The sequence below is a fragment of the Rhinichthys klamathensis genome, unplaced genomic scaffold (genome assembly GCF_029890125.1).
Source record: "Rhinichthys klamathensis goyatoka isolate OS25496 unplaced genomic scaffold, OSU_Roscu_1.1 h1tg000021l_1, whole genome shotgun sequence".
Taxonomy (NCBI): Eukaryota; Metazoa; Chordata; class Actinopteri; order Cypriniformes; family Leuciscidae; genus Rhinichthys; species Rhinichthys klamathensis.
In genome coordinates this window covers 2110491-2171046 of record NW_026606572.1, presented here as the reverse complement: position 1 = coordinate 2171046, position 60556 = coordinate 2110491, and the positions used below count along the sequence as shown (strand labels likewise).

Genomic DNA, 60556 nt, shown 5'->3' with positions numbered 1-60556 from the left:
TGTAGCCTACACGGCGCTGAGTTTCGACCACTGGATGGAGCCATGGAGCCCGTCTAATTTATTTGTAGGGGGGTGACATACTGTACGAGTCAGGAAGTAATATAACGAACTTCACATGCAGATTGTTTACGTCTTCTTCAATTGTATTTTCTTAAAATAGGGTATAAACTTCTCCACGGTAAGATATGCTCTTCCGTCTTCTAATGACGTGACATTGTATCTCATACTGCGACACGATACGATTTGGATTTTTGCCTGAATGTTTAATTACTTCAAGAGAACCATCTATTCACTTGTTTTATATCTGATTGATTGATATATTTTCTTTGTTTATCTTCTGTCGTTTTTCTTGGCATGTTCAGTGGCATCATGACAGTGTTTGAAAACTGTACTGTAGTGTTAGATGTGAAGAATGTCCCTTATAAAGAGAAGAAGAATCTGAAATCAGCTCTTCTGGAAAATGGAGGAAACATATCTTATGTCATCAACAAAGAGGTTCTGCTCATTTTTATACTCTTTCTAACTAAACCATATTTTTTCTGTCGTCAAAACTGTTAGGCTACTGCGAATTTGTTTACACAAATGTAGATTTAGAGTTTGTTTTTTTACACAATTTACAGTTTGATTTGTTCATCCCTCTTGTACTGTTAACGTTGAAGTTAAAAACGACATTGAAAATCTAGATTGGTGCCGTGTGGTGGAAATAAATAGAGAAATATGGTTTAACCACTTGATTCCTGTATAGCCCTATATGGGCCATTCTACAGAAGTCAGATTTGGAAACGGCTTGAAAAAAAGGTGTCTTTTTCCACAAATTTTGTATGTATGCAAATTGTATAATATCCAAGGGTACACATTTCATATTGTATTTTCAGAAAGTTTTGGAATATTTTTCCTCTCCCTAAATTTGTTACTACCGAAACACAATAATAAATCATTTAATAAGAAGTTGTATATTGGCCTATTAATATTTTGTACCTTGTAAATATATTTTTTGCTATTTAAAAAAAAAAAGTTTTCACAGGTAAATCAATAACAATTACAATTTTAACAATATTTCAAGTGTAATTTATAAGATTTGTTGTATTTTGAACCCAATCTTTCTTTGTAAAAGGCATTAAGTTAATCATACTGATTTCAAAGTTAAGGAATCATTAGTTTGAATATACATTGAACCAAACACTATAATAACATCTTAGTTGATAATTCAGTATACTTTATTTTAGACAAAACATCCATGTTTCGGTCGTGAGTGACGGCACATTTTCGGTAGTGGCAGTAATGTTTTGGTAGCGACCACATCACATTACAGAAATTTAACTTGCATACTAAAACACTACTAAAACATACTAAGATACTAATGATTTGCATAACTGTACAAATTTTGTTTATTTCCCCCAAATAATTTTTTCTTTTTTTATTTGACAAGGACAATGCAAACAAACATAGTGTCAAAACCAAGCATGTCACTGAAGTGTTGCATATAAAGTTTATAGCTATTGCTAATTTTCAACTCCTGTCCCTGGAAGGGCTTTTATACATAATAAAATTTACATGATTAACTACTTCAATAAAAAAATAAAAATAATAATAATAATATAAACATACATACATATCATATACAACTTTTATAATAATTAAAAATGAGTACACTTTTGGTTTATTTTTAACCAGTTTTTAAGCCTGGAAGTGAACATCTTAAAGTCAGGCACAGTCTTGATTTCAAAAGGTAATGAGTTCCAGAGTTTAGAACTCTTCACAGAGAAGGCCGTCTGTCCAAAGCTGGTCCTGCAGTATGTAATTTTACAGTCATGATTTGTGGAGCTCCTAGTGACTCGGATGTTGTCCTGTCTCTCAATAAATGTACTTAGTGGCTCAGGTGCTAAATGATTAATGCACTTATAAATTAGTTTAAGAAAGGAAAAGCTACTAAAGCTATCAAAATTCATTAAATTATATTTCTTAAAGATGCTGCAATGATGATAACGTAATGTTTTTTTTATCCAAAAGTTGTATTGCTCGATTATATAAAGAACCTATGCGTTTGATTGCAGTGGGAGCGGCTTGTGCCCATGTTGTCATGCAATATGATATATGAGAAAATTTCATAGCATGCATGTACAGCAGGGCTGCCTGACTTGGTATGTAGCTTCTAATTAGTTTAAAACAATTGAGATTACTTTGTAATGTTTTTAGGATTTTCTTTATATGTTTTTCAAATTTAAGTTGAGGATCTAAAACTAATCCTAAATATTTAAATTCTGTAACTGGATGAATTTCTTTATTTTGTAACTTAAAGCTGCTGTCCGTAACTTTTTTAAGTTGAAAATAATCCAAAATAATTATATTAAAAAAAACATATTTTGCCAGTGGTCAAAACTATCTGCTTGCCATAGCTAGATTCAAAACGGTTAGCTTGTAATAATGATTTTAATTCCAGTGGTACTGGTGGGTTTCCGCGGGAAATTCGAGCATGTCTTTGCGTCATTACGTCACACCCGTACACATAAAGAAGGAGTTTCGGCTAGCCGGCTATACTGCGCGTGACGAGATGTTTAGATGTATAGACTTTTCTCGCAGCACTTTACATAATTAAACTTATGGCATCCAGAAAGATCCAAACAACAATCATCAGTGTCAACTGGAGATTCAGCAGTTATAAAACCCAAAAGACTTCGTACTTCGGATTTAAGGTGGCTAGAGAAAGAGAAAGAAACCGTCTCATGCGAACACAAGGATTTAAACATCGGCGGGGCTTTTGAAAAGTGCGTGAACTCCGTGTTTTGAAGGGGTTCAAAACGGAAGAAGAGACGGCTTTTTTCTGCTGAACAAGTAAGACATTTCAATAGTTCAATCGTGTAACAGTACGTTTTCTTAATTCACACAGTTATGGAGTTTCCTTTGTTGTGCCTTAATCGTTTTGCTATTATGGAGAATATGAATTCTTAACTACACAGCAGGTAACCATAAAACACATTAAATTTAACATTAGTCACGCGATGCTGATGTTGTTAACATGAACAATTTGAGAACAAAGTAGGCTATAATTTGCACGGTTGCTGTAAATCGCGTTGATTAAATCTAACGAAGCTTATCATGTCGAATGCTTTCCCCCCTTAGTTGGTCAGAACAAAAATGGATGTTACTTACTTGTTCAGAAGACATTTTCTTATGAAAATTCTTATGTTGGTCAAATTTTCAAAAAGTGAATCTGTGATTCTGTATGACAGTATCCACACAGCGCGGTGACTGACAGCAGCACTCGCCTCAAAGCACTGTGTTCATCCGCGCTGTTTCATGCCGATTTACAACCCACGTAAAGATGATAATTCCGCGAATCACTGCAGTTACAGATTTCGAACAGAGAGATGGCGACAAAGAGGAAAAGCTACAGACTGCAGCTTTAATATTAAATCTTCCTTTTATATCTATTTTTTTAATGGAAAAGCACATGGAAACTGTTTTTGAGAAATTTAAAACTAACTGATTTTGAATGAGCCACTGTTGAATGTCAGACATACTAGTGGACAGTACAGCTGCAGCCTGCTCAGGTGACTTGGCGGGTACATAAAGAACTGCATCATCCGCATAAAGCTGACAACTGGCACCTGAGCAGTGCAGAGGTAAGTCATTTATAAAGAGACTAAACAGCAAAGTGCCAAGTATAGAGCCCTGTGGAATGCCCATTTTTATGTTTGAAAGTGCAGATACCTTTTGATCAACTTTAACACACTGCACTCTAGAGTGGAGATAAGATGTAAACCACAACACTGCCTCATTTGAAAAATTTAAATTTAACATTTTGGATAAAAGCAAACTATGATTGACCATATCGAATGCTTTTGTAAGGTCGATAAATATGGCTCCTACCACATTACCTTTGTCTAGGGACTTTTTTACATTTTCAATTAAACAGCAGTTTGCTATTTCTGTCGAGTAACCTGGTCTAAACCCAAACTGGTGACAATGGAGGAGCTGTCTGGCTTCTAAATGGTCCACCAGTTGCACTACTACTACTTTTTCAATTATTTTTGATAAAACTGGTAAAATCGATATAGGGCGATAGTTGCTCATAGAGTTTTGGCTACCACCTTTAAACACAGGGATAATTATTCCTTTCTTCCATGCACTGGGAAATGTGCTGGTTCTTATGGAGAGATTAATGAGATGGGTCAATGGTTTGACAAGAACATCTTTATAATTTTTAAGAAAACAACTATTCATCATAAAAATGTCATTTGACTTGGAATTTGAAAGTTTATTAATTATATCTGCAACTTTTGCTTCCGACACCTCTTTAATATAAAATGAATCGATTGAGGTGTCTCTCAATGAAAGATTAAAAGGATTAACGGGCTGGAAATCTTTTGATAATTGTTCAACTGACTGTACAAAACAGGAATTGAATTCATTAGCCATAGTGGCACGATCGCTTATACTATTGCCATTGATATTAATTTCTGTGATCTTTTTATGTTTATTTGATTTGTTAGTCAAATTGTTTAAATGCTTCCATAGTGAGTTATTTATGCCTTTGGTGTCATGATTCTGCCCTCCTGTCATTTCATTTCTCTAGTCTTGAGGCAGGATCATGACAGACCCATGTTTTGTGTGCAAGCACATGGTCTTGTCTTTTGAGCCATGTGCTTGTGTTGTCTTGTCATGTCACTCCGCCCCCCTTGTTATCCTCGTCTCGTCATTAGTGTCTAGTCAGTTTCACCTGTCCTTGTCTTGTCAGCTTCACCTGTCTTGGTCATTAGTGTCTCCCTTTTTAATCTCCTTGTGTTTGCTGTCCTGGGCCGGTTCATTGCCTTACGTGCCATGTCTATACCCAGTGAGTACCTTGTCAAATGTTTTGTCTAAGAGTTGCAATCTTGTGAAAGCCTGTCTTGTTCCTGTTTAGTTTTATGTCAAGTCTTAGTCTAGTGTGGTCAGTCGTTTACTTTATCTTGTACTGTTTTGCCCCCTCGTGGGTTTTGTTTTCTCCGTTTTCTGTTATAATAAACGTTGTGTGTTTGCAAACCGTCTGCGCTTGGGTTCTTCTGCTATCCTCGTGACAGAATGAACCGGCCAAGACCGAACCCAGCAGACCGTTTGTCCTTCTCTGCCAAGCATCGTCCGGACCCCCTTGAAGAAGTCTGGTTGTCCTCCCTCCTCAACAAGAGAATGTCAGGACGTTCGTTTGAGGGAACCCGTCTGGTCAAGTTTCGTGGAACCCGTGGTGGCCGCAGTGGAGGCGGTGGTCGGGAGGAGTCATCGTCTTCACCTTCTGCTCGACTGCCGGTTATCCCTGAGGGTCTCCGGATAGGCGTTGCGACGCTTGGGGACCAGGCTGGTTCCCCCACGACTCCCGGCACTCCGTCTACCCCCTTCGGTCTTCGAGGGAAACGAGGGAGGCGAACCTCGTGGGACTCTCCTTCTGAGTCCTCAGCGTCGGAGTCTATCGTGCCAGGGATAACCCCTCCTTCGCACGACACAGTTCCCGCCGTGTTTACCCAACCCGTCTCAGCTCCGGCGATGGTCGCTGCTTCTCGACCTAGGAGAAAGAGGAGGAAGAGGGGAGCCTCCCGTTCTTCGCCTGCTGCAGTCACAGAGCCCGCGCCCGCTGCAGTCACAGAGCCCGCGCCCGCTGCAGTCACAGAGCCAGCGCCCGCTGCAGTCACAGAGCCAGCGCCCGCTGCAGTCACAGAGCCAGCGCCCGCTGCAGTCACAGAGCCAGCGCCCGCTGCAGTCACAGAGCCAGCGCCCGCTGCAGTCACAGAGCCAGCGCCCGCTGCAGTCACAGAGCCAGCGCCCGCTGCAGTCACAGAGCCAGCGCCCGCTGCAGTCACAGAGCCAGCGCCCGCTGCAGTCACAGAGCCAGAGCCCGCTGCAGTCACAGAGCCCGCTGCAGACAGCGCTTCTTCCGAGTCAGATTTGAGCGCTTCATCCGAGTCTGTGTTCATGTGTACCGAGTCTGATTCGGTGAATTCTGTTCCCGCTCCACAGCCGTCTGCTACGTCCCCTGTTCTGTGTCCTGTTCCTTTTCCCGCTGTTTCCCCAGTCAGAAGTCTTGTCTCGCCACCCTTAGCTTTCCCTGTCGTGATTTCCTCTCCGTCGTCCTCCGTTCCTCCTGTCCCTAATCAACCCCGGACTGTTTCCTCCAAGACTCCTCATGTGTCCCGACCCAAACCTGCCCGGAATCCTCGTCCCAAGCCCCCATCCCGTGGACCTAAGACCCCCAGCCCTCCCACCCACGCTGGTCTACCACCTATGAACTTTCTTGTTCCCCCGCCCCCCCTCCCTTGTTTGTTATTTTTATTGATGCATCCCAACCCCTTTATTGTATATTCTTGTATGCCGTTGCTTTTATTTGTCATGTTTTGTTGGTTTGTGTCTGTTTCCCAGTCTGTCATGTCTCGTGTTTGATGTCCTCTTTTGGAGCGTCTGGTAGCCGCTCCTTAAGGTGGGGGTTCTGTCATGATTCTGCCCTCCTGTCATTTCATTTCTCTAGTCTTGAGGCAGGATCATGACAGACCCATGTTTTGTGTGCAAGCACATGGTCTTGTCTTTTGAGCCATGTGCTTGTGTTGTCTCGTCATGTCACTCCGCCCCCCTTGTTATCCTCGTCTCGTCATTAGTGTCTAGTCAGTTTCACCTGTCCTTGTCTTGTCAGCTTCACCTGTCTTGGTCATTAGTGTCTCCCTTTTTAATCTCCTTGTGTTTGCTGTCCTGGGCCGGTTCATTGCCTTACGTGCCATGTCTATACCCAGTGAGTACCTTGTCGAGTGTTTTGTCTAAGAGTTGCAATCTTGTGAAAGCCTGTCTTGTTCCTGTTTAGTTTTATGTCAAGTCTTAGTCTAGTGTGGTCAGTCGTTTACTTTATCTTGTACGGTTTTGCCCCCTCGTGGGTTTTGTTTTCTCCGTTTTCTGTTATAATAAACGTTGTGTGTTTGCAAACCGTCTGCGCTTGGGTTCTTCTGCTATCCTCGTGACATTTGGAACTATCAACATAATCAAATGATTATGTGTTCCCTTTTGTCACTACCAAAACAATGATGGCATGTTTCGGTCATGACTGTTTCGGTAGTGACCATTTAAGATACGTTTGAGCCTAGTTCAAAGATGATAACGAGCACATGGTTACCTAGCACAGTTCTGAACAGTTGTACACACACAAAAACTAAATTTTATCGAATAAGACTAAAAACCATGATGTCACAACCGAAACTTCACCACATGTTTCGGTAGTGACAATTTAAGATACTTTTGAGCCTAGTTCAAAGATGATAGCCTGCACATGGTTACCTAGCACAGTTCTGAACAGTTGTATACACATAAAAACGAATTTTTATGGAATTACACCCAAAAAAGTTTGCTTAATTGCAGAAAAAGGTGTTTGGTAGTGACGTCCCTTAAAGTTACACACAGATTTTCAGACTTTTGAACACATTTCCCTCAAAATGATGATACCTAACTATAATGAAAGAGAGGCTATGAGAGAGAGGCACACAAGAATATTTCCTAATCAAAAATGTAGGGGTGTGGTTAAAATCAGTCTCAGCCAATGGACTAAATAAAACACACACTGTTTCGGTAGTGACATGAAAATGCGGGACACATTTTTTTACATAAAGTTTCATGATTTAAAATATAAAATATGTTTAAAAAAAATTTTTTTACTTTTTAAAAGAAATCAAAAAGATATTTTAAAAACAACAATGGAAATAAAAATAATATTTCAATATCATTTTCACAAGTTGAAATGTTGGGGTTCGGGACAGCCACCTCCCAATTGAAAGTACACAATAAATGATGATTTTATATATATTAAGCTTACTTATATTTTAAATATTATTGTGGGATTCAATAGATAATAGAAGGATCTTAGTTAACATCTAAAATTTGAATACTTAAATGCTTTTTAAATGTGTTTTTTGGTTGTCGGACAGCAGTTTGCACCAATTCTGTAGCATGTCCCATATATAAATAAATACACAGGCCTGTGCAATTCCCTTTCTTTGAACAGGGTTTTCAGACATAATTACTTACATTAATTAGGCTAGGTTTTGCACTTGTCAAAGTTTAGCTTTTTTTTTTTTTTTTTAAATTGAAGTGTCAGTTTGTGCGTCAGTCAAACCTGAACATTATTTTAACAAAGTATTTTACCTATAATTAATTCAAAAATAAAAATTTGATTAAAGTGTAAAAAATCTCAGTATGTTTGATCCATCTGGCACTGATTTTTCAACCTCTTAGTAAAGTCTTCTGGCTCAACTAGTAAACGCTCAAGTCAATGTGTTTATTTTGCACTCTTGCCAATTTTTCGGTCTAAAATGACCGACCAGTACCAGCGGGTTAAAATGAACTACTCTCTATAGGCTAATTTTATGTTAGTTCCTACAACAATAACATGGCAACTTAAAATAAGTGACACAGAAGTGTGCAATGTTTCTACTTAAAATCACTAAAGCGCTGCAGTGTGTCTTCTGACCTGCTTTTCTCTTCTCCAGTGCTCTTTTGTAGTCACTAGCAGTGTGAATGACCTGAGCAGTAACCGGCAGCGCAGCATCCAGAAGCTCCGGATCCCAGTGGTTGGGACGCAGTATGTGTGGTGCTGTCTGGATGAAGGGCATCTCCTGCCTTTGCCGGAGCATGATTTGGCCCCACAGCTGGCTTATCCCACCTCTGAATTCATCTCTTGTCCAGGTAAGAGATTCCTGAAATTTATTTTACATTGTTTTTAGGTTATAAGATTATTAAGTGAGATTAAAACATACATTTTTGCGGCTCTGTTGACATAATGTTGTTTTTCACCATAAAGAGGGAAAAGTGTCGACCCAGATACAACAAAAAGAGGAGTTCAAAGATCAGCCTGAACTCTCAAAGATTGAGATTGGGACTCTTGAGAAGGGCGGACCCAGTCTTAGCAGGTTCAGGTATGCTCTTGTTTTTTGTCACTTTCAGTTCTTGAGAATTATTGAAGTTTATTTATTGTTCTACATTTTTCACATCATTTATTTAGATGTGCTAGTTTACCTGACTGCATCTTTGCATTTACTCAATGCAGATTTTACAGAGGCGGCGACCATGAGCTGCCTGAATTTCCTTCACATTTTCAAGTGGCCAAGTATTCAGTTTTTGAGCAGGTGAGTGAGAAAAATGTTATTTACATTGATCTTTGAATTAAAAGAGGTCATGTACTATGTAAAACACAATCTATATTCACTCTAACCTGCAAAAACAACTCATTCTGAACTTCTACAACTTACTGAAATCAGACAGATAAATAGTATAAAATAATGATAAATGTATGATGACCAGTTTAACACATTCCTGAAGTGATTAGTGTAGCCTCCATCACTGCCTGAGTTTGAAGGTGTTTTCATGCCTGTTGCAGGTCAAACCCAAGACTTTGTCTGTTTTGGAGCTGCAGAGTGCCAGAGGACGAAAAGGCCAGCAGTATCGTGTGTTGTCTTCAATCTTGCATGAAGCTGAGGTTTGGTCATCTCGAACACCGTTTAAACTGTTTAGATGTTGTTATCATAGGACTCATATATTGTGAGAGAGGTAATGAACACTTGACAGTCTTGACACTCTCTCACTGTAGAGCGCAGTGGTGCAGGACAAGCTTGTGTACTGCGTGACGTCTGAGGACGCTGTGGAAGCGTATCTGCTGCTGATGAAGGAGATGGAGACACAGGGATTCACAAGGACTCACACCCTTCCTCCTGAGGTTGAACGATTGGCGTCCTACAGCCTGCAGCAGGTTAGACAAAAACATCTCTATGAAGATCTATTTTATTCAGTTGATACTGTACAGTATGTGCATATATAACGTGTCCAATGAGATTAAAATCAGTTCATCTTTTGATTTGCAGCTTCTGTTGGAGGAGAAGCTGAACTCCAGCTCATTATCACAGCAAGTTGGCGTCTTTGTGGAGCTGGTTTGGACCGAAGCTCTCGGTTCCCTTAGTGACATCCTGACAGTCCCTGTCTCCAGAATCAGCCTTAATGATGTGAGAATGAGCCTTAGATAATCACACACCCACATCCAATCATGAAGCTCACAGGAATGTTGTGTGTTTAATGTCTCTGTGCTGTTGCAGGTGAGCAGGGTGGAGGGATTGTTACTGCAGGCACAAAAGACTCAGAAAGAGGATGAAGTCAAGGCCCTGCTAGAGGAGGTCAACACTCTTCTACCCCTCAGAATGATCGACCCTCCTTCCAAACACAAGCTTGTGTCTCAGAAACTAGATCTTTGTCAGGTAACGTATGCAATTATAGTATACAGTTATAGATTCCTTCACATTTGGGGATTTTGGTAGATTCTTCGATTTGGATTTTAACTCCACAGTGCAGACTGGTACTTTAAACTCTTCTGTCGTCCTCAGCTGATAAGAGACATTTTGAATGTGAGTGAAGCCACTCTGGGAAGCCCCTCGCCCTCGTCTCTGGGAAAGTATCGAGCTCTGAGGTGCAGCATTGAGGTTGTTCCACCACAAAACCCTGAGTTTCATGTTGTCTCTCAACTGCTTCATGAAAGGTAAACTTGATTGTGATGATTGTGGTCTGAAGTTCAAACATGAATATATTATGATGGTGTTAATCTTGTATCCACTATAGGCCTGTTCAGATTCAGCAGATACTGCGTGTAAGCAGAGGGGTGGAGCTTCAAATGTTTTGGGAGGATATAGGCAACATTAAGCCTCTCCTTCACTCCACTAGTCCCAGTAGTTTTGTTGGAATACTGTCACGGTAAGAACATATTCTTTAAAAAATAATAATATTTACACATAGTAACAAAACCACACAAACCTATGTTTATGACAGACCATATACTGTGGTGGAGTAAGTGAAGACAGACACAGTAGGTGTGGTTGAACCATGTTTCTAGTTATGGCTGATAGTAAGTGAATTTAGAAATCCCAACATTATAATGTATAAAAATGGATGTTGTTGTTGAGATTTGCATTTAATGTAAAAAGATTACATTTAACCATGTTATTAAATGATTAATAAATTATGGAAAATTAATCTAAATGTAAAAATAGAGGAAATGAGCAATACTAAAAACACAATGTAGACCAACCCTGAAAAACTTTCTTTTTTTTTTAATCTCTAATATCTGACTAATAATTGACAGAAATCACTTTTTGTAATGTCTATTCAATGATTTGCTCTTCTGCAATAATCAAGTAATGTCTGTTGTGGCAAAAATTCATCTCAAGCAAACATCACTGCGTAAGAGACACTCAGAGTCAAATTATATAAAATAGAAGAATTTATTCTTGCAAGAATAGGAGCAGTCTAATACACAGTTGTTACCCTGTGCAGAAGAGTGACACACCCCCAGACAGACTGAACTAGCTTTTATCTTAGTTTCAAGGCCTTCTTCCCCCCAGAGCCTTCCTCCCAGTAGTTTTCCATAGACGTCACTAGTTGGCCCAATAAGCCCCCCTGCACCAAAAATGGCCTTCTGACATCTAGGTCAGAGGTCCTTGTTCGTCTGTTCTCTGGAGTGTCTCCCTCTTCTGCCTCCCCAGGTACATAAACAGAATCTTCTCTCACTACAAGTGAGAGACACACATGTGACATTCTTTGAATCATCTATATTTTACTAAAGATCAATGAATATCATTAAAATTTCCACTACAACTCCTCACTTTTTATCATTCTGATTACCCATAATCACAATAATAAACAATAAAACAAATTTTAAGTCATATCATCACACTTATACTCTTCATCTCTGATTTTTTCGCATAAATGATCACTCTCCTTGAACCTGTGAAGAAAAGTTTAGAATGAAGAAGCAAAAGGCTGTTTTTGTGGGGGAAAGGCCCCGTAATATTTTAGCTAGCAAGTAAACATTTTTACGACGCCGGGCTAAGCGAGAAATCACTGTTCCTGCGCTCCTGTAAACAGACCCTCAGTCACGCCAGTAAGGAAAAAGGTAGTTATAACATAGTAAGGAAACAAACAGATAAAAGTATAATAAAAATCACTCAGTTTCAAACCCTATCTTTGTACGCCATCTCGTAACACGGATGACCGCTGCTTTTAACCCTCTTTAAATCTTTTGCCCTTAATCTTTCTCAGAAAATAAACAAATAGAAGAAAAACAAACAGAACATACATTTAACACATATCTGACTGTAGCTCCTGCTACATGTATCGTCTCATAATTTTGTTCATCCTTGGGATAGACTGTCATTTTCATCAATTGAACAGACAGCATGTTTCACCTGTCACTGTAATCATATTCCCCCATGAATAACAAAATTATTAGAATAACAATCCTAACTCCTATCATTAAGCCTTTTCCATTAATCTACGCCCATCTCCATATTTCACCTCGGTTTTCCTAACCATATTTTGTTCACTTCTAATTCAATTTAGTAAGCTCTATTTAATGCCATATTTAACAAAATCTAACCAGAGAAGTCTTATAATTTTATCCATTCTTCTAACCAATGCAGTTGTTCAATATTAACTCTAATATTTCCATTACGGACACAATCAATATATTTTCTACATTTACAATCAAATCAATACCTAGTTTGATTCAATCAAACCAAATCATCACAAAAACAGATTCTTCTGTTAAACTTAAACCATCAGTTGTGTTGATCATCTCGTTCGCCCCACGGATGTTCCGTGTTCTTTTACCTTTAACTTTTAATTCAAACATGCTGTGGTTCTACTTAATAAGCTTCAACAATTATCCCTACCATTTACATTAATTAATAGATCTTCTCTTCCCAAAAACATTTTCCTTAAATATTTCCTAATGAATAAGTAACCAATCAAATCTTTTGATCTACTGTATATCAATACTAAGCCCTATTTTGATTTAATCAAATCAAATCCTCAAAATAATCACAAAACCACATTCTTAAACCATTAGTTGGTTCACATCCTCCTCCAGGCGTGTTGATCATCTCGTTCGCCCCATGGACTATGGGATGGTTGTGGCCTGTCGGTGTAGGTGAGAGGCTTGGACCCAGGTGTCACACTCTCCAACCATTTTCTGATCCTTATAAGGTTTTCCCTTATATCACGACCGCACCCCCACTGGAGTGACCTGTCACCTGTGAATGGAGACCTTAAGTATTTTGTTAGTGACCGCTTGACAGCCGCTCGTCCCCTTTGGTGTGACCTGTGGAATCAACAACCTGAAACATTATCTCCGGATAATTTCTTGCTCACTTAATAGCACTCAGAGTACTTTTCCCCTGAAAACACCTATCCACTTTGCTTACGTTAACAAGTCAATATTCATACATTTGGAACAGAATTAGTTCTGTTTGATCCAATCCATCCTGACATTCTGTAAAAGGAAAATTTTAAGTTATGCGCTGCGCAGGTGTAGCACCTTTCTGCCACAATAATAACCCAGGCCAGGACAGTTAGCCAAATTCATCCATAACTATTATTTTATTGGCACATTTTGCCCTGTCTCCCAATCATGCATGCTCTCTGTAAAGAGAAACAAATTTCGAGGTTATTGTCAGATAGTAAAGTACGTAGTTTCTTTTGTCTACTGTTCTCCCGTGTCCTTCGATGCCCTGGCGTTTCCTGTTGAAACAATCTTTGTTATTGGTGTGTGCAGCACACTCACAGACATCAATTTTGTTAGGCAGAAAAAATGGCTTCTTTCAGGGCTTTTATCAAATTACCCCTAGTGTTCTCCCAACATTTATCCCTTAATAAACCATATTTGGCAATTGTTATACCATCTCCCTCTTGATGCACGACACAACTCGAGCATCAATTTAACATAACATTTAACATAGTGTTTTTTATAAAGTTTGCCATCAACACTAACCCAAACGGCGTCCTTCAGCCAAATTTCTCTGCCTCTGAAACAAAAATATTACATTCTTCACTTAAAGCCACAATCTCATCTTCTTCTCGAAGTATTTGAAAGGCAACGGCCCTCAGTCTCACATCGAATCTTGCTTTTCAGGCCTGTTGTTTGGTCTCTCAAGTCAGTCATCTACAAACATTTTCCAAAGTCATCAATTCTCCCTATCAGGTCAAGTCGTGCTGTACAGACTTGGTCAATGTCAGTCAATCATTTCTCCCCCTTTGTTCACAATAATCATAAATGTGAGAGGCTCTCTTGATAATTTCATGTTGACTTAGCCAATATGTCACTTTGTTGTTTCCCTCAAATCTACAACATTTTCATTTATCTCAGCCCATGCCAGATGGTGATCTACAACTACACAATTCCAATTTACTTAAACTGATCTTCAAATCTACATTATGTATGACAAAATTATTACTACCAGACAGAGCTTGATGGCCAATCAACTTAAAGCTTGTCCCATGTTCTGTATTGTCTTTTCATCAGAATTATCAGCTTCTTTAAAATTTTTCATTTGCCTTAACCCATCTGTAATGATAAACTCATTCCAGAGGTTAACCCTCTGGGGACCAGAGTGTTTTTGGGGCCCTTGGGATGTTTTGACATGCACTGACATTTGTGCTTTTTTCAGTTATTTATAAACATGTTAATGGCAAAGGTGTAAATTCACTCTATATAGCACAAACTTGGCTACCATGAGATCTGAGCAACATGTATGTACATGTTTGTATTTTTAATAGAATAATGTTTATGCGTGGTTATTGAAAAAAATAAAAATGAAAGTTGCTGAAATAAGACCACAAAACACATATTGATTATTTCTTCACAAGACTTTTGAAAATTGTATCACATAGCCTAGAATATTTGCTCCAAAACTATGTGAGAATCATCCTGACTACTCATTCAGATAAGTCAATAAAGTCTTTTACATTTTTAATGACGTGTTTTGTTTGAGAAAGCTTTATGCAGGAGGCTTGATCTCTCATTAATATGTATGGCATTCCACACCTGAGAAAGACAAAGACCCTCCCATAATGGCCCTATTAGGTGCTATCAGGCCATATCATTACAGGAGCCTTGCACAAAGAATGAGGAGATTTAAAAAAGAATGGCTTTTAGATTGTTTGGATATTATAAGGAAAATACAGGGTGCATACGTCTGGACACTTCTATCACACACCCTTCACCATATAGACATGGTTTTATTTCAGTTCAAAGTTAGAGTTGGAAACATCTTGAAAAGAAAATTGTCTTTCTCCATAAATGTCTTAGTTTGATCATACATATTTCAAAGTTGAGGATTCATTATTTTGATATAGCTTGAACAAACACTATAACATCTTAGTTGATTAGTTTATTGACAAAACATACTATATATTTAACATATGAGCAGAAACTCCTAAAAAAGCTTATTTGATGTCTATTTTAGAGTAAAAACTTTATCCAAAACGAGTCAACGAAATGTTGTCTGTTATTTAGTCTGTAACAGTGCGTATCTGTGCGTTCATTCATTCATTCACACACACACACACAAACTGTGTGACACAAACATGATTCACATTTAACAGTATGCTATTTTTCCGTTTACAGACACTACGTTATTCTATATCGCGATTAGAACAAAGCACTTGCAAAAAACACTTACTTCTCAGCTGAATCTGTTCATCCTCGAAGTGAAAATAACCCAGTGGTAAATGTCCCAGGATTGTTCCACATATAGCCGCGCAAGACGACAGTAGATTAATCTGACTAAAAAATAATGTGTGTTTTCAGAGTTTATGGGCGTTAACGCGTCTCAATGTGTTGCTTCACATATTTGCGTTTGAATAGCGCGTGCTCTCCGTAGGCGTGTCACATTACCACAGATAATCAGCTGAGAGAACGATAATGAGATGGGCTGACACGTCTCTCTTTTTATATAGATGACATAAACGGAGAATAATAATTTTAGTTTTGAATCGGATCATTTAAAAGTACAAACTCAAATGATTTAAAAGATATATTGCTTATGGCTGGGTGAATAGTATTAGCTGAGTTGTGTTGAAGATTAGAGACGTGCTCCAGAAAAAAAGTTCACGGTGACCGAGAGGCAGAACGCACACCCTGTTTATTTTCTTTATTTTACAAAAGCACAATATTTTATTTCGATTGTATGTGGGCACATAAAAAAGTAGACATTTAACAGATTATTTTCTCATATTTCTTAACTCTATATGAACAGAAATGATGGTAGTACTTTAAGTCTATTTTTCTGCTATGTGAAAAAAAACGAGCAAAACGCGCCGGCGCGTTTCTGGTCCCCAGAGGGTTAATGACGCAATATACACACCATTCAGGCGGAATATTAGTGCCCCAAACTAATACATACAAGACATAAAGTGCTGTCACCATCACACGCACTCATACTAGACACACATATGTTAACTGTTCATTTTCAATATTCATTTTTCTTTATATTATTGCTAAAAGATTTAAATTTTAAATAATATTTTAACCTTTCCATTTTCCCTGTAGCTTCTACCTAATTTTACATGGTATTTTAACCACTTTCAAAGCACGTCTGTTCATTATTCATTTGATTTTTTAGACAAGTCAGCTGGGTTGTTTTGTTTCATTATCATTATTTTGCTTCAGCTTGCTCTAGCAGGCAGATAACAGAAAGACAGACACAGTTACCATCCCTTCCTCCAACTCAGGCAGTCTCTCTCACTATAAATAAATCTTTTTCAACAGCCTTCTAAGGCTGTAACTTAGACATAATGTAATATTAAATTAATTACAATAACCTTTGACCATTCACCTTGTTATCCAGACTTTTCTCAAATCTACAAAAGCTGTCTTCATCTTTAGCCACCACCATGTCTAACGACCTTCAGGAGTTAAAACTATGTTATAACATATTAGTTCAAAATCAACACTATGATTTTCCTTGCCCATAAGGCAAACCAGTACATAAAAAGTTTTGCTACTGTCTCCACAACAACTAATGGGAATCACTTCATGGCCTCAGCTGGCTCTTGAAAGCCCACTCCTGTTAGCCCTTTATCTATAATCTCCATCAGGGTGTTTTCCCCTGGCATATTTGCAGACGCTTGTCACAATAAAAAAAAACAAGCCATACAATGAATGCGGTTTCTTCTGGCGAGTGGTATGTAGAGGAAACTCACATTTTCTGGGTCAGACCGCCGTGACTGTTCCTCACAGCGCATCTCACCTCTCAATGCTCTGCTGACCCCGGTGGCCTCCAGTAATCAGCGCTCAACTCTCATACCTTTCTCACATATAACACCTCCATCCCGGAGGTGCCCAATGTTCGTGACCCCCTGCGTTAGGCTGTCCCCTGGCCAGGAAGATCAAACCCGTCATTGAGTAGCCACTGTACACACTGGTGACCGCTCTTTCCCATCACAGGCTGTTTGCTTCAACAGAACTCAGCTGTTTTCTAGAGCTTAGGAAAGGCACGTTCAAGAGTCACCAGAGCCATTCCGATTGCCTAATAGTGTTCACATAGGGAGACAGGTCAATAACAACAGTATTTAATCACTTAAATCCATTAACCATCTTAAAAGCAGCAACCTAGCTGCTTGGATTATACTCAGTGAATTTAGATCACAACCGTACATTCAGTGTACTTCATCTGTAGCCGGAGCCATCGGTCCTGAATGGTGGAGACTAAATGAGACAGAGAAGTTACTGGTCCTAAAATAAGCTAATCAAAATGTCATCTCTATCTGTATTATTGTTTTAAATACTTCTTTAAAGTCATTCAGTTTTATTTTTAAAACATCTCTGTGTCTATGATCTTCAACTGAAACACTGTGCTTTACATTATCACAGATACCAGCTTTTAGCTGACTCATTGAATGAGAGAGACTCTGAGACTCTATTGGATGGTACACTGCTCTCTCATATACTTCTAACATCAAACATTTATCTATCATCTTTTAACTCTATCCCAGCTTAAGGCATCTTTGCCAGAAATTACATACGGTTTCAAATAAACATATTATTTATATTTGTCTTTTGCCCACCTCAGGGAATTTAGACATTACAAATTTCCTCTCAGATTGAGTCTCTGTCGCACTGGCAGTTTCAGGCACAGCACACATCAGATTTTAGATAAGCGAACTGTTTCAATACAGCCCATAACAAACTTATCTTTTGAGAGCAAAACATCAGCTTCTAGTTCTTTCATGGTCAACTTTTCAAGCTGTTTGTTTAATCAGATGCCTTTCACACATTTTACATTTAGCAACTGTTAATTCAGTAGCCTACTGCATCTGCTTATTTGTTCTTACATAATGGTAATTATTCTAGTTCTCAATAACGTTTCACATTTCTCAATCTCAATTACCATAGCTTAATATCTGACTTCAAAGTTTTCTCTTCTAGGAGTTTATCAGTCTCCAATCAGGATTCACACTAACTTTGACAAGGCTACTCTGCATCCTTTGCAGTTATTATAAATCATCTTTGAGATCTGTCTCTCTATATTACCTTTACATATTTTGCAACTCACATTTGTTGGAGTCACAAAAGGATTCACTTTAAGACTTCAATCTTTTGACCTTGTTTTTTATCTCTTATTTCTCAGACCAAAAATTGTCACTGTCGTCATTTAAACACTGATCTATTTTCAAACCAATATTATTACCAGAAATGTGTTGTCATTTTATCACATTTTTAAACACCTTCTCGGTGGTCATTTACAGTTACCTATTAAATTGTCCCGATGACCACCGTTAAAACACTCTCTGTCATCTAGTGAATTTGTTTCAGCCTCAACTACAGCATCAGACACCTTGCAGTTTGATCACTGTGAGCTTCCCAAAGGGCTTCAACTTAACACGCCCTTGAAGCAGTGTGTGTCCCATTCAGGAATGTAAACAGACCCACTGATAAGCAGTTCTCTGTATTCCTTTGACCCTCCACCAATGGCGGATTCAATCACAATAGCCAAATCATACTCTTCATCATTATTATTGGCAGAACATAATTTCATGAGCAGCACAGAAAATGCTCAAAATATTCGAATTTGTTTTCTGTCTTTACCTTACTAATTTGGTATTATCATCAACAACACTAATTACAAGTACCGTTGCTGTTATCCCAGCTTATCTTTTACAAAACATCATCTGCAAATCTCTTCAAAGTGAGATCTTCAGAGCAGAGCTGTTTACAGCATTTTCTCTCTTCTGTCTCACTATTTATTTATTTATTTATTTTCCCGGACTGTTCCGTTACTCTTCATAAAGTGTAACAATTTGTACATCATCATTTTCATTACTACTGGTTTGAAGCCTTTTTTCCTTCCATCACATTATTGTCTCAGTCTTATCTCTACTGTTTCTCCAAAACAGATTATATTACTAGTCCGTAAATTACACAGACAACCATTATAGCTACTTGCTCCAATACCCTTATTTTCTTAACATTAATAAAATAAAGCAGATATATCATCATTTCAATCATTATTTTATCAAAATCTAGAATTGTTTCCCATTCTGCTTAAAACATTCTTCATATCATGTTAATCCCTGTCAATCATACAATGCCTTATTTTATTCTAAAACTTTTCATATCATTTAAACATTTGACTTCCATAAATTCTGTCGGACCATTTCTATTTTCATCACATATAGTTTTCTACTATATTCCTCCTTTCTTTTCCCTACATGCCAGTTCCTTCATTATCCTCTCCTTTCTTTTCTCAAACATGCCAGTTCCTTCATTATCTAACCAGTACCAAGTCTCACTTACAGTTCCCTCTATTTCACACAGACAGCCTTATTGCTTCTTGCCACTTCAATCCTTGTCATATAAATTTAAGTTCTATAGACATCTAATGTCATGCATCCATTTACTGGACGAAGAAGTAAAAAACATTATTTCTCCTGGCAGTTCGACATTTCATCTTCAACTGAACAATCCATTATCTGTTCACATTTTTTACACACATGTTGAACGCAGCCACAACAACCTTTTGTCCCGCTGCCCTGTTCCACTGATTCTCGCACACTCTTAGTCTATTTGTGCTCATGGTAGCTCATGATCATGGTATTTTCTCAGTTTTTTTCAATATCTAAAATATACATTTCCCCCCATACTTTCCTAGTTCTACAGAAAACCGGTGTACAAATTTCGCAAGCTTGCTTTTGAGACATCTCCATACTGGCTGTTTTCTGTTCTCTGTGGATTTCTCTTCAACGCGCGTTTTCTTTAATCTGTTAGGCGTCCCTAAACAAATCCGATTCTTTTCTTTTAACCCAAATCGGTCGGGTTGCACTATTAGTGCCCTCCTAATTATGGTTTACCAAAAAATTCTGGTTCCCCCTAATTAGCCTCAGTACCTAAAAACAATTTGCTCCGTCGTGGAACAACTAATTTTCAGGGTACCTATCTGTTTGAAATCTCTTGATCTGTTACAGTTCTCACTTAATCCCAGATTATTTATCTGCTTGAAATTTCTTGTTCTGTTACAGACCTCAATTAATCTCAGATTTTTCCCTCGTATCTGTTTGAAATTTCTTGATCTATATAGATCTCAATTAATCTCAGATTACGTACCACAGAAACAGCCTTCAGCCAATATGGTTCAATTTCACTCTTCTCCCCAATTAAACTGAATTTAATTAACTTACCCAAAAGAAAATAAATTGAACTGTCTCTTACCAGAGATGCTTCTGTTGCCACCTGCGGGTTCTTTAGATTCCAGTGGTCGATTCTCCCGGCCCTGATATCGGTCGGCCCCTCTCTCTCAAGTTTACGAGGTAGAGCTGGAACTTACTTAGTCCAGGTGGCCAAACACCGTCCGATCTCAGGTCCAGGAGGCACGTCCAAGGAATATCACTTCTGACACCAAAACTGTTGTGGCAAAAATTCATCTCAAGCAAACATCACTGCGTAAGAGACACTCAAAGTCAAATTATATAAAATAGAAGAATTTATTCTTGCAAGAATAGGAGCAGTCTAATACACAGTTGTTACCCTGTGCAGAAGAGTGACACACCCCCAGACAGACTGAACTAGCTTTTATCTTAGTTTCAAGGCCTTCTTCCCCCCAGAGCCTTCCTCCCAGTAGTTTTCCATAGACGTCACTAGTTGGCCCAATAAGCCCCCCTGCACCAAAAATGGCCTTCTGACATCTAGGTCAGAGGTCCTTGTTCGTCTGTTCTCTGGAGTGTCTCCCTCTTCTGCCTCCCCAGGTACATAAACAGAATCTTCTCTCACTACAAGTGAGAGACACACATGTGACATTCTTTGAATCATCTATATTTTACTAAAGATCAATGAATATCATTAAAATTTCCACTACATGTCTTTTGTTCATTTTTGGGATTTTCTCAGCAAGTGTTAATGCAATTCATTGTCATTCATTTGATTGCTTATTCGTTTTATCATGTAATTTACATTTTTAATGGAATATTCTATGTAGAGGTCTGCTGCTGCCCAGAGTTGGAGTCGAACAGCATGGAATTGAGAGGACGGATATCGGGAATCTTGGAGGAGGAATCTACTTCAGTGACTCTCTAAAGTCAGTGGTCTTTTGCATTTCTCAGGCATCTTTTAATATAACAGATTTATGAATACTCCACTTGACAACTGAAGACTTGAGCCAGTCAGTAAGTTTCTGCTTTGTGTTAAAGCACTAGTGTGAAATACTCCAAGCCCAGTGTAACTGACGGCTCTCGGTTGTTGTTGGTGTGTGAAGTGGCGTTGGGTCGGTGCAAAGACCTGCTGAAGAAAGACACCACTTTGACCTGCGCCCCTGAAGGCTACCACAGTGTACATGGAGTCCACCGCACACCCAACAGACTCTCTGAATTTGAGGTGCTAGTCATTTTCTCTGTACTCAATTCTTCTGCTCATGTTTTGGGGATCTAATGTGATTCTTGTGTTTGTGTGTGCTGGTTTCTATTTGACAGGATGATGAGTTTGTTGTCTATAACACAGAGCAGATCAGACTGAAGTATGTGGTTCAGTACACTCTGGAGGGAGACGAGTTAAAAGAGTTCCAGCCTCATATCAACACAGTTGTGGAGCTCACACAGCTCACTGACACGTCTGACGTCTGTGAGTAACATCCAGTGAACAGGACATGTAGAAAGAGCTTTTATATGTGGAGGAATCTGTTTGAGTTTAACTCCCACTAAACAACCCCTCATAATAATGGTGTACATGGTGACATGGTGACATGGTGAAGGGAAAAATCATTCCTCAGGGACATCTGATGCTCTGTAAAGCTGAATGCTCTGATTTGGATTTGTGAAATTGATCATTGGTTTTGTTCGATGTGTTTCTTTAGTGTCCAGTGATGACAGTGAGGGTTTGGAGTCCACTAAAAACCCTCTGGAGGAGATGACTGCAGGTTTGCTGGACAGCAATGGTCAGAAAATTCCTCTTCAGGCCGTCAATGTGAGGTGCAAGCTGATGGACCTGCTGTGTCAGGTGTGATACTACAGTTGGCGCTACTGCTGGACTGCGAGTGTGTGTGTGTGTGTGTGTGTGTGTGTGTGTCTCCTACAACTCAGGTACCTCATTGTTTGCATCACACTTCAGAACAGATCACTGAAACACTGCCACACATCTTGAATGGCTGCCATGCCTATAAAGGAATGTACATCGCACGCCACGACAGAATAGTGGATCTTATAGTGAAGGACATATCAAGCCATTTCTCATCTGCTGTAAAAATGTACAAACATTCTTGTGTAAAATCATCTATGTTTCAGAATTGTAATAGCTCTGAAACCTTTTCTCATGTGCTTGCAAATACACCAGATATTGTTGTGATTAATGAGGAGATCAGCGAGGTGTTCGTTGTGGAGGTTGCATGTACCTTTGACTCTAGTATGGAAGAAGCCTTTATGACTAAGATGATTAAATATCAACCACTTCTAAACATCATCTCAGAACTAGGTTATCAGAGCCGACTTCTTGTGCTCATATTTGGCAGCTTAGGACACACACACAGGCTGGTTGTAAGGGGGCTTCAACAACTAGGGATGCCCAAAGAGAGGGCTAAACGGCTAGCAAAGTACTGCGCTCTGTCTGCTATTATAGGCAGCCGTCATATTTGGCGGAGATGGTGCTACTTGTACCCATAACAACTGAGTGACGCTAAATATAGTGAAGATCTGCTGTATGCCGCTTGTCCATGATTATGTGCATGCATTTGACTGCATCTATAGTAGTTGTGTCCCTGTAAATCATTTATTTTAAGTGGACTCAAATAAATAGTTAAAATGTGTGTGTGTGTGTGTGTGTGTGTGTGTTTTTCAATCAAAGCATCACTGTTTTCTCTAACTGCCAAGGTCAATCGTGTGTTCAACAAAGTTATGAAATATAAAAAGTCAGAATAAAGGATAAATAGAATAAGTGAAATATCAGAAAATATAATGATTAAAAATGTGAACATTTTAATTAGTGATGAAGAGGCTGACAGCAAATGTGGGGTGGTCAAAAATGTGTTGTTAAATTTTGTGGCAGTTGAAAACAAAACAGCAATGGACACAGTTAGGGTGTGCAATAGGAACAAGACATGACATGGTGATCAAGAACTTAAAACAAAATAAAAGAACAAAATAAAAGAAAGAAAGAACCATAGCAAAATTATAATGACAATTTCAAACTGTAAGCAAAACCAAAACTTTTTCTGCTCTGTCATCAGGTCATCATTTTTCAGACCTACACAAACAAGAGTGCTGTTCCCATTGAAGCAAAGTACGTCTTTCCACTGGAGGAGACGGCAGCAGTGTGTGGATTTGAAGCCTTTATCAATGGAAAACACGTCGTTGGAAAGGTGCAAAGTCATTCAGAATCTGTCAAATGCAGCTTTTGCTCTTCATAACTGCTTTCTCATCAGTTTTCAATGTCTTTCTTTGTCCTGTAGGTAAAGGAAAAAGAGCAGGCTCGTAAGGAGTATAAGCAAGCCATAGAGAAGGGCCATGGAGCCTACCTGATGGACCAGGATGCACCTGTGAGTTACTTACTACTGTTTCTTTCTCTGATGCATGAGTGATAATAACAGAAGACTTCTTTAAGGTCATGTGTTTATGTGAGGCAGGATGTATTCACTATCAGCGTGGGGAACCTTCCTCCCGGAGCCACAGTTTTGATCAAGGTGACGTTCATCACTGAGCTGGTGGTGAGATCAGGCTCTATAGTCTTCTCACTGGCTGGCAGCGTGGCACCATGGCAACAGAGCGCCGCCCTTAATATGACAACTCAGGTACAACATGATTGGTCTTTAGTCACTGTATTGAAAATACTGAATGGGTTGCTGTTAGTTACAGTGTTTTGACTGAGAGTTTTGTTGTATTTCAGACAACTGTTGAAAAGATTGGTGTGACGGAGCTTCAGTCAGAGGGGTGAGAGTCTCAAACACTGGGGAATTCACAGGGATATTCACTAAAGATTCACTAAAAATCTAAATGCATCTGCTGATTAGTTACAATATTAAAGACAATTATTTAATTTAGCAAACCAAGTTGTCTTTATAATATCACACTCTCTTTCATTCGTTCCCTCTTTCCTCAGGGAGTTTTCTCTGTCTATGTCCATCGAAATGCCTTACGAGATCATCAACTTGAGTTCTTCACACCGCATCAAAACCAAGGTTATTTTACTTATTTTTGTGGATCGTCTTACTAAATACTTGTTGTGTTCTCCAAGGAAATAAAACATATTTGGTTATGAACAGTATTATTATCAGTATCAGTGTTTTTCCCGTTCAGATGACCGACTGTAAGGCAGTGGTCAGCACGTTACCGGGACAGACTCTTGGATCTGAAGGGTTACAGGTGTCCTTCAGTCTTTCTAATATCCACATGCCCAGGATGTGGGTCGAGAACCATCCGGATAAATATAGTCAGGTAATGAAATAATCAGTCACATCTGATTCAAATTGCAGACAAAAAGGCCTTTCACATGGCCTGATCTAAAATACACACAGAAAGGTCGTTCTCTGACACTCTCTGAGTCTGATCCCTGCAGGCCTGCATGCTGGTGTTTTATCCAGACTTTAAGTCAAGCGGGGTTTCCAGCTCTGGAGATCCGTCCAGTGTGAGCGATGTGGTGATTCTACTGGACTCCTCCAAGTCCATGCGGGGAGACGCCATGCTGAACGCCCGCAGGATTGCCCTTCAAGTCCTCAAATCTCTGGACCGCTCACTGAAGATCAACATCATCTCTTTCAGCACTGGTTAGTGCTCACTGAAACATTCTGCTGTTGTTCTAGTGATCATCTTGTAATATAGAAACTTTTATTTCCCTATTATTCTTGTAATTCACAGTGAAGTATTATGGGTGAAGAATATTATATGCTGGTCCTTCATTCACATAGTGTTAATCTTAAAATGTGTGTGTTTTTAAGATTACAAGGAAGCTTTTCCTGCTCCAGTGCCTTTAGATGAAGCCTCTGAACCAGCCAGAAAATTTATTATGGTGAGTAATGTTAAAAAATGGTTAAAGATGAGTGTTTCTTCTGTGCTTTGAAAGAGGGCATATTGAGATATTCTTCTGTGTTTTTGACTTCTTCCATCAGGAGACATTATGCATCATCTTCCCTTCATTTCAGCTTTTCAGTTGTTGCTCATGGACACTCAGTTCCAATTAGAGCGAGATGTTTTGCCACCATAATGTTGTAGTTACAGAATCATCCAGCAGGGTGTAACTGTACCACACTAACCAGTTAGACCTTGAGCCCTTGGTTAATCACTAAAGTTGTCATTGCATGTGTGGTCTCTTCAGTCCTGTAGTGGCGCTGGTGGCGGCACTGAGCTGTGGCGGCCTCTCCAGAGCCTGAGCCTGCTGTCTCCCTGCCGGGGCGTGAGGAACATCCTGCTACTCTCTGATGGACATGTTCAGAACCAGCCTCTGACCCTACAGCTGGTCCGAGAAAACTCCTGCCACACGCGCCTCTTCACCTGTGGACTCAGGTCTGCCTTTGAAGAGTTCAACACAAATCTCTTTAACACTTCAATTCATTCCTGAACCTACAGTTTCTGTTTGTGTTTGTCTAGCTTGACAGCTAATCGTCATATGCTCAGAGCTTTGGCTCAAGCAGGTGGAGGAACATGTGAATTTTTTGACACAAAGATGAAACACACTTGGGCAGAGAAGGTGAATCACGCTGTTAATTGTATTGTTGTTTTTATTAAGAAAAAGGGAACATTATCTGTTCAACATGGGCCGCTCTGAGGCTTGAGTTTACTAGATATGCTGGTAATTTCAGGTGCGCGCTCAGGTTCAGCGTATGGAGTCTCCAGGCTGCAGATCAGTGGCAGTGAAGTGGCAGCAGTTTAATCCCACAGCGCCTCCTCCTGTTCAAGCCCCCTCACAGCTTCACGGCCTCTTCAGTGACTGTCACACTCTCATATACGGCTTTGTGCCGCACTGCACTCAGGTAGACCTGCGCTATTTACCAGCTGATCCGATTGTGTTGCAGATGGTTGTTACTTATTGTAGTTAGGACTGAGTAATATATTGTAATATTCACAATATATCCGCAAAGATTTTGCTAAAACTGTAAAATTAAGAAACATTATGGATCTAGCTATAATTTTAGTATTTTTTACTATTAGAGTTAGAGTTTGATTTATTTCCATGAATTATTTCCAACTGTTTCATAAAATACATTCAAAGCTCTGAATCAACTGTTTGTTTGCATTATCATGTTCATGAAGATTTTGTATGGCATTTTTTATGTTAAAATATTTTAAAATATACAGTATGTAGGTAAATATTGACACTTATTCAGAGTATAGTAATATTGTTGCATACTATAAATGAAAGTAATTAAATATTGTTCTTCATATAGTTATGTTAATTGCTGCTGTAAATTTCATTTGAATGGTGTAATATTTACTCTTTTAGGCCACACTGTTTGGAGATTTGAGTGGGAATGAGATCAAAACAATGGTTTCCACCACAGAACTACAAAAGACGAAAGGAACTGTGAGTGAACATCTTAAATACTAAATATAATCTGAAACATCATCAATTTTTTATCAGGCATTTGAGTGTGTGTGTGTGTAGTTCCTTCACAAGTTAACAGCAAGAGCGATCATCAGAGACTATGAAGATGGCATTCTAGGCAACAGTGAAGCAGAACATGAGGTGCAATATTTTGCTGATTGTTGCTGTTTTTAATAGAACTGGCAAATTTGCTAACAGAAGAACTTGACTTGTTGTCTTGTATCTCTCTATCAGGGGAAGAAAGCAGAGCTGAAGTCCTACATCATTGAGCTCAGTAAAGAGTTCTCCATCTTGTCCCAGTTCACAAGCTTTGTCGCCATCGAAGAGAGGGTATGATTATTCTAAACGTATCATCTCAATTAATGATTTTTTTTTCATAATATTTATTAAAAATGCACTTTAAAACTTACATCTAATAAATATTTAAACTAAAAAAATACATATTTTAAATGTGTGGCAATAAACGTGTATTGTCATTTTTGGCAAAAAAAATTGGGTCTTCGTTCAAGTTTCAATTATTTACTGAAAATTTCTTCCAAAATCAAGAGAAACACAACAACAAAACTATGTTGCCCCATCTTTCTTTCTAGCTTAAAGGAAACACCTATTTGTGAAGTTATAGCAAACCATTACAGAGTAAGAAGGGTGACTAAAATAATTTACATAAATAACATATAATACCTAAGCAAACATCTTCTACCTTTTCTTAATGCATAAACAATTTTAAATAATACAAATTTCTCAAGCATTTATGCTTTTAATGTCAAATCTTTTAGTTATTCAAATCATGGTTCTTGTATGTGTTTTAGGCAGCTTCTCCTTGTACCTGCCTTTACTAATAGTTCATAAATAATTAATAAAAAATAAACATCTCTACACATTGAGAATTGCATTTTCTGACTTGCAACACTAAATGTCCATTTATAGCAGATACTGATAATGAAAATATATCCAATATTATCTGATACGTCAGTCTTGTTGATAAGAAGTCTATGAAATAATTGACTTGTATGTCCTCATTTGCTCTTTGTAGGACCAGAATGATTCTGACACTGGATTGACAGATATTCCTAAACTCATATCAGAAGAGGATGTGGATATTTTGCCATATATGGGCTGGACTGAAGAGAAGCTCATGGCTCAGCATAGTATTGGTGCCGAGGAAGATGACATATGGGTAACAACAAAACAGTCTATTTCAGCTCTTGTCACATAATGTACTCATTCAGTATTTAGAACAGTGCATTTTTTTATTTTTCCAGTTGAAATCAGAGGAATGGTCCAGTAGCAACTTCAAATCTAGTCTTCTGGAATTGGATTGTACTGAATCTGATGAGGGGGATGGCTATGAACAAATGTGTTGTGTTCTAGAAGCAGCGCTTGCAGCTCCCCCTGTCCATGAGTCGTTGTCTGACTCTCTTTCTCATGTCTCATTTCAACCTTATTTAAATACGCCATTAATTTGTAGGAGTAGCACTGATCATATTGAAGCCTCAACATTGGAAAAATCTTTTTTTGACATGCATCCCTCTCCTAATATCGAGGCATGTGCTCTAAACTTTTCCCCTTCCCCTGGCATCATGTTTGGTGCCCCAATGCGTGCTTCTCATCCTAAACTCCTTCAAGACCCCCCTCCATCCTATAGGTCAATGGAATCTCTCTCCATGACTCACAGCCGTCCTCCTCCTGGTGCCATGATGCGCGTCCCTTTCTCCATGAGTGGCAGTCTTCCTCCTGCTACAAATCTTGACACCTCAGTGCCTTCTTTTATGGATTCCATTTTGGACTCTTCTCTCCGTATGTCGAAGCCCATGTCTCTCTGCAGAACTCTCAGACCTCCTCCTCCTGCTTCCGCCCAGAAGTCTGTATCTTTTTCCATGAGTGACAGGGGCTTGCTGGCTCCCCCTCTTCCTGCTGCCTCTGTTTCCTTTGGTCAACCTAAAACCTGTAAGCTTGCCATTGGTGTGCCAAATGCCATTGCATACGGGGGCGCTCCTGCCATTCTGCGAGAGACAACTGAGCCTCTAGAATTGGAGTGTTCTGCTTTCTCAGCCTTTAGCTTTGGAGCAATATCTCGGCAACAACAAAAACGCTCTGCGTTTTCTGCACCTGGTAAGTTGAATCACATTGATGAGTTTCCCTATTTGATCAATGTTCAGATGGATTAAAAACATGTCAAATGTATGTCTCATTTCTTTTTATGCTGAAACCAAAGACAGTACTGGCTTTCCTATTCAAATACGGAAGAAATCATGTCGTCTGGGAAAAAAAATCAGCAAGCCTGACACCGTTGCCTGGAAGGAGCTGTTTGAGCTTCAACATGAGGTGTTAACACGTGATTTAATGCACTAGATTATATACAGTATGTAAATGTGTAAGTCAAGGGAATATGAATTTATGCATTGTGTTTGGATATAGGATGGATACTGGGAGTGCACTGAGAGACTGAGCAGCTTCCTCAACCTGGACGTAGACTTTTTTGCCAATGTCTTCCTTCAGGAGAAAGGCATCCGTTCCTTTGGTAAGAAGATTGTTTACATGCCTGTTTCTGGTCCATTTTGCAGCTTATTCTGGTAAAGAACCACCCACTTAGACAAGAAGAGCTGTCTGGCTGATGTGTAAAGTGACCAATCACAGTTTGTATTGTTCGGATACTGTTTAAAGGCAGGTTATCTGGAATACACCACACTAGCATGTAAAAAATCTCAATTCAATAATGGCGCAGCAGTCTCAGATAAAGCTCTGAAAATCTTTCAAAGATTTGATGTCGTTAACCTTGCATTATTCCATGGCAAATAGAGATTATTTCATCCTCAAAAGTGTTCCAGACGGAATAATTAGAACACCTGTGTTCTCTTACTCCAGGAAGTAGCATAAACCAACCATCTTACTAAATCAACAAAGTCCCACCTAATGCTACAGTGTCTTAATCCAGCATGACGTGACAGGATTCTAGGCTTGTTCAACTTGAACCGGCGCTGCACAGACCGACTGCTCTCTAATCGCTCTTGTGGTACTTTGATGTCACTCACCGATCAGCCTGTGCAGCGCCGGTTCAAGTCGAACAAGCCTTACGACACCACAGTTCATCTGTCTGTCTACACTCAACAGGAATATGTCATGTGACTTGACATACAGCCAATCAGAAGATATTTAATGCTTTGTGGTGCTGGATTTTGGACTAATGATATTTCACAGTGGACGGCACATTTGACAAATATATTTGTGTTTTATTAAATGTAATTTTTGAATTGAAATATATTTATTTATCTGTTTATTTTTTTAATCTAATATCTCTTAAGTGATATAATCTAATCTTCTTTTTTCAGACACAGTCAGAATCAGTTAATCAGTCACATGTTTTGTCTGTCAGGTGTGAAGGCTCATGCTGAAATTCTGAGACTGGTGGCGACTCTGCTGGTGCTGCAGCTGATCCGGGTGAAGAAGCTGGCAGTGGGACAGTTGCTGGAGTCTCTCCTCCGGCTGAAAGAGTCTCAGGAGCCCAGGTACGAGCACACGTCCTCACTCATAGTGATTCACTCTTGTGTATTTGATCCATAACTTTGTGCTCTTCTCCATTCAGACCGATGCACTGGGAGGCAGTGAAGAGGGCCGTGGACTGGGCCTGTCGGACAGACAGACAGTATCCGTGTGTGTGCAGCAGGCTGGAGATCGGCCGGGATTGGGAATCATCTACACGTCAGCTGCTGGGCTGTGATTCTCCACACCCATATTCCCCTCTCAAACCTGTTCTGGAGAGACGTGCGTGTGTATCAGTCATGTAGGAACTGGACACACACTTCCCCCTTCATTTACAGTTGCTCTTTGTTTAAAGGGTTAGTTCACCCAAAAATGAAAATTCTGTCATTTACTCACACTCAAGTCGTTCCAGATCTACAAAACTTTCGTTCATCTTCAGGACACTAATGAAGAAAATTTGGTTTCACTTTATTTGGATGGTCCCTTTAACACATTCAGTTGACTATAAGTAACGTTGCACCTACATCTCTACTAACTCTCACTTGAGTGTTAGTAGAGTATTAGTAGACTGGTAGGGTTAGGGATAGAATAAGTTGACATGTAGTTGCAAAGTTACTTATAGTCAGTAGAATGTCTGTTGGAGGAGCATCACAATAAAGAGTTAGCAGATATTAAGCAGACAGTCTACTAATACTCTAATGAGAGTTAGTTGACATGTAGTTGCAAAGTTACTTACAGTCAGTAGAATGTTCAAAAGGGACCATCAAAAATTTTCATGAAATCTGAGAGATTTCTGTCCCTCCATTCCCTCCAAGTCTAAATGTTCATAAAAAGATTGTAAAATAAATCCATATGAATTGAGCGGCTAATATGTCTTCTGAAGAGACACGTTCGCTATTTACATTCAGATTTGGCCATAGAAGCTCAAGCATGCTTGCTTGGCTCCCAAAAATCAGTGAAGTTCATTCTCTCGTGATACGCCCGCATGTTTGAACTTCCACAAGAATCAATAAGGTTGATTCTTGCATGTCAAGCATGGTTGAGCTTCTGTTTAAATTCGCTGATTTTTGGGTGAACTATCCCTTTAATATTGAAAAACAAATGTACTGTTATAGCTTTAAAGTGGTCTCAACAATATATTTGGACAATTGTGTCACACTTAAAATGTCTGAATTTTTTTGCATTGGATAGAACATGTAAAACCAAGTGTCATTTGCCAATAAATGCTGGTCTCAAAGTGATTTTTAGTGGATGTATGAAGTAAATTTGCTCCTATCAGAACAAAGTTCATTACATAATTACACACTATGTCAAACATGGTGCACTGTTCATTTGAAATTATTTGCTTGAAAAGTGTGGTTATGCTATCTTTAAGATAAATTACATTTGGTTTGATGTTTTATATATATATATATATATATATATATGTCCCCCCAGCGGGGCATAAGTTGGTATGCACTTGCTGCATGTCTCATAAAACTTTCAAAAATGTAAATGTCTGGGAGAAAGAGAAGAGCAGACGTGGATAAATCTGAAAAAGCGTGACCATGCGAAAGAGCTCAATTCAGTCCGTTTTCTTAGTGCGCGCACAGAAAGCCGCCTATATCAGACGTCAGCGCACAACTCAATTGAGCTCTCTTTCGTGTCTTTTCACGCTTGACCAGACAAATACATGCAATGAATTTGTCAAACTGTCAGCTTTGGCCAATATTCACGTAATCACAGTTGAGGGAACGTAGTTGGGAGGATGTGTATTGGATCCGTGCATTCGGCCTTAAAGTGACAGCAGTCTAATAAACTTGCTGCTGCTGTCTGTCATTAATGTTAATCAAAAAAACTAAAGAAAAAGAAAATCACTCAATGCTCTTGACTGAATAACTTTAATAGCTTTAATAAGGATTAAATGATGTTTTATTAACAAAGTTCGGGAGGAGCACATTCAGATAATTAAACCTAACACATGTGGAGCACATTCAGATAATCAAACCTAATTAGACACGAGTGGAGCACACTTTGTTAATCAACCCAATCAACGAGTTAAGCGGTGTATATATACAGCAAACTTACCTCCGTTCGTTGACAGTTTAACAGCATCCCTCCACTACCCCATCTCCTCACTTCTAGTCCTAATACTCTTACAACAACGGGGGGAGTACTCTGGGTTCGAGTAAAAATTCCGAGCTCGGAGCCCTCCCCCCGGACAGCACGCCAAATACGCATAATCTTTACTCTGTTTAATTGATGCAAGTGTGAACTCGTGAATCTATATTTAACTTATACAAATATACCATTTTGCTCAAAATTTGCAGAATCTGCAAATGATTTTAACAAAATAAGAGGGACCTTTTTTAATCAGTTGTCCTGAGAGTAACAAAAGATGGATCTCAAAATACAGTCACTGCTGGAAAGGGTTCAAATATGCAAAAGATGATGGAAAACTGAAGAATTTGCAGGACCTGAAAGATTTTTCTGAAGAACATTGGGCAGTTTAACTGCTCAGGACAAACAAGGGACTCAATAACAACCATCTCAAAACAAAACAAAAAACAGTCGTGGATCAGTAATGACACACAGGATTAAGAATCAATATGTAAACTTTTGAACTGGGTCATTTTTATGAATTCAGCAACAACAACAAAATCTTGTGGACTATATGTAAACATCTTTTGTAAAATATCTTATTCAGGACAATACTAACTCAAAAATAACATGCATTTTTACGATCCCTCTTAGTTAAAATGATTAAAATTCTTGCAGATTCTGCAAAGTGTGTAAACTTTTGAGCACAACTGTCTATGTCTGGATGAAGAATGTTGTATGCAAGTTGTTATAAGGAATGCATCATTAATTAAAAAGAAGACCATTCTTTCTTTATGAGAAGTGGTTTTATTTCATTTTAAGATAAATAAAGACGCATGATATATGTCACAGGCTCAGCAGTTAAATCTCTGTGAATTGCATTTTCAAACCTTAATATCATTCATATTAACAGGTTAATAGATGTTTTCTCCAGGAGTAATAATAAAATATGACTAAAGTGCATTATAGTCAAAAGACAAAAATGTACAAAAGTTGTGTCAAAATTAGCACTGCACTTGGGTTTGGATTTGAGGTATGAATGTAATAGAAAGTTAGAAACTAATAATTTAACTTGATTATTTTTAATGATGCACAGAAAACGAGATATACACATAGCTACTGTTGTTGAGCAGTGTCTCATGGAGCTGCACACACAGTCATAGAATGTCTCATATTCTGTGTAAGCATTCACACACCCTGGTGCTCCATACCAGAAATCCTGATGTACTTTTTTTGGCAATACAGAACAGAATATACAATCAATCTTTGCAATCATAATCTAGGAATTCCTTTGTACAGCCATTTGTATTTACTAGCAATTATTCGGCATCCGCGCCCTTGCCTTTAGTCACTGTCACCTCTCACTTCTGGTCGGACAGAAACCGAAAATATCCAAGATATAGGATTCTTTAATAGAAAGGGTTGGCTTTTGATTATCAGAAAGGTCTGATGTATAAAAATCTGGGCGAGATATTTCACACCAAGCGTTCCTAGCATCTTCAGACATTTGTGTGGTTCTATTTTTGCTAAACTCGCTCTTTTCGATATGAAGAATGTGCTTTGAACATATCCCTTCTGCTCTCTTTTTGCCAATTTCGTGCAATTTTTCATCCAAGTATTTATCTGTTTCCACAGACAGGAGCTCCTCATACCGCCTCTCGTAGTACGTTTTTCTTTCGCAGCAGTCCTTGAAACACTGACAAGAACATCTGTCACAACAGATCCCAACCTTGGTGTTTGATATCAGCCACCATCCCATGAAACCAACAGCTATGCTGAAGTAACCACACAACTGCACAAGAAAGAACAATAAAACCACAATGAACAACTAAATCAATGAAGGATGATTTTAACCAATGTTGAAATCGAATGTTCAGTATTTTCACAGGTTATACCCGTTTTTTGAATTATGCATTGCATTGTGTTGTGTTTAAATATTAAAAGAAATGTCTGTAAACTTATAATGGATAATGTCCTGGCAGGAAATTGCCAGTAGCCTACCTTTTCTGTTTTTCTTTCTTACAGTATAACAAATCAATTAAATTACACCCACATTTAGAAGAAATCTAACTCCTAAATTTTTAAATACAAGGTGACTAAATATAATTGAATTGTTCTAATTAGAGTACTTACCTGTGACATGTTTTTGTGGATTGTAATAATGCTCAATTCTTCAAGAGTGAGATTCTTCTTGCATGGAAGTTCACGCTCTGTGTCATTAGGTTTGGTTACCATACAGAGATACAAGTCTCCGTCTAAAAGGATGAACCCCCCCCCCCCAGAACAGACCGATCCCAAAAAGCTGGAAGATTTGAGTCCAAAAACCGCAGCAAACGGCCCCACAAACCTTTGTTCTGGGTTGTTTAATTAGTTTTAAAATAATAAACAATATTATAGGAACGAGCACAATGTAAATGACCACAATACCATGAAACTCTTCTGTGCAGGAGCATGAAAATTGAGAATTAAAGATGTACTGAAAAATGTAAATCATAACAATAACTAGAAATATATTCGCAGCCTCTGACAGCATCACACGCAGTTTGTCTGGAATGTCAGAGATAAAATGCGGCATATTGATCAGCTGAAGCTCCGACACAGAGGCTCAAGACAAATTTTCCTCTCTCCTCAAGTCTTGATGGAGTCCTTACGGGCACCTGTATAAGTCAAGTCTGCATTAGCCTACTACATTACTTTCTCATGACATTTTTGAACAGTCTGCTTTTACCACAAAATCAATATATGTTCCCCTTTGGAAGATTGAAAGTGGCATTTCAATGTGAGAATGTGGGCTATTTTTAAAAAATGCAGTGTGTTAAGGTTTCAATATGAGGGTTTGAGGGATTTCATCTAGCTCATGATATGTTGATTATGCAACTCCGTGAACTTTTTGTTGCCCAAATAAAAAAATAAGTCACTAGTATTTTGTGTAAAATCTGGATCTCGTGCTATTTTATATAAATAATTTCATGGTCCTTTATACATCCTTTCACAAATTTCAATGTGATGTTACACAATAGTAAAAAAAAAAAAAAAAAAAAAAACAGAACATCACTGGCTTCACTATACAGTATACACAATCTCCCTTTCATTTTGAAGTAATATTTGTTATACCTTCACATCAGGATTGACTTCATCATAATAACCTGAACTCTTTATAATACCAGTCACATATGAGAGCCAGCCACTAGTTTCAGGCTTCTCTGTACATTTTTGTGAAAAGTGAAGTAAGACAGTAAAGCGTCACCTGATGTCTGGGTTCCAATACCACAATTGCAAAATATGTTTTTTCCACATGCGTTTTACACTCAACAAAAGTTCAATTATGGACAGTACACAACCAACTTAGTTTTAATTAAAGGTTTATTTTTAATGAAAACAAAATCCTTGTGTTGTGACAACACGACTGAGTATCTGTAAAGTATCTGTAAAATACAAATGTCCAACCAACTCAATTCAATCACTTCACTGTCATTTAAATGGGTTACGTTTTCTGAAAATGTTTAGGTCTAGTAAAATCTCTCCAAATATGTTTTACTGAAGCAACATATTGTTTAGTCCTATGAGTTACATAACAACAAACTAAATAACTGTTGGTACTCTAGAAGTGATACTGGTTTCACCCAGCTCTGTGCCAGCATTACAGTTTCCCAGTTGGTATAAGATTTCATAAAAAAGCGAGTTTTCTGAGGGGTTTTTTTGTCGCAATTGCGAATTTATATCTCAAAATTCAGACTTTTTTTCTTTCGATTGCAAGTTTATAACTCTTTTCCCCGAATTTTGAAATTCAAAAAACATCAGGATTGTGAGATAAAAAGTCACAATTACCCGGTTTTATTGTTCATTCTGTAGCGGAAACATGCAGTAAGTAAACTGTAAAAATCGGATTATTGTAAGCTAATATACTGCAACTACGGTTCATGGCTATTTAAAGATTAGTGTAATTGATAGGCTACTTTAAGTGCAGGGATAGAAAAAAGTGAACAAGTGAACACTGAAAGAACAGAAGATTTGACTTACACAATTAATGGTTACTAAACACAAGTTAAAGGACCTGAAGTAATCTAATGGATTTTGTCCCTTTAACTGTGTTTCTGATCTCAAACGACACATTCTTGCAGACAGCAAGACGGAGCTCAATGAAACAGAACTGAATGTGCACAGACCTAAGGGCCGTCAGTGGGGTTTCTGGGCCCTATTGCTTTCTGTCTCGCTAAGTTTAAATCGCATTCCTGGCTCTTGTTCTATGTGCTCTTGCAATTGTGTGACTTTGACTCTTATAATCTGAGTCATTACTTGAAACAACATTGTCTATAAGGTGGCTCAAGGAAGCTAAAGGATGAAACATCCAGGCAGGTGTGTTGAGGCAAGCTAAACTCTGCAGGACAGTGGCCCTGGACTGAGTTTGGACACCCCTGGTTTAGCCAGTCTGACTTCTGACCATTTGCAACTCTTTGTATTTCGTGTCATGATCACACTCCTCTTGTCAAGCTGTGTGTTATCAAGTGTGTCAGGACACTCCTCTCAGAGGTAATATTGACAGAGGGAGGAGGTGCTGATCTCTTTCAGTGGAAGTACAGTTTGAAACTAGTCTGGGGATTAGGAAGTGCTCGTCCATCTTAGCCTGTTGATTTATTCTGCCATCGACAGAGATGGTGAACAGAGTGGAACATCGATTCATCAAAGATACTGCTTGAAAGTAGGAACAGATTACCAGAATGGCTTCAATTGGACAAATAATCTTTGCAAGGTAGAAGAATGGGCAACTTTTTCAAACAATTTCAGGTTGAAGATTAATTAGTCAATACTGAATGTTTTTCATCAAATGTATGTCTTTTGCAGTATGATTGTTCTGATAGTAGTCATTTCTGGACTCATCATTTTCATTTTGGCTATTGCATTTTCAGGTTAGAAAAATATTCATTTAACTCTAACAGTTTGCATAGTTTGTACAACTTTTAGTAGTGCGTTTGGCTTTTGATGTATAAACTAAACGTCTGTGTGTATGTTTGATTTTGAAGTGTCCCAGGGTACCGTTGAGAGCAGCAGTCCCTCTACTGTGGGGAATCTTGAGGAGGATGTGGTCCTGGATTGCAGGTTTCTTAGCAACAGTGGCAATGAGCAATTGAGTGATGTGTCAATTACTTGGCTAAAAGATGCTGTGAGTGGTGTGGTCTATGAATACAAAAACAAAGCAGCCCAGCTCCAGGGGCAGAACAAACAGTTCAAAAACAGGGCCCAACTGTTCTCAGATGCTATATCAACTGGCAACGCCTCCCTTCTGCTGAGAAATGTGAAGATGGAGGATGAGGGTGTGTATCGCGTCACTGTCAATGCACCAAAAGTCTCAGGGACTACCAGTGTTAACCTTAGAGTGGCTGGTAAATGCATTCTTTATTCATTTATTTCAAAGTAAATGAATGTTTAAACCCACATATCTTATTTCTGCTTTATAGATCCACAAGGGTGACAACAAGTGAGTCTCTTTATGAGCGAGTCACTGAATCATTCTCTCATATGATTTGTTTAAAAACCCTGATTCACTGAAATCCAAACTAGTTTCTGGCTGCATCCGAAATCGTATACTTTCTTGAGTAGGTACTTATTTTGAACAAGTAATTACTTCACGACCGCTCAAAAGTATGTTCTATACAAGTGTAGTAATGTAATCGGGGCGTAGGCTACTACATCAGCCATGGTGTCATTATCATATGACCTTATGTCAGTTACGTCGCTTCACTGTCATTCATAAATCCTCTCCGGTGGTCTCATGGGATAGTACAGTTTCCATCGTATGCAGACTTCAGAATCGCGATCCACTTAAATGATTTGTTCTAAACTGATTCATAGGAACTAAACTGTTGTGTGCTCAGAGATTAACAAAATTATTATTTAAAATGACTGAATCAATCTGACTATCTTTGAATGCACTGGAAATTGCTAGTAAATTTCACAATTAATCACAAAGTAACATTGAATAAAAAATGAAATTTTGAAGTAGAAAGGCTTATAGTATTTTCTTGTAAAGCATACTTCAATAATCTTTACACTGTACATCAAATGATATTTATTTCATTATAGATATATATCTGATCTGCTCATATCTGTTTCTTTGCAGCTTTCACAGCTCCCACATTTACTCGATGGGGAAATGGCACTCTATTTGCTGAGGCTCATAGATGGTTTCCCAAACCAGAGGTTAGCTGGATGAGTCAGAGTGGGCAGCTTTTAAACAGCAGCACCAATTTCACCAACAACAACGCTGGAATCATGCGAGTTACTAGTGTCCTCGAAACACAAGTAAAAGTGGATGACATCTACACCTGTTTTATTGAGAACGCTCTTGTGAAAGCTATCTCAGAGGCAACTGTAACAGGTAAAACCGTAGATATTGACGAAACAAAAATGTAAAGACTAGTTGTTAAGAAGGGCTCACCCATATTTACACAGAGCATTGCATATCAAATCAAATTTGTTAAAACAACTTTCTGGACAGAATGGACAAACAAAATGTATGTCACTCATTAAATAGCATGACACGTGCAGCATGTTGATCATGTTGATCATGTTGATGAGAGTTTCTTTTTTAAAGTCAACATTGCTATTTCTTTATGATTCTTCTTCTTCAGCAAACAGTGTGACAGACAAGACACACTTCATTTTCAGTGCTGCATCTACAAAAGTGTCATCCTTACAACTTCTGTTCACAGTCATCCTTATTCTCTCTGTAACCCAGACAAGTATCTCCAGTGGTTGACTGATGTTTTCTCAGGTTGGTTGCTGACAGTACATACAAAAATGCAATCTATTAACCATACATCCTGAACCATAATGACAATTCCCAATAAAAAGACAAACTGTATTTAAAAAAAAAAAAATTGTACATGAGATTTTGTTGAAACCTGCAATGGACATACACTCACCGGCCACTTTATTAGGTACCCCATGCTAGTAACGGGTTGGACCCCCCTTTGCCTTCAGAACTGCCTCAATTCTTCGTGGCATAGATTCAACAAGGTGCTGGAAGCATTCCTCAGGGAGTTTGGTCCATATTGACATGATGGCATCACACAGTTGCCGCAGATTTGTCGGCTGCACATCCATGATGCGAATCTCCCGTTCCACCACATCCCAAAGATGCTCTATTGGGTTGAGATCTGGTGACTGTGGAGGCCATTTTAGTACAGTGAACTCATTGTCATGTTCAAGAAACCAATTTGAAATGATTAGAGCTTTGTGACATGGTGGAAGTAGCCATCAGAGGATGGGTACATGGTGGCCATAAAGGGATGGACATGGTCAGAAACAATGCTCAGGTAGGCCGTGGCATTTAAACGATGCCCAATTGGCACTAAGGGGCCTAAAGTGTGCCAGGAAAACATCCCCCACACCATTACACCACCACCACCAGCCTGCACAGTGGTAACAAGGCATGATGGTGCCATGTTCTTATTCTGTTTACGCCAAATTCTGACTCTAACATCTGAATGTCTCAACAGAAATCGAGACTCATCAGACCAGGCAACATTTTTCTAGTCTTCAACTGTTCAATTTTGGTGAGCTCTTGCAAATTGTTGCCTCTTTTTCCTATTTGTAGTGGAGATGAGTGGTACCCGGTGGAGTCTTCTGCTGTTGTAGCCCATCCGCCTCAAGGTTGTGCGTGTTGTGGCTTCACAAATGCTTTGCTGCATACCTCGGTTGTAACGAGTGGTTATTTCAGTCACTGTTGCACTTCTATCAGCTCGAACCAGTCTGGCCATTCTCCTCTGACCTCTGGCATCAACAAGGCATTTCCGCCCACAGAACTGCCGCTCACTGGATGTTTTTTCTTTTTCGGACCATTCTCTGTAAACCCTAGAGATGGTTGTGCGTGAAAATCCCAGTAGATTAGCAGTTTCTGAAATACTCAGACCAGCCCTTCTGGCACCAACAATCATGCCACGTTCAAAGTCACTCAAATCAACTTTCTTCCCCATACTGATGCTCGGTTTGAACTGCAGGAGATTGTCTTGACCATGTCTACATGCCTAAATGCACTGAGTTGCCGCCATGTGATTGGCTGCTTAGAAATTAAGTGTTAACGAGCAGTTGGACAGGTGTACCTAATAAAGTGGCCGGTGAGTGTATATAATCTAAATCCAAATTCATGTTTCACATGATATATCCAATGAATTATTTCATATGAAACATTGTTATTGACAAAATGTCAGCTAATCTGCAAACATGTGATATTTATTATACCTTTGTTCACATATTACCTTAAACTGTTCTTGGAAAAATGTTTGTATTACCAATAAAGGATTTTCATTACACTTATTTTTTCTTATTTGAGACATTGTATCACTATCTCTTTTATTATTTCATATTACCACAATAAACATGCCTATAAATTAATTCATGATAAAAAGGTACAATTTACAAAAAGGTCACTGTAATGAATGGCTGGAGGCAAGCTGTAAGGACCCAAATGCAAACTTTAATTATATAACTAAATCAAAACACAAAACAAAGGCATGGCAAGGCATGAAACAGAAACTGAAACAACGACGGGCAACCTGGACAAGAAACATTCAATGCACGACAAAGACACAAGGCAAACAAGAGGGCTTAAATACACTGACTAATTACAAGACAAGGAACACCTGTGAACAATGATCAGACAATTAACAAATGACAAGACACATGGCAGGACCAGATGACAAACAGGGAATCACATGACAGACAAGAACAAGGAACAAGACACAAAACCCACACCGTGACAGCCCCTCCCCTATGGGTGGCTCCCGACGCCCATCAAGACCACAATAGTTCAGGAGGGTGGTGAAGCGGAGGCGGTCCCGGGGGAGGGATGGAGGGCCAGGCCCGTACAGGGGAACGGGACCAGGACATTGCCATGGCGGGCCTGGGCCATGCGTGGAGCGTGGGCGGACCAGGTTGTGCAGGCTACCGGGGCAGAGCAGGCTGTGCATGCGGCCAGGGCGGAGACGACCCTTCGGGCGGCCACAGTGAAGGCGGCAGTTCAGGAGACCATGGCGGTGTGGCTGACCTTTGCTATTTAATTGCTGACTATAACCAATACAATGACATTGTCAAACCTACATCCAAAAACACTTCTATTACATTGTACATTGTTATTAGGCTATTACAAATATAGTCTCCATGGTTTATTATAAAAAAGCCAATATTTAAAGGAACTTTTGCAAATGGATTAATTAAAGGTATTTTGTAAAGGAATTAATTACATTTCAGCAGGACATAAAGCATGAACTGCAAATCTTGACCTGTGAGTGGTGTGGTTTGATCTGTCTAGCCAGAAGATGGGGACTGGCTAGAATAGGTCAGATTTCAGGCCACGCCCCCAAATGTGAACGCATAACATGATTGGATGGCGAGGCACGTTCTCAAATAACATGAGCGAAAAAAAGTTAACTCTCAGAAAGTTTGGTCTGAGTTGCATTTTTTTTGTAAATACTACCAAACCAGGCTACTGCTGTCGCGTCATAATTTGTTTTTGAATAAGCGCGAATTATAATAAAACCCTCATAAAAATAACAACTACGATGTCACTTTGCAAAGAGCGATTAGTTCAAGAAGAAAAGCGAGAAACAGTCTTGAGTGAAAGCAATGGGGACTCGGGAAAGAAGTCCAGAGCGGTCTGTGGTGTTTGTAATCGGATGTATCGAGACCCTAAAATCCTGCCTTGCTTGCACACTTTCTGTGCGGACTGCGTTCGCCAGCTCGAGCCGTTTTCTGTGCGTCGCGTGAACGGGGAACGACGCTCGCCTGAAGATGACACGCACGGGCACAACTCTGGCTCCACGATCCTGTGTCCTGAGTGCGATTCAGAGGTGAATCTGCCGCCATCGGGTGTGGATGGGCTGACCACTGATCATCTCGCGCTGGACGAGGTTTTCACGGAGACACTGCTAGTGGACAGCAGCGTTTTGTGCGACTTGTGCAGCGACAGTAACGCGGGGAAGCGCTGTGAGGTGTGCTGTGTCAACCTATGCGACTTCTGCAGTCAGGCCCACAGGTTAGTTTATCACGACACGGACTGAGAAGAAATATAAATTCACCCTCATGTCGTTTCATAATGACTTTATTCTTTGAACTCAAATGGAGATTAAATTAAAAAATTAAAATAGTCTTCATTTACACTCACCCTCAGGTCGTTCCAACCTGTATTACTTTGTTTCTTCAAAATATTGAGAGCCAAACAATTTTGGTTATCATTGACTTCCATTGTATGAACAAAAAAACACTTCAATGTTTCTCAAAATATAAAATATATAAAGCTTTCTAAATATAATATTGAGTAGGCCTACAATCATTATTTTTTAAATACTTTTTTTTTAAGTGGTGTATTTTGACAGCGTGATATGTCGGTCTACTGTATATTAATAAATATTACAGAGGTTGTGCTTCACCACTTCAGCTATGAACATGTTTTTATAAATAAAATACACAATAGCTGCCGACACGAATATGCCTAACTTACTTCTCTACAGTAGGCTAACGTTAGGTGAAAACCAGTTCGTGATACGAGTCGGAGGCTATGTCTGAATTCTATGGAAGCATGTTTCCGCCACAGAAATAAGCCAGCATTGCGAGATATAAATTCTAGAGTGTGCATCTGATGAACATTTTAATATCCCATGAGGCAACGGGATAGGAGTAACAGACACTAGTCACATAATAATGAATCCAGATTACATTTAAACTACATAAATACTATATGTACATATTCAGAAGAATTGCCTATTCATAGAGTATGTGATTTCAGAAAATTTAAAGAGGATGACCAGATTAGACTTTTGGGTAAGGGTCAAAGGTCAAGACCTATGGTTATTCAGATGTAACATTACACCTTGAATGGTCAAAAATGGCTGTCCCAAAGATGTGTCCTGTGTGAACTGAACACCCCCCTAATGCATTCTCTGCTTCATCATTTAAACACCCATTGCAAAATGGTGCGTTCAAGTTCTCTTGTGAAGTTTGTTTACACAAATTGGTAAGTCATAATTATAATGCCAGGTGCTTTCAAATGAATATGGTCGGATCAAGATGACGATGCACGTTTTCTTAAAAAAAATAAAGCAAGAACTTTTTATTCGAATGTCAAATTTTTAAATCGATACCAACCCACTGAACGAATATTCGAATATTCGGGTCCAGCCCTAGAAGAATGCACATCATGTGTTTTTCTTTGTTTTTTGAAATAAACTAAATCAAACTGAAATTCCTAATATTAATTATTAACAATAATTATATATTTTGTTAATGTTTCTATTAAAACAACTAAAAAAGACTTTGTATTGTAGCACAGAGTAAGTGCATTTATTCAGCAACCACAAATTGTAACCATGAATAAATTGATTAATCATGGTATATATATTCTATCATAACTGTTCAATACTACTGTATTTTGTACACTATTGTACATTTATGCAACTTAGCTAGGTTTATTGTAAATGAGGAGAAAAAAAAAATCAATCATTTCATTTTTGCCTGATTCTTTGATTCCACCATGTTTTCTCTCTGAAATGCACCAAAACTCTGGGCTTAAAGAAATTCCAGGGATTTTCCCTCGAAATTACAAATTTGTGGTGGCGTTCATGAGCATTCAACTCATAAATACAATCTTTCCATCATGACTTGAATGCAAACTAAGTCCTGTAATGTGTATCTTCCCTGCAGGAGACAGAAGAGGACCTCCTCTCACTCTATCCAAAGCCTACAGGAGTTGAAATCCCAGGGTCGTCTCACTAGACCCGTCCTGTGCTCGCTGCATCCTGGTCAGGAGTTACGGCTCTTCTGCGAGCCATGTGACCTCACTGTGTGCCTGGAGTGTGCGGCCACCTTTCACCGTGACCACCACTGCAGCTCTGCCCATGAGGTCATCAGTCGCCATGGAGATCGCATCAGGGGTTTGGTCGTCAGGAGCTTGAGGCCTCGTCTTGCTCGTCTGGAGGATTCAATGAGATGCGTGGACACATCCCAAGAGGCTTTGCGGGCAAGGACTGACACGTTGGCGGGTGAGATTCGGGCGTTTGCTCGGAGTTATGCCAACGCTGTGGAGGCACATTGCTGTTCGCTGCTGCGGTCACTGGAGGACTTGAAAATGCAGCGAAGGAACCAACTCCATCTGCAGAAGGCTCAACTGCAGCAAGCCTTGTCTGACGTCCGTGGTGGAGTGGACTTTGCAGAACGCCTGCTCATGTGCGGTTCAGACGCCGAAATCCTCAGTGCCAAAGGAGTTACTATGAGGAGATTGATGAACCTTGTAGAGTCAGGATACGACCCACACCCAACGACGATCGCCCACGATAATGCCAGCAGCATCTGTTTTCTTCCTCAGGAGAGTGCTGGGGAGATTGAGGGATTTCCTGTGGTTGGAGTTGTACATGCTAAGACTTTGGATCCCAGCAAGTGCACTATCCAGGGAGAAGGTGAGAGTAGGTCTGGGCTGCGTTTAACTCCACTTTTAGACATACGCTCGCAAACTTCCCTAAGCACTTCCTCTCAGGGGAATCCCCACCACCATTTTGAAATGCGTTCAGCTTCGTCAGGTGGACGAGGGAAGTTTATTTGGACAGACCCTCGAACCTTCGATTTTACTCGTATGTATGCTTAGTTTAGGCAGATCCTTTGGCCACAATGCAACACGTCTATTGTGACGTCTCAACAGTAATTCGCACGGCAGGCTCTATAGTAGATTCCAAGTGGTCAAGGGCTTAGGGCTTTCCATTTAAACACATTGCCAGGGTTCCGCCAGTAGTGGGCATTTGTGCAACGTAAGCAATGACATACGTCTGAGTGAACGAGACAGAGAGAAGTTAGTGGGGGAAGGGCATAAAAAAGTGGCCTTAAACGCAGCCCTGGTGTGGAGAGACAAAGTGCTTGTCGCTGGAATCATATCGCATGGTTAGGATGTGGTGTAGGAGATTTAAAACCGCTGACATAGAGGAAGACCTCAGCCTTAAAGGAATAGTTCACCTGTTAATGAAATTTCCACCTGGAAATTATCAGTTGTTGATGTTATTCCAAACTTTTAGGACTTTCTTTAATCAAAGAAGCACCAGAGAAATTTTGCACTGTTCTGATCGCTCTTTCCATGCAATTGGAATTCCATACAAGGTATGAGAACTGATACTTTCAAGCTTCAGAAATGACACACAAGCACCATTAAAGTACATTAAAACCATATGAAAGTGTGATGAACTGGTTGAAAATAAAATTTAACTTCTGCAACTAGAATATAGTCAGTAGGTAGGTTGAACGGGTAAGTCTGATTTATGAAAAAATCATAAATTGAATCATTTGTTGAAAAGTAATTGAAAAGTCATTCACAAATCAGACATGGCTAAGGAGATCTAGGGAAGATGTCAAGATTTTCATTGAATAATGATTCAAATTTTGGTATTTTTCTCACACAAGCTATCATTTGGCTTTAAAAGACTAAATTATGGGGGGGGGGGATTTTGGAGCTTGAGAGTGCCATTTCCTTTTATCTTTCATTATATTATTATTATTATTCATTGAAATATTTTTCAAAAATGTATGTTCCACAGAAGAATGTCATAAAGGTTTGAAATGAAATGAGGGTGAGTAAATAGATGACAGAATTTTAATATTTTCGTTAACTGCTTCTTTTAAAGTGAAAACTAATATAAAACTGTACTTTTATGAGCTCCTCTCCACCTGAATTGGGTCATTAGTCCGTTTTGAATCATGAATGACGCGGTTACTCATGAAACTGTAGTAACATGCTGTAGTAGAGTTTGGTTTCGTGACTTTACTGTGGAATCTTAAGCTCTTTGTCAAACACATGACGGTTCAGTGCACATTCCTCAGAAACTAGTTCAGATGAAATTGTATATTTGAAGTTTTCTGTGCGACAAGATCTGAAGTCTGAAAGAGAGACTTTAGATCCACATTTGTTCCACACACAGATACATACACAAGTGCACACAACAAAAGGCCTAGGGCATGACACTGGGATAAATAGCAGACAACATTCCTGGCTACTATGACAACAACTCAACCTTTTTATGTACTGGTCTGGTGCTCTTGGAGTGTAAAAGGGTCACTTTTCCAGCTCTGTCCCAGCATGCCACATGCAGGTTCACCTCAGGAGGACAATATACTGCTGCTTGCCTGTATTTTGATATTGATATTTATCACAATATTCATTTACCATTAATGAAATGCTTTCCACATATTTGTTAGAACTTGAGAAAGAATATGTGTTTTTTCACAATTAAAGGGTAGCTACCTTTTAATTTAGGGCCCCATTAAATCCATTTTATTTTTCCCTAAATTCAGTTTATTTATTTTTACTATGATTTAATACTAATCAACCTCAACAATTACATGAAGCTTTTAATCAAATGAAAATATAACAATGAATTTATAACAAACATTGCATTATTTTTGTCAAATAAGATTCTGCACAACAGAACTGTATACATTTAAAACATGGATGAATAAATGTCTTGGGTTTTATGATATTCCTTAGAAATAATTATATTATTATTATTACTTTAAGAAGTACACTTAAGTATGCAGTTAGAGCCTATATTTCTGTCATAATTTCTTGAAGTTAAACCAAACTTTTATTTTGACGGTTTGTTGCGAAGATCTTTCAGTTTTAGTTTCAGTTTCAGACAGTGTGTATTTGACAGTAGTTTTTTTTCTCAAATGAAACGGTGAAAAGCTCGAAACCGCGCCGTTCATTCACACAGCGACACGCAGAGAAAAAAAAACCCATTATAAATCTAATTCAGTTGTTTTCTAAAAGTTTTAGAGTTATGTCTTCCCTAAAGTTGGAATGGAATGAAAATGTACCCAATATATTTTCTAAATTAATCTCTCTTTTTTTTTTATACAGTTCATGGTTGTTGTTTTTTACCTTGTAATTCTTAATCAAAAAATCATAATTGATCTTCCGATGGAATGACAGACTTATCCTATCATTTATGGCTTAAATCCCGGCCCTTTCACGCAATCCAATGCAAGCTCGCATTCAGATCTGCCTTCATCCAATTAACAGCCAGTTTTTCTTTTCGACTATTTGTTTCACTCAGATGTACGTCACTCCTTCCGCTGCATAGCCTGTGTCCACTCACATGTGTCTGTCCTTGTGTGTGAATAACTCCTAGGTGTGGAGCGAGGTCGTGAAGGCCAGCGGGACGAGTTCACTCTGGTTTGCAGGGACTCCTCTGGAGAGCAGATGGGCCGAGGTGGAGACCCTGTGATGGTCAGCATGGTGCACAAGGACAGGAAGGACTGGTGAGCACACAGGGAAAATTAAGACCACCACATTTTTAAAAATAACAGTAGAGTCACTTAAGTCTTAACGGCTGAAGCATATTTGCCAATGCTTACAGATTCTACTCTTATAACCATCAATGCACATGCCATTTTATCAAATGAAAAAAAAAAATGTTTAGCATTTTTCCTGAGAATTTGCTTGTTCATGAATGCCTGAATGCTTTTTATTACTTTATAATATTTCAGTTTTTATGACTTGATATTTAGGCCTGAATTAAAGTATTTTAATTGCATATTATATTTTCATACGTTTGGATTACACAGGATTACCTTAAACTAAGTAATGAACTTGAAATAAATGAAACAAGAATGAGATTTCTGTAATAGTAATAATAAACTGAATGTGTTTTAAAATTCACAATAACAAAGCTTGCAGGCAAATAAAGGATAAAATAAGAAATTTCAGTTAGAATACTGCACATTATCAGCATCTGAGATCAAATCGTTGCATTATTTAGTGTAAGAAATGACAGACTGCCTGGACCCAGATTCCACTCCAAGATAGGTGGTTCGGTTGAACGTGCTCATTTCCCAAAATGGTTTAAAGGAGAACTCCGGCGCAAAATGAACCTTTGGTCTAATAAAACATTGGTACCTAGTCAATCGTTCTCTGAGATTTGTTTTCATGATAATCGAATGTAAAGAGTTTTATCTCTAAAAACTGTTTAGCGTATAACGCTAGTAATGGGGGCATATAATAAGTAAAAAGAAATCGCTAGTTTATACCACTAACAAGGCTCAAAAATAGCCCCACACGAACACAGTAACATAATGAGGGTCCCTACATGCAAAACGAAGCATGGTACCAATGACTTTATTAGACCTAAGGTTCATTTTGCGCCGGAGTTCTCCTTTAATTACCATATAGAAGTAGAACAAAGTCATCAGTTTCATTACGATTTGAGTGGATGAAATCCTGAGCAAATGTAGAATCCATTCAATTGTAGAATGGGAGCAAGTGAGGGACCCTAAGAACCATCTTTGACAATAGGGTGTCTAACTTCGTACAAAAGGAGCAACTTCATTTACATTAGGGGTGGTAAACTGTAACGGGACTTGAATTTAGGATGTTTGGGGTTCATTCTGACAGAATGTCACTGCTACACTGCAATAAAAGTTCTCCATTAAGATCTTCAATGTCCTCATCATTTTTTCTCACCTCAGACTGTGACTCCTCTTTTCCCCTCTGTGGCATTACAGCTCTGTGGAGGTGTGTGTGGTGGATAACAGTGATGGCTCCTATGGTGTGTCCTACACCCCTGCTGAAGCAGGTCTTTACTCTGTGTGGGTCTGTGTGAAAGCACAGCACGTCCAGGTAATTGTGCAGTTAAACCAAAACACGTGTCTAATAATAACAACAACATTATTGGCCAGTTTGAAGGAATATCAGTGATGCTGGGACTGACATTCCAACAATCTGTGTTTTCCAGGGATCACCTTTCGTGCTAAATGTGAAGAGGAAGTTCAGACGTCACTGTGGCGTATTCCATTGCTGCTCCTTCTGCTCTAGTGGGGGCGCTAAAGAGGCACGCTGTGGCTGCACAGGGACCATGCCAGGTACTGTAGCACAAAAAATGGTTTTAATATAATATGTATTTAATCACATTAAAGGGAATGTGTGTGTGTGCACTTAGGAGGGTTTCAGGGTTGTGGACATGGTCATAAAGGACACCCCGGTAAGCCCCACTGGTCATGTTGTGGAAGCGTAGTGGAGGCTTCAGAGTGTATTCTACATAACCTAGGCAGCGTTTCTCCTCGTGGACATCTCCGGACTGTGGAGCTCTGAGACAACCAGCAAATATACTCTGTCTGATCAAATTTGTACCATAAACCATTAACCAGTCAACATATAAAGCACAAATTCACATTGTGCCTTTCGTGTTGCCTTTATTCATACAGTGTAATTCTCATTATTTTGAAAGATTAAACTTTTTAGGGTGTTGATTATTTTTTTCAGCAGTGCCAATATTTATTGTGTACGGAGCCCCCCTAGTCCCACTTTGTCCAAAAAATTTATTATAACTATCTCGTGGCCTCAAGATAGTAACTCGTGGACTCAAGATACTATCTCGTGGCCTCAAGATAGTATCTCGTGGCCTCAAGATAGTATCTCGTGGCCTCAAGATAGTAACTCGTGGCCTCAAGATAGTATCTCGTGGCCTCAAGATAGTATCTCGTGGCCTCAAGATAGTATCTCGTGGCCTCAAGATAGTAACTCGTGGCCTCAAGATACTAACTCGTGGCCTCAAGATAGTATCTCGTGGCCTCAAGATAGTATCTCGTGGCCTCAAGATAGTAACTCGTGGCCTCAAGATACTAACTCGTGGCCTCAAGATAGTATCTCGTAGCCTCAAGATAGTAACTCGTGGCCTCAAGATAGTATCTCGTGGCCTCAAGATAGTATCTCGTGGCCTCAAGATAGTATCTCGTGGCCTCAAGATAGTATCTCGTGGCCTCAAGATACTAACTCGTGGCCTCAAGATACTAACTCGTGGCCTCAAGATACTAACTCGTGGCCTCAAGATAGTATCTCGTGGCCTCAAGATAGTATCTCGTGGCCTCAAGATACTAACTCGTGGCCTCAAGATAGTATCTCGTGGCCTCAAGATAGTATCTCGTGGCCTCAAGATAGTATCTCGTGGCCTCAAGATAGTATCTCGTGGCCTCAAGATAGTATCTTGTGGCCTCAAGTTAGTATCTCGTGGCCTCAAGATAGTAACTCGGGGCCTCAAGATAGTAACTCGGGGCCTCAAGATAGTAACTCGTGGCCTCAAGATAGTATCTCGTGGCCTCAAGATACTAACTCGTGGCCTCAAGATACTAACTCGTGGCCTCAAGATAGTATCTCGTGGCCTCAAGATAGTATCTCGTGGCCTCAAGATACTAACTCGTGGCCTCAAGATAGTATCTCGTGGCCTCAAGATAGTATCTCGTGGCCTCAAGATAGTATCTCGTGGCCTCAAAATAGTAACTCGTGGCCTCAAGATAGTATCTCGTGGCCTCAAGATAGTATCTCGTGGCCTCAAGTTAGTATCTCGTGGCCTCAAGATAGTAACTCGTGGCCTCAAGATAGTATCTCGTGGCCTCAAGATAGAGATACTATCTTGAGGCCACGAGATACTATCTTGAGGCCACGAGTTACTTATCTTGAGGCCACGAGATAGTTATAATAAATTTTTTTGACAAAGTGGGACTAGGGGGGCTCCGTAATTGTGCCCCTTTATCATGGCAGATAAACAGCAACTTAAATTATGTCTGTTCTGTTTTTCAAAGTGCCAACACTAATACCTTTGTATCAGTATTATACAGATTTAAGAGCTAGTGTTTTATTTACACATTCAGAGCTACTGTATTTTTATTTGTGTTCACTGTAAATATTTTTTATCCATAATTTGATCATAATTAGCATTTGACAAAAACATTTTAGAAATGTCGGTGGATATTTGTGTTAATGTCTGTGGTATTGCTCTTTTTTTATCATAATCATCATGTTTTCTTTGATAATACCCTTTTATATAGACAATGCGGTTTGTATTATTATAATGGTTTATTTTTATACATGTGCATGACTCGATTTCAAAGACTGCGTTTGTTATTATATGCATCCCATTGCATTTTAGCTGTCTTTGTATATGCTGTACTGGTACCTCGGATTAAACAACTCTTACCTCTCCACTTGTAAGAGTGGCACTTCTCAGATTGTGAGTATGTTTGATTGTGCTGATGTGATCTGTTTTGCATAGTGTATATTCTGTATATTCAGGTCTATAAAACACGTGTCGTGACAAATAAAAGGTCTTTATTACTTAAATACCTACTTAAGCTCTCACCACCATGTGGTTTACCTTGCTTATTGAGCAAAATGTAATTTGAATCAATGCGGTTATTTGGTTTGCCGTTTTCATTTGTGCTGATTTTGAGCACAGACTTTGAGAAAAGGATTAAAAACATCAACACAATTAAACTCAGTGGATCTGTTATGCCACATACTGGATGGCTCTTTCTAACGCTAGATGGCAGCTGTGCTTTGTGGGGAAGTTCTCACTCTCTCACTCTCTCTCTCTCCCTCACCAACCTTACCTATGAAAACTATCTCTGGCTTTAAAGCAACACTAACCCTTATTGAAATACATAATGTAGAAATGAAATATTACAAGAATTACATATTTAATAGATTATGCCGTTTGCATGAAACGATACATTTTAAGTGTCAATGTGACCACACAATATTTAAAACATTTTGTTTTTTACAATTATATTACAAAATATATACATTATATAATATTTATTCACTTTGAAAAAAGGAGCCTGTGAAAGATATCAGTCAATGACCTCTAATCTTACTTCCCATTATGCCATGAACACACAAAGCAGTGGATTAAAGTAGCAATCAATCTGATTCAGAAGGACAACATGCACGCTTTGAACCCTCAGTTTTCTCTTTGAAACCTCTGAGCTCACACAGTCAAGGACACGAGTAGTTCTGTAAGCCTGCAAACACTCTTTTATCACAACTGTACAATGTAATATTTGGATTTATCAATTCTGATGATGGACTTTCGTAAGAAGTAGTCTTTTCATCTTAAAACCCCATCATTAATACCCCTAGTTTATATATATATATGCATGTAGACACACACATACGGTCACCCTAATTTTGTGTAACCCTACCCCTTTTCCTATAAAAGGAAAAGCGTAGGGTTACCTTTTTTAAACGCATACATGTAAACTAGGGGTATTAATAAAGAAAACGATATTTTCCCTTTCCTTTCCCTATTCCTAAAAGATGGGAAAAAAAATCTAAGATGTTGATCCACATGTCCCAGTTGTAAAAATCATGGTCACCCAGACATAATCTCAACTATCATTGAAAATTTTTTTTTTTGATTGACATACAGAAGTCGTGTTATATCTAATTTGCATTTCAGAGAAGAATCTCATTTGTGACCCACATATGCATTCTAGGGGGCTAAAGTAACTATGCATTAATCTGCATGCATATAGGGTTTGACAGCGCACATCACAGATTCAAGCCTCTTTGGGGGGGGAGGGTCTGTTACACTGATGCCATGACCTGGATAGAATCTAAATGGCTGTTGGAAGGAAAAATGTTGAAGAAGAGAAGCAGCAAAGTGTGTCATTATATCTTGATGTAGGTGAAGAACGTGGTCAAATGATTTGGCTGGTGCAGCCATAGTATATGCCAATATCATAGTATAAAGCAAATTAAGTTAGGATTTAGGAATATATAACATTATGACCAGTCAAAGGTGAATGTTGTTGATCATTTCCTAATAAGGTCACATTTTAAGCTCTTTTAGATGGTAAGCAAAATATCCGTTCTTGTAATCAACATGTTGGCTGCAGGAATAAAGATCTGAGTGTTTTTGACAAGGTCCAAATTGTTATGGCAAGGCAACTGGGTCAGAGTTATCTCTGAAATGGCATGGCTTGTGGGTTGCTCCTGGTCAGAAGTGGTGAGAATTTACCAACAGTGGTCTGAGGATTGACAAACCGCAATAATTTTAGACAATAGGGTGTTGGGCGCCCAAGGCTCATTGATGCACGAGGGCAACGAAGGCTATCCTGTCTGGTCTGAGGCACAGAAGGTCTACTGAGGCACAAGTCACAGAAAACTTTAATGATGGTTAAGGGAGGAATGTCTGACAACATAAAGTCCATCGCACTCTGCTGCGTAGTCGCAGACCAATCAGAGTGCCTATGATGACCCCTGCTGGGAAACTCTGGGTCCAGCCATTCATGTGGGCATAAATTTGACAAGTGCCCCCTACCTAAACATTGTTGCAGAACAGGAACACCCTTCATGACAGTGGTGTTCCCTGGTGGAAGTGGGATATTGCACTCGCCCACACTGCACACATTGTTCAGGAACGATTTGAGGAACATGATGAAGAGTTCAAGCCAGGTGTTGTCCTGGCCTCCAAATTCCCCAGATCTCAATCCATTTGAGCATCTGTGGGATGTGCTGGACCAAGTTCAATCCACGGCATCTCCACCTTGCAACCTACAGGACTTGAAGGATCGTCTTGGTCCCAGAGAAACATTCAGGGCTCTTGTAACATCTGGGTAGGTCGGCGCTGTTTTGGCAGCACACGGAGGACCAACATCATATTAAGTAGTCATAATCTTTTGGCTCATCATTGTAGCTTAGCCTAGTATCACTTAGTTGTATAATAATAATATGGCTGCTATGTCATCCAGAAGATGTCATTAATGATGTGCATCATTAAACTCGTTGCCTGTTTTCCAGAGACCTCGTATTCCTCGGTGTGCACTTTTTCTGTGATCGTCTTTACGTAATCCTCATGGGCTCGAGAGCTGCACGCTATCATATCTGTTGATATTGGATGCACTCATTCATTCGGCTGCCTCCTCTTCTCATTGCATTTGTCATCTCTCTGTCTAAAACACATTGTCTTGTTTGGCAGTGTTTACTTCTACGAGCTCCTCTCTGTCTACACTTCATTTATCATTCACACTTGAGGTCTAACACACATTCTCTTGCTCTTGTTATTTTTCCTCCACATGCCCTTTTGTAAATTACTCTGTCTGATGTACACACTCTGCTTTTACCGTATTCATTAGTATGTGACTACAGTCTGTCTCAGATCTCTAATCTCCCATCAATCCCTCGCAAGGTGAGAACTCTTCCTCACCTGTCAGCATCATGTCATGTCACAGCGCCGAGACCAGATTGTTGTGACAAAGCTTGACAACCCTAAAAGCTTCTTTTTCACATGCACCCACAAAAGCACTGAAGGGAAGAATAACGTGCCAGAGAGTTTTGAATCCGGGACTGTGTTGCGACTGAATTATTCAGTTGGATTAGTTAACATTAGCAGTTTGTCAATAATTCATTCACCAGGAGAAATGTGGTTTCCAGGACAACTTGCATAACATAGTGTTTAGTCCCCTTTGGGCACCTCATATATTTTTAGTAACAGAGTTATATGCTCACTTGCACAATTAAAGAGATGGGAGTTTGAAGAAAAAAAAAACTTATGAAGGGGACATGAAGCATATGTAATACATTACTAGTTGATCATAGTAAATCATGTTTAAGATGAAAACGTCTCTGGTTACTCACGTAACCGTAGTTCCCTGAGAGGAGGGAACGAGACATTACGTATGGGGAAATCCATTTTCCTCGAATCATGAAGTCTGATAGAATAACTCTTTTGCTTGCAAATAGCCAATGGCGGTCCCGCCATCACCTGATTGGCTGACACTGCTCAATATAGGTGACGGCGGGCGCCAAAAACCTCAGAATCTTAGCTGAACGAGAGTAAGGAGACTGAGAGTCCCTCCCACACGGCAGGTTACGTAATGTCTCGTTCCCTCCTCTCAGGGAACTACGGTTACGTGAGTAACCAGAGACGTTCCCTTATCGAGTCGGTCTCTCGACATTACGTATGGGGAACAATAAAACCCCCGCCGCGTGGGAGAAACCCCGCCCAGCTCTCAGGAACAGACACCGGACCTGGTTGAAACATCTATTGGCACAGAGCCAACTCGGCATCTGCACCAACGAAGGCCCCTCCCATCAAGCTAAGCACGCTGAACTGAATGGAGGGAGATTGCAGCAAGTGATTGGTGCTTAGGAAAATACTGCCGGCTATGAATGCGGACATAAAGGGCACAATATAGTGAACATGATAGCTATGCTAATAATAACTCGCACTGTCTGCCGACTAGTCGAACCGTGGCTAGAGCGCGCGCCATCGGAGCAGTCTAGCCTAGTCCAACGACAGCTCATCTTTCTCTCCCTGCACTGACAGACATGTGGTGCGAATGAAGGGATATTCAAGTTATAGAATCTCGCGAAGGTATTACGAGACGACCAACCTGCCGCGAAACAAATGTCTTGAATAGACATGCCTTTCGCCCACGCCCATGATGACGCCAAACTCCTAGTGGAGTGGGCGTGCACCCCTATAGGGAAACGGCTTCCCGTGAAGCATAAGCCAGCCAGTGCACAGCCTCCACTATCCAGTGAGATAGCCTCCGTTTCGACAGCGCGCCGCCTCTTAGCACCCGCGTAGCAGACGAAGAGCTGCTCTGAAGTTCGAAACTGGCTAGTTCTGTTCACATAAGCACGCAGGGCACGCATGGGGCACAAGCGTACTTCTGAGACTCTGAAACACTGACCTCATCCGGGCAAAATGCTGGAATTGCAACCACCTGGGCTCTGATGAATATACGCAGTAGATAATAGCCCCATAATAGCATAGCACCTCAGTAAACAACAAACACATAGCCGTAGCTACAACTGTGAGTAGACGAGTTAGCACAGAATAGCCAGTTGTACTGAAGGAAACGGGGCAACATAACAGCATAGCACATGTACGTAACAGCATCGGTCGCTGTAGCGCATCCATGCATGTACATAACGCAGCATAAGTCGCCGTAGCGACAGAACTGCGTAGAGACAGAAACTGAGATGTACAGTTCGATCAGGATGGCTAGCTGCACGGAAACGGGGCAGCATTACAGCATAACACATGGTAAATTGCACATCCGTGTACGTACATACATTCAGAAACTGTGAGTATGCACAGTAGATTAAGATAGCTAGTTTTGCACTGAAAGAAACAGAGCAACAAAATAGCAACACGCGTCCTTATACGTACATAAGTGCAGTGTAGTCGCTGTAGCGACAAACTGAATATGCAGTTAGATAGGATAGCTGGTTGTTGCACTGAATGATAGAGGGCAACATAACAGCATAACACATCAGTGTGCACATTTTAAACATCTGTGTGTATAATGCAGCTCAAGTTGCTGAAGCTACCGAAACTGCATGAATATGCGTACACAATGGTCCATTACATTGAAGGGCAGCATAACGCTTCAATATCTACACAGATGCAATGCAAGTCGCCGTAGCGACGACTGAGACTATGCACAAGCATAGTTACATTTTTGTGTACAAAAAACACAGCGTCAGAGGCATAGCGACATCGACTGTAAATACGTAGTTAATCGGAATAGCCGGCTGCACTGAGGATACAGGGCAACATATAACGGCATAAATCATAGACACATATCAATGTACATAACACAGCGTCTGTGGCATCGCGCAACAACTGTGACTACACAGTAAAAGAGTAGCCAGTTGCACTGAAGGATACAGGGCAATATATAGCGGCGTAATAGTTACACATATCAGTGCGTTGTGTGTACACAGCGTCAGTTGCATCGTACAACAATTGTGAATACGTAGTGATCAGAATAGCCATTTGCACTGAAGGATAGGGCAAAATATGACGGCATAGATCATAACACATATCAGTGTGTAGTGTGCACAAACACAGCGTTAGTTGCATCGCACGACAACTATGAATACGCACTGCGTAGTAATCAGGATAGCCATTTGCACTGAATGACACAGGGCAATATATAATGGCATAAATCATTACACATAACAGAGTGCGGTGTGCACAAACACAGCGTCAGTTGCATCGCACGACAACTATGAATACGTAGTAATCAGAATAGCCATTTGCACTGAATGACACAGGGCAATATATAAGGCATAAATCATAACACATATCAGTGTGTAGTGTGCACAAACACAGCGTTAGTTGCATCGCACGACAACTATGAATACGCACTGCGTAGTAATCAGGATAGCCATTTGCACTGAATGACACAGGGCAATATATAATGGCATAAAACATTACACATAACAGAGTGCGGTGTGTACGTAACACAGCGTCAGATGCATCGCGCACGAACTGTGAATACGTAGTAATCAGAATAGCCATTTGCACTGAATGACACAGGGCAATATATAAGGCATAAATCATTACACATATCAGTGTGCAGTGTGTACAGCGTCAGTTGCATCGCACGACAACTGTGAATACGTACTGCATAGTAATCAGAATAGCCATTCCACTGAAGGATACAGGGCAATATACAACGGCAAATTCATATAGTGTGTAGTGTGTACATAAACACAGTGTCAGTTGCATCGCGCAACAACTGTGAATACGTACTGCGTAGTAACCAGAATAGCCATTGCACTGAAGGACACAGGGCAATATACAACGGCAAATTCATATAGTGTGCAGTGTGTACATAAACACAGTGTCAGTTGCATCGCGCAACAACTGTGAATACGTACTGCGTAGTAACTAGAATAGCCATTGCACTGAAGGACACAGGGCAATATATAATGGCATAAATCATTACACATAACAGTGTGTAGTGAGTACGTAACACAGTGTCAGTTGCATCGCGCAACAACTGTGAATACGTACTGCGTAGTAATCAGAATAGCCATTCCACTGAAGGATACAGGGCAATATACAACGGCAAATTCATATAGTGTGCAGTGTGTACATAAACACAGTGTCAGTTGCATCGCGCAACAACTGTGAATACGTACTGCGTAGTAACTAGAATAGCCATTGCACTGAAGGACACAGGGCAATATACAACGGCCAATTCATATAGTGTGCAGTGTGTACATAAACACAGTGTCAGTTGCATCGCGCAACAACTGTGAATACGTACGGCGTAGTAACCAGAATAGCCATTGCACTGAAGGATACAGGGCAATATACAACGGCAAATTCATATAGTGTGCAGTGTGTACATAAACACAGTGTCAGTTGCATCGCGCAACAACTGTGAATACGTACTGCGTAGTAACCAGAATAGCCATTGCACTGAAGGACACAGGGCAACATATGGCATAAATCATTACACACAACAGTGTGTAGTGAGTACGTAACGCAGCGTCAGTTACATCGCGCAACAACTGTGAATACTTACGGTGTAGTAATCAGAATAGCCATTGCACTGAAGGACACAGGGCAATATATAATGGCATAAATCCTTACACACAACAGTGTGTAGTGAGTACGTAACACAGCGTCAGTTGCATCGCACAACAACTGTGAACACGTACTTGTAGTAATCAGCATAGCCATTGCACTGAAGGACACAGGGCAATATATAATGGCATAAATCCTTACACATAACAGTGTGGTGTGTACGTAACACAGCGTCAGTTGCATCGCGCAACAACTGTGAACACGTACTTGTAGTAATCAGCATAGCCATTGCACTGAAGGACACAGGGCAATATATAATGGCATAAATCCTTACACATAACAGTGTGGTGTGTACGTAACACAGCGTCAGTTGCATCGCGCAACAACTGTGAATACACACTGTGTAGTAATCAGAATCGCCATACAGGGCAATGAATGCTGCGGCGGGGGCTGGGCGCCAGCCACCGGGAAAGCATTGACTGCTATATGAAATGGTATAGCTCGTCCGCGGCATCATGCACGGGGACATAGATAGCCATCTCCTCGGGTTTCCCCGAGCTTCCGCTCTGCGATGCGTCTCCCGTCTATGAGGCGGGTAATAATGTTGGGGAGAGAAGCTCTTTTGCTGAGACATGTAATGTACCTTGTTATTGAAACAGAACACAGCGGTTTCAGAAACAACACATTCTCGTCGAACTCTGGGCGCCCTCTTCGCACCGTTCCGACGAACACGTCCCGCGCTCTTTCCTCCCTGACACGCACATCAGGAGCGCTGTTTTTTTTTTTTTTTTTTTTTTTTTTTTTAGCGACTTCCTGAACTGCCTCTCGCTTCAGCTTTACGGCCCGCGCCGAGGCCACCTTTCCGACGGCAGCTCCTTGGGCGCTGTCCACTCCAGCACCATAATTGCCACCGCCTCAGTGAGAATGGCCATAAGCTCCGCATCCAAAGAGGCGAGGGCGCCTTCAGACGGAGACTCGGACCATTGGCGTCGTCATCGTCATAACCTAACGAGATAATTCCCGTGCTTCCTCAAGAGGGCGGTAAATGGCCTCAAGAGTAACTCACGGGCTCTGCCACGTGAGGATGGCGTGGGCCTTGGGCCGACGTCAGCGCCTCAACAGAACCCGCGAATGGAGATCTCTGCCGTCTCCCGGTCCGCGGCTCGAAGGCGGCAGACTGGGGAGAGGCAGGAGACACAAGGTCGTCGCTACGTGTAACGGCCAGCCTTGCACGAAGGATCTGATGGGAAGCTCCTCACAGGCGGGACATCCCGATCCCACGAGTGCCGCTCTGCGTGGTCCCGACCCAGGCACAGCACACAAGTTGTGTGCGTCCGGGGATTCAATGGGTCCACCACATGGGCGACAAAGAGACATAATATAATCCACCGGAACGCGAGAGGGGAATTAAAACTCCTTAATATACTCCGCTCTGAATGCGTGTACGGTGAAACGGTGTACACGCATCGGTGTACAACGGTCAACGGTGAAAACAGACTCGAGTGAAGAAAAAAGATTCTGAGGTTTTTGGCGCCCGCCGTCACCTATATTGAGCAGTGTCAGCCAATCAGGTGATGGCGGGACCGCCATTGGCTATTTGCAAGCTTATTCTATCAGACTTCATGATTCGAGGAAAATGGATTTCCCCATACGTAATGTCGAGAGACCGACTCGATAAGGGAACTATAAAATGAATCCACGTGTTAAGGCAGCATAGGCCTATTTCACAAGATGGCCCCCGAGACCGGAAGTAGGGTAAACTCTTTTCCGGTGAAAGCGCTAGCAGTTACAGTCGGAGGACAAATGCGGAAACTATAAGCGGTTTAGTCCTGTTGCTTACCTTTTTTTATGGTGTTTATGTCAACCCAAAGAAGAAACAACCCTATTTATCACTTCACAGCTTTCCGTGTCTTACGGGTTTTCATGGAACAACTGGGGAGACGTTAAATCACGCCAGACACAGACGGCAAAAAGACTTCTGGTCGCGCCGCCCGCCCGAATCGCTATTCATTTTCAAAATGGACTT

General features: G+C 39.9%; 3 protein-coding genes across 3 annotated transcripts; all 3 read left to right on the top strand.

Annotated features, from left to right (window-relative positions):
- The first annotated feature begins 344 nt into the window (after positions 1-344).
- Positions 345-30764, top strand: parp4 (poly (ADP-ribose) polymerase family, member 4). The gene is made up of 35 exons (XM_056242024.1): positions 345-495; positions 8493-8688; positions 8804-8918; positions 9050-9128; positions 9380-9478; positions 9590-9748; positions 9861-9998; positions 10089-10247; positions 10374-10525; positions 10606-10737; positions 21291-21389; positions 21502-21685; positions 21781-21928; positions 22161-22303; positions 23526-23657; positions 23748-23834; positions 23922-24086; positions 24182-24225; positions 24395-24473; positions 24592-24729; positions 24851-25058; positions 25230-25300; positions 25607-25794; positions 25879-25978; positions 26091-26261; positions 26732-26812; positions 26894-26974; positions 27068-27163; positions 27867-28010; positions 28096-28241; positions 28479-28945; positions 29049-29158; positions 29252-29354; positions 30207-30339; positions 30417-30764. Exons 1-35 carry the CDS (start codon positions 355-357, stop codon positions 30616-30618), a joined length of 4890 nt encoding a protein of 1629 aa, XP_056097999.1. The 5' UTR covers positions 345-354; the 3' UTR covers positions 30619-30764.
- Positions 30765-36945: 6181 nt separating this feature from the next.
- On the top strand, positions 36946-39262 carry vtcn1 (V-set domain containing T cell activation inhibitor 1). The gene is made up of 5 exons (XM_056242262.1): positions 36946-37142; positions 37235-37299; positions 37414-37773; positions 38511-38768; positions 39022-39262. Exons 1-5 carry the CDS (start codon positions 37111-37113, stop codon positions 39147-39149), a joined length of 843 nt encoding a protein of 280 aa, XP_056098237.1. The 5' UTR covers positions 36946-37110; the 3' UTR covers positions 39150-39262.
- A 2555-nt stretch (positions 39263-41817) lies between these two features.
- trim45 (tripartite motif containing 45) lies at positions 41818-49669 on the top strand. The gene is made up of 6 exons (XM_056241591.1): positions 41818-42425; positions 44090-44841; positions 47554-47683; positions 48926-49040; positions 49156-49282; positions 49360-49669. Exons 1-6 carry the CDS (start codon positions 41953-41955, stop codon positions 49509-49511), a joined length of 1749 nt encoding a protein of 582 aa, XP_056097566.1. The 5' UTR covers positions 41818-41952; the 3' UTR covers positions 49512-49669.
- The last annotated feature ends 10887 nt before the right edge of the window (positions 49670-60556 follow it).

Coding starts and splice junctions, on each gene's coding strand:
- parp4 (XM_056242024.1), top strand. CDS start 355: ATGTTCAGTGGCATCATGACAGTGTTTGAAAACTGTACTGTAGTGTTA. Junction 24,087..24,181: donor CCCTTAATATGACAACTCAG/GTACAACATGAT, acceptor GTTGTATTTCAG/ACAACTGTTGAAAAGATTGG. Junction 28,946..29,048: donor CTCTGCGTTTTCTGCACCTG/GTAAGTTGAATC, acceptor CTGAAACCAAAG/ACAGTACTGGCTTTCCTATT.
- vtcn1 (XM_056242262.1), top strand. CDS start 37,111: ATGGCTTCAATTGGACAAATAATCTTTGCAAG. Junction 37,300..37,413: donor TTTGGCTATTGCATTTTCAG/GTTAGAAAAATA, acceptor TTGATTTTGAAG/TGTCCCAGGGTACCGTTGAG. Junction 37,774..38,510: donor TGTTAACCTTAGAGTGGCTG/GTAAATGCATTC, acceptor GTTTCTTTGCAG/CTTTCACAGCTCCCACATTT.
- trim45 (XM_056241591.1), top strand. CDS start 41,953: ATGTCACTTTGCAAAGAGCGATTAGTTCAAGAAGAAAAGCGAGAAACA. Junction 44,842..47,553: donor GTGCACTATCCAGGGAGAAG/GTGAGAGTAGGT, acceptor AATAACTCCTAG/GTGTGGAGCGAGGTCGTGAA. Junction 49,283..49,359: donor CTGCACAGGGACCATGCCAG/GTACTGTAGCAC, acceptor GTGTGCACTTAG/GAGGGTTTCAGGGTTGTGGA.